Below are 71,889 nucleotides of genomic sequence, written 5' to 3'. Positions count from 1 at the left end.
CCCCGCGAAAATCGAGGGAACACTGTATTTATATGCTGCTCATTCCGAAGCAGACTCAGAGTGGCTAACAAGTGTGATAAATACAACAGTACTAAAATACGGTCAAAATACACAATAAAATCAGTAATATAATAAAACAATAAAACAATGTCCTAAAAAGAACCATACATAAGCAGCAGTCAATCTAATTCCAAGCCTGCTGGAAAAGCCAGGACTTAATGGCTTTCCGGAAGACCAGAAGGGAGGAGATAGTGTGAATCTCTGGGGGCAGTTGATCCCACAGGGTTGGAGCCACCACAGAGAAGGCTCTTCCCCGAGGTCCTGCCCACCGACATTGCTTGGCGAATGGGACCTGGAGAAGGCCGACTCTGTGGGCGCTTACTGGCTGCAATGAGGTATGAGGGTGGAGGCAGTCCCGTAAATAGTCTGGCCTTGAGCTATTTACGGCTTTCAAGGTGATAACCAACACCTTGAATTGCATTCAGAGACCGACTGGCAACCAATGCAGCTTGCGTAAAGATGGAGTAACACAAACATACCTAGGTATACCTGTGATTGCATGTGCCGCTGCATCTTGCACCAGTAGAAGTCTCCACTCTTCAAGGGTAGCCCCACGTAGAGCGCATTGCAATAGTCAAGATGAGAGGAGATGAGGTAGCGCCATTTCCACCTGAAGATAACTCGATCAAGCGGTCTTGTCCCTCAAGAGTGGTGTGGTGGCCTAGAGGCAGAGCTCTCGCCTCACAATCAGGAGGTTGTACGTTCGATCCTAGATAGAGGCTAATATTTCTCTCTCTGGGCACAATGAGAATATCTCTGCTGAAAAAAACTTCGCATTGGCGACAGGGTAGTGCATCCGGCCATTCAACACTCAGCTGGCTCTATTCAGTTGCCCAGATTCCACCCCGCAAGGGATTGTGGGATCATTAAAGGAAGATGATGATGAGGGTGAAGAAGTGGCCTCGTCCCTCACTTTTTTCATCAGCTGTGCTAAGCAAGAAACAGACGTCCACAGAGTGAGGCGAAAAAGCATCAAGATGGCAGCCGCGACTACCTGTTTTTTAGCAACACTGAGCACGTAACCCATGTAAAAGGGGCGGGGCTTTAACATTGTGTGGTGGACGCCATTTTGGCTCATTTTTTAAAAAACTCCTGAATAAATCCATCTTCCTATAATCACGTCTGGCGTTAGATCTTTGGTCTCTGAACAGGAGCCTCTCCTTCCCACATGTGGAAATTTGATTAGCTAACCTAAAACCGTTAAAAGATTTGGAACAAAAAACCAGATTAAAGAGCTCTTTGTCTTGTTTTGTTTTTATAAAGCACCCTGCATTTACCACCTGACAGATAGGCTAAAATTGCTCTCTAAATGTTCCTTCTGATAGTGGTTTTTTTTGCCGTAAGCCTGCAGGCTTTGTACTACATGCTTAGTTAAACAGTTTTCATCTTACATTAAAAGAAAACCCTGGAAAGCTTCGTTGCTGATTTAAGTGAGTTTCCCCACCCCTGTGCTTGCTCTAGCTGCTTCTTGTTAAATACTTTGACGTTTATGTGTCTAGACTTGGATTGTTCCAATATTGATTTAGTTCATAAAATAATGGAGCGCCGAAGCCATCTCCCACCATCGCTACAAATCATGGGCCTTCCTCCATGTGGGCCGCCTGGCTTAATGATAAGAGGGAATCCGGCAGAGGTCTGTCTAGGATACCCGCTGCCTCCCTCCTCCGGTCCCTGTCTCCTGCTTTCTATCACTCTTCCATAGCTCTGACAGGTCCTTCGGATATTTATGCCGCATGAATCCCACCGACCGGTCAGGTCCCATAGAGTTGGCCTCCTCCAAGTCCTGTCAACCAAACAATGTCGTTTGGTGGGGCCTTCTCTGTGGGGGCCCCGGCCCTCTAGAATCAGCTCTCCCCAGAGATTCAATTCAATTCAATTCAATTGATTAGATTTGTATGCCGCCCCTCTACGAAGACTCGGGGCGGCTCACAACAACAATAAAAACAATATTCTAGCAAAAACAAATCTAATATTAAAAAGCACATGAAAACACTATCATATTTAAAAAGCAAACGACACATACATATCCAAACATAAATATAAAAAAGCCTGGGGGAAAGGTGTCTCAACTTCCCCATGCCTGGCGGTATAGATGGGTCTTGAGTAATTTACGAAAGACAAGAAGGGTGGGGGCAGTTCTAATCTCTGGGGGGAGTTGATTCCAGAAGGCAGGGGCCGCCACAGAGAAGGCTCTTCCCCTGGGGCCTGCCAAATGACATTGTTTAGTCGATGGGACCCGGAGAAGGTCAACTCTGTGGGACCTTATCGGTCGCTGGGATTCGTGCGGTAGCAGGCGGTTCCGGAGGTACTCTGGTCCAATGCCATGTAGGGCTTTAAAGGTCATAACCAACGCTTAGAATTGTGACCTGAAACTGATTGACAGCCAATGCAGGCCACGGAGTGTTGCAGAGACGTGGGCGAATCTAGGAAGCCCTACGATGGCTCTCGTGGCTGTGTTCTGCACGATCTGAAGTTTCCGAACACTTTTCAGAGGTAGCCCCATGTAGAGAGCGTTTTAGTAATCGAACCTCGAGGTGATGAGGGCATGAGTGACTGTGAGCAAGGACTCCCTGTCCAAATAGGGCCGCAACTGGTGCACCAGGCGAACCTGGGCAAACGCCCTCTTCACCACAGCCTGCCTCGCACTGCCCCCCCCCTCGCCTTTTGTAAAGACTCACCTATGCCGCCAAGCTTGGGGGTCATTAGATTCTCCCCCCTGGCCAATGAATGTATGGCGAGTTTGTGATTGAATGGATATGTGCATACTTTAATTGGTTCCTTAGTTTTTAGATGTAACTTCTCATTTTAATTTATTGGATTTTGATGCATATTGCCTTTTGATATGTAGTAAGCCGCACCGAGTCCTTGCCTCTGATTCCAGAGGGGCTGGGCCCCCCACAGAGAAGGCTCTTCTCCTAGGTCCCGCCAGCCGGCATTGTTTGGTTGATGGGACCCTAGGGAGACCAACTCTGTGGGACCTCACTGGTCACTGGGATTCGTGCAGCAGAAGGCAGCATCGGAGATAATCTGGTCCGATGCCATGTAGGGCTTTGAATTGTGTCCGGAAACCGATCGGCAGCCAATGCAGTCCATGGATTGATGACAAAATATGAGCATGCCTTGGAAGGCCCATAACCGCTCGCACGGCTGCATTTGGGACAATTTGAAGTTTCCAAACACTCTTCAAAGGGAGCCCCATGTTTTTTACACAGTTAAACCTCTCTGCTATTAAACTATTAGAATTACATGCTTAAATCTTGTCAAATCTCTCTGTGTGTGGACCTGTTTCTTATGGGGGTCTCATCACTGAGACAGAACAGGTTCCACAACACCTCCCATCCACATAGTGCTTGTCCATCAAATCTGGAGGTGGTATTTTATTTATTTATTTTATTTATTTATTCATTTGTGCAATACACAAATACACAGGAAGAAAAATAGACATGTAGTAATATATATAAGGGTAAAGTGAACTTAGAGGAGAGGATATACGAAAGAAACAAAATATATATGATAAGTGAGAGAAAGGAAAGACAATTGGACAGGGGACGAAAGGCACGCCAGTGCACTTATGTACACCCCTTACTGGCCTCTTAGGAACCTGGAGAGGTCGATCGTGGAGAGTCTAAGGGAGAAGTGTTGGCGGTTAGGGGTTGACACAATTGAGTCTGGCAATGAGTTCCACGCTTCGATAACTCGATTGTTGAAATCATATTTTTTACAGTCAAGTTTGGAGCGGTTCGTATTAAGTTTGAATCTGTTGCGTGCTCTTGTGTTGTTGCGGTTGAAGCTGAAGTAGTCATTGACCGGTAGGATGTTGCAGCATATGATCTTGTGGGCAATACTCAAATTATGTTTTAGGCGCCGTAGTTCTAGGCTTTCTAGGCCCAGGATTGTTAGTCTATTTTCGTAGTATATTCTGTTTCGAGTGGAGGAGTGAAGACTCTTCTGGTGAAATATCTTTGGACATTTTCAAGGGTGTTGATGTCTGAGTTTCCGAACACTCTTCAAAGGGAGCCCCATGTTTTTTACACGGTTAAACCTCTCTGCTATTAAACTATTAGAACTACATGCTTAAATCTTGTCAAATCTCTCTGTGTGTGGACCTGTTTCTTATGGGGGGCTCATCACTGGGACAGTACAGGTTCCACAACACCTCCCATCCACATAGAGCTCTTCCATCAAATCTGGAGGTGGTATCAGCTCAACATTCACCAGAAGGGCCTCCAGGTGTGGTCAGAAAGGGTAGCCAGGATCCTCCAATCCACCCTCTCCTTCTCTGCAGCTTGGCTTGCCAAATCCCCATTATCGTTCTTTTGAACAGCGCTGGTCTTCAGACGACAGTAACCTAATCAAGACTCTCCTGCATAAAAACAGACAGCGGATAATTCTGAAAGATATTGCTCTAACTTCCCCTCCCCTTCTGCACCTACAACTCCCCTTAAGTGGTGGAGATGATGGACAGAAAGCAAAGAGCAGATAAAGAGTGCGTACGCTGGTCCTTTAGGAGAAGGAGATCTTTGAAAAACAAGCCAGCGCCCGTCGCTATCAATGGGGGCGAGGATGTTGCCCAAGGAAAGACGTTGGCATATATCTGATCGCTGGGAAACAACAGCTGTTGCCTCCCAAGGGCGAAAGGAGGAGAATCGTGATTGGGAGCGACGATACGACGCAGAACAAAAGACGTTCATGTCTTTTTTGCTCCGGCTGAACGCAGATTGACATATTTTTCGACACCAAGCAAATAGTCTCTTGCAGGGGTGTGTGTGAGTGTGTGTATTGCGTGGGTTTGGGTGTGTGTGTATGTATCATGAAATAACAAGAGGAGAGGAGGAGAATCCAAGGACATCCTGAAACGTCCTGATGGAAGAGTGACAACAATTTATTTGTTTATTTGTTCATCTATCCATCCATCCATCATCTCTCTCTCTCTCTCCCCATCGCTCTCTCTCTCTCTCCATCTCTCTCTCTCTCTCTCCATCTCTCTCTCTTTCTCTATCTATCTATCTATCTATCTATCTATCTATCTATCTATCTATCTATCTCTCTCTCTCTCTCTCTCTCTACCTACCTACCTACCTACCTACCTACCTACCTACATCTATCTATCTATCTATCTATCTATCTATCTATCTATCTATCTATCTATCTATCTATCTATCTATCTATCTATCCAGTGATGGGCTCCTACAGGAACGGTCAGGAACGCAGTGTTCCGGTAGCAAAATTTGGAGCTGCACCCCAGATCACCCAATTTACATAAGATGTTGAAACAAAATGCATAAGCCACGCCCACAGTGTGGTAATAAAAATTCTGGTAGCCCATCAATCTCTCTCTCTCTCTCTCTCTTTCTCTCCATCCATCCATCCATCCATCCATCCATCCATCCATCCATCCATCCATCCATCCATCCATCCATCTATCTATCTATCTATCTATCTATCTATCTATCTATCTATCTATCGAACCCAGAGCTGCCACAAGTTAGAAGTATGACCGTCAGGAAATAATAATAATAATAATAATAATAATAATAATAATAATAAATAATAATTCATTAGATTTGTATGCTGCCCCTCTCCGAAGACTCGTGACTTAATAAGTGGGGCATTCTTTGTCAAGTGGACCAGGTGAAATTGAAGCCTTATTTGAAAAGAAACCATCAGAACATGAACATATATGATAGGAAAAAAAATCCTCTTTTTAAAGAAATAAAAATGAAGATGATTGAAGGTGAGAAAACAGAGAGCGATGGAAAAAAACTCGCTCTTTCTCATGATGATCATTGAAGGTGATGAAACTGAGCTCTCCGTTTTCTCACCTTCAATCATCTTCATTTTTTATTTCATTGGAATGAGCATGTTTTTGTTCTATCATATATGTTGATTTTGTGATGGTTTCTTTTCAAATAAGGCTGCAAAAAACCAGTCAAGTGGACACCTGATGGACACCTAAGATAATAGACATTGTGTAAGAAACAGGAACGGGTTTCGGTAGGAGCATCTCCGCATGTGAGTTGCAACGGCCTTGACAGAAGGAGCTCAGAAATAAATACCTTACTATTCCCGTGTTTTGGTGAGCAGCTACAAGCCATGTCTTGCAGCGAACATGGGATGACTGTGGCTTGTGATCGGATATTAATCTGGGATGACAGCACAAAGTTTGTGCTTGCGCCTTTCTTAGCTTCTCCTACTAATTAGTAACCTTTGACCTTACCCCAATGGGGGGGGGGAGAATTGCTACCGGCTAAGCGGGGAGGTCATGTCGAAGTCCACCAGCTAAGCTTTCCAGCCCCTGGATCCGACGTCAGTCACTCCTTCTCTTGTTCACCCTTTCTAACCAGGCCTCGGGGTGCCACAGCTGGTTTAAGATTATTTATTTATTATTTATTTATTCAATTTTTTATGCCGCTCTTCTCCTTAGACTCAGGGTGGCTTAGGACATGTTAGCAATAGCACTTTTTAACAAAGCCAGCAATATTGCCCCAACAATCCGGGTCCTCATTTTACCCACCTCGGAGGGATGGAAGGCTGAGTCAACCATGAGCCGGTGATGAGATTTGAACGTCTGACCTGCAGATCTACAGTCAGCTTCAGTGGCCTGCAGTACTGCACTCTACCTGCTGCACCACCTCGGGTCATAATAGTAATAGCCCTTAAACTTATATACTGTCTTTAAGCAGTTTACAGAGCCAGCCTATTGCCCCCACAATCCGGGTCCTCATTTTACCCACCTCAGAAGGATGGAAGGCTGAGTCAACCTGGAGCCGGTGATGAGATTTGAACTGCTGACCTGCAGATTCCTAGAGAGGCCCCACGGAGGCTTCTCCATGCCTTTTCTGGCCCTGTTTCCTCCCAGGAGATTCCTAGAGAGCCCCGCAGAGGCTTCTCCCTGCCTTTTCTGGCCCTGTTTCCTCCCAGGAGATTCCTAGAGAGGCCCCACAGAGGCTTCTCCCTGCCTTTTCTGGCCCTGTTTCCTCCCAGGAGATTCCTAGAGAGGCCCTGTGGAGGCTTCTCCCCTCCTTTTCCAGTTACAGTTTCGGAGGCTCGGGTTTGTAAGTGAAAAATGGTTCTTGAGAAGAGGCAAAAAATTATTGAATACCGGGTTATTATCTAGAAAAGTTTGTAAGTAGAGGTGTTCTTAGGTAGAGGTACCACTGTATTTGTCTCTAAAGAAGGCTATGAAGCTGTGGCTTTTTCAATCATTCGACGCAGAGGTCTTCAAACTTGGCCACTTTAAGACTTGTGGACTTCAACTCCCAGAATTCTCCAGCCAGCCATGAATGATAGAGTTGGAAGAGGCCAGAAAGGTCACCTAAGTCAGAAGTCAGCTATGCTGGCTGGAGAATTCTGGGAGTTGAAGTCCACAAGTCTTAAAATTCGCCAATTTTGAAGACCTCTGCGCTAGAGGGCGAAGAGTCTTTGTGCTTACTGCCCTCTATTGCCAAGAGAAACCAATTGCAATTCTTTAGAAAAAGAAATAAAGTCATTGTTTATATTGCTGCGATATCCATAACAATGAAGACTTTATGTATAATTTATTAACTAGATAATAAAAAAACTATTCAATCCCCTTTACTGCCCTTTACTGCTTTCTTCTTCAAATAATCTCTCCCCTTGAGCTGCCAATAAAATTGCAATGCTATTAAGAATTGTTTTTTAAAGTATGTTTGTTTCAGAATTCATTTTTCCCAGACCCCTTAAAATACACACCAATGCTGTGTTAAAATTTTGAATAGAGTATGCAGGGCTGAATTAATTTATATTCACAAGCAGTGAAATAAGTTTGCCTCTTTCGTTTTGGGTAGCATTCAATTACATTGTACAAATTACTTTTTTTTTTCTACTCACACAAGATAATGGCCAAGCCAGCAAATTATTACTGATCCCTTGCAGCTCATTCTTGACAAGTTGAACCTATTATTTTACTTCTAACCCCCCCTCCCCCCAGTTATTTAAAATGACAAATTGCAAGGTTTTCTCCAGGTTGTTAACTTTGCACACTTGATATTTTCCTTTCGGTTTAGCCTTAAAAATTTATAGTTGGGAATCCAAACTCTATTATTTGAAAGATATACAGAATATAACTTGGGCGTCCTCCTCGATCCACAGCTCACATTAGAGAAACATCTTTCAGCTGTGGCGAGGGGGGCGTTCGCCCAGGTTCGCCTTGTGCACCAGTTGCGGCCCTATTTGGACCGGGAGTCACTGCTCACAGTCACTCATGCCCTCATCATCTCGAGGCTCGACTACTGTAACGCTCTCTACATGGGGCTACCTTTGAAAAGTGTTCGGAAACTTCAGATCGTGCAGAATGCAGCTGCGAGAGCAATCATGGGCTTCCCCAAATATGCCCATGTTACACCAACACTCCGCAGTCTGCATTGGTTGCCGATCAGTTTCCGGTCACAATTCAAAGTGTTGGTTATGGCCTATAAAGCCCTTCATTGCACCGGACCAGATTATCTCAGGGACCGCCTTCTGCTGCACGAATCCCAGCGACCAGTTAGGTCCCACAGAGTGGATCTTCTCCGGGTCCCGTCAACTAAACAATATTGCTTGGCGGGACCCAGGGGAAGAGCCTTCTCTGTGGCGGCCCCGGCCCTCTGGAACCAACTCCCCCCCAGAGATTAGAACTGCCCCCACCCTCCTTGCCTTTCGTAAGCTACTTAAAACCCACCTCTGCCATCAGGCATGGGGGAATTGAGATCCTCTTTCCCCCTATGCCTTTACAATTCTATGCATGGTATGTATGTATGTATGTTTGGTTTTTATATTAATGGGTTTTTAATCATTTTTAGTATCAGATTACTATTGTACACTGTTTTATTGTTGCTGTTAGCTGCCCCGAGTCTCCAGAGAGGGGCGGCATACAAATCCAATAAATAAATAAATAAATATTGTGAGAAGGTTTTTTCCCCTATTTTAAATATATATAGAATCTCTATTAACTATATGATGTCAATACTAGATTAATGCAGAAATGAAAGTTTGAATTAAAATTTGCATAAAAGAGAGTTCGATACTGTTTTTATTGATGTAATGTAATCCTTCAGTGTAAAGTGGAAAAAAGATTGTTATTTGAGGTTTATGAATTGATAATATTCCATAAGTTCTATCTATTGTTTTTTTTTATAAGGGAAGAGAGATATGAGTCTCCACTGAATGATTAACAGAAAAAGAAATTTTTTATATAAGTTTTATCATAAGCATGGTTTTAGTGTTTGTAATTATGTTTTGAATTTTTATTTAACGTTGGAGAAAAATAAAAAAAATATACCCAAGATGGACCGCTGAATTGGCTGGAAGTGCAGGAGACAATTGAAGGGCAGCTTCCTGGTTTTTATGTCCTTCGGCTGTCCAGCACATCTTGAGACCAGCTGGACTTTCTCCTAGTCTGGCCGCTGACCTTCTAAGCCTGGGAAAGTCCACCTGTTTGGGCTGAACTTGAGAAGAAGCTGGGGTGGATTTTCTCAACCAATGTCTGCTCCCCCCTCTGATGGTTTCGGCACATGCAAAAGTTCACACGATATTCATTTCTTTGTGTTTGTTTGTTTTAAAACTAATTTTCATTGCAAATTTTTTGTTCCTCCCTGCCCCCCAACAATTGTCCATATTTTATGAATGAAGTGTTATCCGGATACTTTCTTATACATCATTTCATATACAGTGGTATCTCTACTTACGAACTTAATTCGTTCCGTGATGAATTAATTCATTCTATTCTATTCTATTTATTTATTATTAGAGTTGAAAGGGACCTTACAGGTCATCAAGTCCAACCCCCTGCCTGAGCAGGAAATCCTACATCACCCCAGCCAAATGGCAATCCAATCTCCTCTTGAAAGTGTCCAAAATTGGGGAGTCCACAGCCTCCACTGGCAGGCTGTTCCACTGGTTGATCACTCTCACTGTCAGTAAATTCTTTCTTATCTCCAGGTTGAATCTTTCCTTGGTCAGTTTCCAACCGTTGTTCCTTGTCCGGCCCTCTGGTGCCCTGGAAAACAGTGTGTATCCCTCCTCTCTGTGGCAAACAGTGTGTCCCCCTCCTATTCTGTTCTGTTCTGTTGTTCTGTTCTATTCTACTCTACTCTTTATTCTACTTTATTTTATTCTATCATATCAATTTTATTATTCTCTTCTCCTCTTCCCTTCAATTCTCTACTCTACTCTATTATTTCAAGTTCATTTTCTTAATTTAAGTTATCTTCAAAGTTGAACCAAATACAGTGGTACCTCATCTTACGAACGCCTCTTCTAATGAACTTTTCAAGATACGAACCCGGTGTTTAAGATTTTTTTGCCTCTTCTTCCGAACTATTTTCACCTTACGAACCCAAGCAGCTGCTGCTGGGATGAAGGGGTTTCTCCCCCCACTTTTTTTAAGAAAGAAAAGGGAGGGGCTGCTTGGAGTAGGAAAGATTTTGCAGAGAACAACGTGCTTGCAAAGGCACTGAAAGGGTGTCTTTTTAAGAAAGAAAAGGGAGGGGCAGCTTGGAGGAAAGATTTTGCAGAGAAGAACTGCTTGCAAAGGCACTGAAATGGTGTCTTTTGAAGAAAGAAAAGGGAGGGGCGCCCCCTTGCCTTTCTTCCTTCCCACTCACCCTTTAGCCTAGCCTTGCTTCTTCCACCTGCCCCCTTTAGCTGCTCCTCCCTGCCCTCTGTTCGCCTCCCTTCTAAAGTTTGGGATTTTCCTGAAGGATTTGCACGCATTATTTGCTTTTCCATTGATTCCTATGGGAAACATTGTTTCGTCTTACGAACGTTTCACCTTATGAACCTCCTCCTGGAACCAATTAAGTTCGTATGATGAGGTACCACTGTAATCATTATACATTTCATCTACCGTTATATTTTACTCTAAACATGAAAATTCATTTCAAGCAAGAGCTTCAGTTTTTGGCAGTGTGTATGGGATCCAGATGTGCTTTCGCAAGTTAAGGTTTCTGCTTCGGGGAATTGGCGCATTCTGAGCACTCAGGCTGGCAATGCTGAACGCTCTCCATGGACCCCGATCTCTGCACACAATTCATTGCCTCGCGGTGAGTCTGAAATGGACTTTGATAAATGATAGGGAGCCTCTACCCTCTGCCCCAGGTGGTTGAGACTGAGATGCAGCGTTTGATCTTGGGAACACTTTTTTAAAAAAATGGGAGGGAGCAATCTGTGAAGACTTAAAATCCACAAACGAAGGGGAATGCACACGTCCCAGGATAATGTTTCAGAATCACTACCAGGATCAAACTGAGGTTTCATCTTCTGAGATTTGGGACTCGTGCTGGAGCTCCAGCAATTCAGAAGACTTTACAATAGATAATGAACAGTGGGAAGGCAGTTTGGAGAGGCCTTGAAGAAGCCTGTTCACACCACTGAGAAGAAAAGGAAAACGGGAGGAGAAGAGGAGCCCAGAGGAAATACAGGGGAAGGAGGGTGGAAGTAAGTAGGTAAGTAAGTAGGTAAGTAAGTAAGTAAGTAAGTAAGTAAAGTAAGTAAGTAAAGTAAGTAAGTAAGTAAGTAAGTAAGTAAGTAAGTAAGTAAGTAAAGAAATGAGTGAGATAGATGATAGATAGATAGATAGATAGATAGATAGAAAGATAATAGGTAGGTAGGTAGGCAGGCAGGCAGATAGGTAGGTAGATAGATAGATAAATAGATAGATACACAGATAGACACAGACAGATAGACATAGATAAATAGGTAGGTAGGTAGATAGATAAATAGGTAGGTAGCTAGGGATAGCTAGCTAGGTAGCTAGCTAGCTACCTAACTAGCTATCCCTAGCTATCTATTTAGCTATCTAGCTATCTACCTACCTACCTATATATCTATGTCTGTCTGTGTATCTATCTATCTATCCATCCATCCATCCATCCATCCATCTATCTATCTATCATCTATCTCACTTATTTCTTTACTTACTTACTTACTTAACTTATTTGCTTGCTTGCTAGCTAGCTAGCTAGCTAGATGATAGACAGATAGACATAGATAAATAGAGAGACAGACAGACAGACAAATAGACATAGATAGATAGATAGATAGATAGATAGATAGATAGAAAAATAGATAGATATAGAGACAGATAGATAGATTGACATAGATAGAGAGAGACAGTCAGACAGACAAATAGACATAGATAGATGGATGGATGGATGGACGGATGGACAAACAGACATAGATAGACAGACAGACAGACAGACAGTAATACAGATACAGTAGATAGATATAGAGATAGATGATAGGTAGCTATGTAGGTAGGTAGATAGATGATAAGTGGGTAGGTAGGGAGGCAAGGAAACAGGTAGTTAGATAGATAAATAAATAGTTAGGCATAGATAGCTAGAGATAGCTAGCTAGATTGCTAGATAGCTAGATGGTAGATAGGTAGGTAGGTAGGTGGGTAGGTAGGTAGGTAGATAGCTAGATAGATATAGAGATAAATAGATAGACATCGATAAATAGCTAGCTAGCTAGATATAGATAGATGACAGACAGACAGATAGACAAATAGAAAGGTAGATTGACAGATAGATAAATAAATAGACAGACAGATAGGTAGCTATATCGATTGATTGATTGATTGATCGATAGATTAGATAGATAGATAGATAGATAGATAGATAGATAGATAGATAATAATAATTTATTAGATTTGTATGCCGCCCCTCTCCGAAGACTTGGCAAGGAAACATGACATCAAGGGCTTGGTTTTTTTTGTTAATTTTAATATGTAGCAAATTTTAATGCAGAGGAGAAACTAAAATGAAGAAAAGGATAAGAAAGGCCATGTTAGATCAACCATGACAGTTTCCCATTCCATTTCTGGGCCAGGTAACAATGGGGACATCACTGTGGACTAGCAGCATAGCTGTGGACGGACCAGGGTGAAATACTCCCAGTCTGCTCGTGCCTGTTGGTCGTCGGAGAGCCAGTCACGAAGGCAGCACAAGGCTCCGCCCACCTGCCTGGACACCAGCATTTGGGCTCTTTTACAGAATGTTTTGCACATGTGCAGAGGGTAAAGGAACCCAAATGGCAGTGTCCGGGTGGTTGGGCGAAGCCTCATGCTCCCTTTGCGACCAGCTCTCCAACAAACGACAGGCATGAGTGAACCCGGAGCATTTAACTCCCGGGATAGGGACAGTGTAAAACTGTTCAGCTCTGCTTCAGCAACCACAAAGGTTTTTGGTGGTTGAGAGAACTGAAATATGACCACCACCAGGGTCTCTCCCGTGTCTGGACGGATCGTTCTTCGTTCCTCTGTTGCTCCGTCCGGGCGTGAGGATCGAAATCTTCCAGAGGATCATACGCTCGCCTTGCGGGGAGTTTTCTAAACTTTCCATTGAGGGACTGGAGGACAAAGTCGACTCGGCCAGCCCTGGCCATCTTGATAGGCAAAGTCACCTTCTTCAGGACTTTAGTGTAGCCCCTGGCTTGGGCGCTCACGATGTAGGTCCCCGGGGGCAGAAGTCTCCAATAGTCTCCGTCATCCGCTAAAAACAAAAAAACAAAACTGCCATACCATCACAATTTAGAGCAGGGGTGTGAGATGCAATTTCATTGAGGGACGCATCAGCGCTGGGTTTGACTTTGGGGATGCTGGGAAATGGCATGGGCACTGTAATGTATGAAGCGGACTACAGTATACTGAACTCCTAAAGGGCAGGCACCTCCATACCCTGCTTAATTGAGTGCATTCCCGCTGCGCTAATGAGACCCCCAGGGATTCTGCCAAACCGTGGCAAGAGTTAGCAATAGGTATTATTATTATTATTATTATTATTATTATTATTATTATTAATTAGATTTGTATGCCATTACTATCGCTCTTAATATTCTTTGAAGCCATGATTGGGGCTATATTTTGTTGTGGTTCCGTCTGAGGCCCCTCAGGGAATGGCTGATCTTCTGTCGGTTTCCAGCTCAGAGGGAGAGGATGAGGAACAGGAGGTGCAGGCAGACGAGGAGGAGGAATCCCAGGCTGAAGAAGAGGGAGGACAGCCAGAGTCCCCCCAGAGGGAGCTCTCCCCAGCAAGCAGCCTGGATTCCTTAGAGGAAAATGCACAAGCCATAATTGATCTGCGACAGAGAAGAGCTACACAGCGAAGGGACCAATTGGCTAGGTACTTTCAGCATTAAAGAGGCAACAGCTGGGTTTGGGTGTGGTGCTCTTTGGAAAGGCTAAAAGGCAGACCCACCCTTCCTGGCTTGTGGAGTTTTATCTTTGAGAGTCTTGGGACCTGGCTGTGAACTTTGGCGTCTTGGAATCCTGGTTTGTGCCTTTGACTACTGAAACCTTGGGGTGGGTGTGCCAGCAAGAAGCTTGCTGTATTGTCTGGACATCAGGACTCTGTTGTAAAGTATTATAGCCTGTCTGTTGGGAAGGACAGGTTTTCCTCTGTGTTTATTTTTTCCAGCTATAAAGTACTTTTGCTTTTACCAGAGTGTCTGGCTGTTTTTTCCAGTTGGTGTTGAGGTCTGGGGGAACCCAGACAGAACATATTTAGTGTTGGGCGAACCAAACTTGCAAAGTTCGGGCTCGTGCCGAACTTTGCAGCATTCTGCATTCCGAGCCCGAACCCGAACTTTTTTAAAAGTTCGGGTAAAGTTCAGGTTCGGGTTTGGCATTCTGTCGAACACCACGAAACACCGCGGGAGGAGAGTGGGGAATCCCATCGTGGGATTTCCCACCTCCTTTTGCTTGTGGCACTGCAAGCAAAAGATGGGAAATCCCACGATGGGATTCCAGGGGCGGGGCTTTGACATCATGGAGACTACTTCCTGGCTGGCCGAAACGGGGACAAAGGAGTCTCCGTGACGTCAAAGCCTCGCCTCCGGAATCCCATCGTGGGATTTCTCACCTCCTTTTGCTTGCAGCGCCGCTGCGGCATCCTTTTCTGTAAAAATAAAAGGAAGCAAAAGGAGGTGGGGTATAACCCACCTCCTTGTTTATTTTTACAGAAAAGAACGCCGCAGCGGCGCTGCTGCTGTTCGGGTAAAGTTTTGGTTTTGGTTTGGCGAACTCACCCAAACTTTACTGCAAAGTTCAGGTGAGTTCGCCGAACCCGAACTTCGTTGGGTTCACCCAACACTAGCTATATTATTAAAATAAAGCACTAAAATCACTAAAAAAGAAGGAAGCAGCACGATAAAGATAACAACCAACTGAATGTAACTGTGTTGAGCATGAATGATGCTTGGTTTGAGACGCAGGGACGCGTGGGAATGACATCAGCTGTTCGCAATCCAAAATTTTGTTCACTAACCAGTGCAAATTTTTAGCAACTTTTTTGGTCACTAACTGAATTGTTCCCTAACCCAAGCATTCACTAACCGAAGTCCCACTGTATTTTGTTTTTTGGATGAAAGATAGCGTAACATTCTAGAGGAAAACAAAAAAAGTTAAACCCAAAAGTTTAATTGCACGCTTGTCAAATCTCCAGATCTATTTACCTGTAAGAATGTCATGACGGATCCCTTTGACTGAAATTCGGGCATTTTTGATTGGGTTCCCAAATTTGTCAGATACAATTCCTTTTAGGCCACGATGAACCTGCCAAGAATCAGAAAAATGTGATTACCGGTAAGTAGTAATTATTGTATGTTCCTGTCCTGAGAGGGAAGAGAGAGAAGACAGAGAGAGAGGAGACAGAGAGAAAGATAGAAAGATAGAAAGATGGAAAGAGAGAGAGAAGAGAGACAGAGACATAGAAAGAGATGAGAGAGAGTGTGTGTGAAAGGGAGAGAGGAGAAACAGAGAGAAAGATAGAAAGAGAGAGAGAAAGAAAGAAAAGAGACAGAGAGACACAGAGAGAAAGAGATTAGACAGAGGAGAGACAGAGAGAGAAAGAAAGAGATGAGAGAGAAAAAGTGAAAGAGAGAGAGGAGAAAGGAGAGAGAGAGGTGACACTCACAAACAGACACAGAAAGATAGAAAGATAGAAAGAGAGAGGGGGAGAGAGAGAAAGAGAGGGAAAGAGAGGAGAGGCACAGAGAGAAAGAGTGAAAGAGAGGTGAGAGGCGAGAGAGAGGCAAGAGAAAGATAGAAAGGTATAAAGAGAGAGAGATGCAGAGACAGAGAGAGAGAGAAAGAAAGAGATGAGAGAGAAAGAGTGAAAGAGAGAGAGGAGAAAAGAGAGAGAGAGAGGTGACACTCACAAACAGACAGAAAGATAGAAAGATAGAAAGAGAGAGGGGGGAGAGAGAAAGAGAGGAGAGACACAGAGAGAAAGAGTGAAAGAGAGAGAGGTGAGAGGCGAGAGAGAGAGGTGAGCGAAAGATAGAAAGGTATAAAGAGAGATAGATACAGAGAGAGTGAGAAAGAGAGGGGAGGGGGGCAAGCCATTTGGTGTGAAATGTGCCCATGATCCTTTTGCTTAATCTTGTTGCTTTTAAGCCTGATTGCTCCCTTGGGAGGTGAGCTCAGCGCTTGGGGATAATGGCTGATATACACAATAGGCGTAAGTTGGCAGAGTCACGGCTAATATAGGATTTTCCCTCTCAAAGTCTTCAAGTAGATGTAATCCACTTGGATTTAGGGAACAGATTAGCCGACGACAAGATTAAAACCAAGCGGGATCCAATTTCGGGTCAGGATAAAACCACAAGCAGGATTTACGGCTGCAGGAAGCTTTTCAACAACCTGGAAAGAAACGGAGGTTGCAAACAAGATGGTGGGAGAAAGAGACCGCGATGCTGGGGACTTTGGACGGGTGGATTCTTGTCCTTGTTAGTGGACTTCTTCCTGCTCTGATCACCTGAGTGCTTTTTAAGAAAAACAAGATTTCTTTGAGCAGAGCGGGGCCGCTGATTCCAAAAACTCTCAAAGAACCCCCACATCAATTATTAAATAAGATGTGGAAATAGTGGTGAAATGCTACTGGTTTGGCCTGGATCAGGCATTCGCTGGCTGGGGAATTCTGGGAGTTGAAGTCCAAATATCTTCAAGTTGCCAAGGTTGGGAAACACTGGTCTATAGCAGTGGTGGTGAACTTTTTTGGTTCGTGTGCCAAAAGAAGTGGGTGTGGGTGTGCTAGCATGCATGCCCATGCCCACACCCCTTCTCTCCTCTACACATATGCACACACACTCCTGCACTGCCCCTCATGCATGCGCATAAGCTTTTCTGAAGCCTGGTAGGTGAAAAAAATGCACAAATGGGCAAACCGGAAGTTCAGAAAAACGCACTTCCAGTTTGCTGCTGTGCTGTTTTTTGCACCCCGGAGGGTTCAGAGAAGCTTCCTGAAGCTGTGGAGTGCAAAAAAGAGCACAATGGACAAACCGGAAGTTCATAAAACTCACTTCCGGTTTGCCAATTGTGCTGGGTTTTTTGCACTCCGGAGCTTCAGGAAATTTCTCTGAACCTTCCAGAGTGCAAAAAGCAGCACAACAGCAAACTGGAAGTGTGTTTTCCGAACTTCCGGTTTGTCCATCGCGAGATATTTTTTTTGCCTCCAGGGCTTCCCCTGAAGCATTTGGAGGACGAAATGGCCTTTCCCAAGGCCAAAATCCACTGGCCACTGAAACGGATACATGGCAAAGTCTCATGTGCCCTCTGATATGGCTCCCATAGGTTCACCATTATGGGTCTACAGTCTATTTTCCATATTCCATTCCATTCTCACTGATTGTAAATTTGTTCTAGGACCAAAAAAGTGACCAAGCTCTTGTTTGTGGTGGAATGGCTTGTGACAAAAAGAAGAAAGAACTCATATCTAGCTCTGCACATTCTACAATTTTCCTAAGTACTTCTTCTTCTTTCGGTGTTTCCATTTCTTTCCATCTTTGTGCAAAAACAATCCTAGCCGCTACTACCATGTTTCCCCGAAAATAAGACACTGTCTTATATTAATTTTTGCTCCAAAAGTTGTGTTACGTCTTATTTTCGGGGGGGGGGGGTGCCTTATATTTCTCAAATAAGACAAATTCACAGACAGAAAAGCTGACACCCCCAAAGAAAGTGTACCGTACGGTACACTGATTACGGTACGGTACCTGTCAGTATGGCACACACACACACAAACGACGGCACTTACATGGTACAACAGTATACTCCCGCTATTGCAGCTTCCGGCCACCAGAGGAACTGCAGTCTACGCACTGTAGTGGAGACTGTAATGGCGGTGAGACAGCAGCAGACTGTGTCTGCTGTACTGGACGGTACAAAGCGATGGAAGGGGCCAGCAGGGGACGCCACATTATTACGGTACCGCTATGAACAGCTTTGAATGGTACCGTATGTTTTTCCACCGTGCTGTATGTAAACTTGACTGCGCCTTATTTTCAAGAGGTGCCTTATATTAGCAAATTCTGCAAAAACTCTGACATGCCTTACTTTCGGGGTATGTCTTATTTTCGGGGAAACAGGGTAATACCGTGTACCCCCAATTGTAAGACGTATCGGGGGTTTCAGGGGGGTCGGCTAATATAAGCCGTACCCCGAAAGTAAGACATATGTCTTACTTTCAGGGAAACACGGGGGTATTGCCGCCTCCCTCTCATCTAGCTGCCTTGCCGCAGTCGCAGCTCCTGCTCGTGCCGCAGCCAGCCGCGCCGCTTCGGCCAGGGCCGCCACCTTGCCCGCTGGGTGGCCCAAGCTCTGGGCACAGGGCGCCACCGCCAGCTGGCACCAGGCTGCGTAAGGGAGACTCTCCTGGGCGCGCAGCTCCCTCGCCAGCGCCGCGAACTGCTCCGACGCCTCCGACATGTTGGGCTTGCGCAGGAAGCGCTTGCGGAGCTTAGACGACACCAGCCGGTAGCGCGTCAGGAAGTCACCGCCGGCTCCGGCGCCCGAAGAGGCCTCGCCCGGGCCGAAGCCCGAAGACGAGCCGGCCCCGGTGCCCGGGACAATATAAGACATACCCCAAAAGTAAGACATAGTGGGGCTTTTGGAGATAAAAAGAAAGTAAGACACTGTCTTACTTTCGGGGAAACACGGTATATGAATGATTAAGTAATATATTTCTTTTTTGTATTTATTATTTGAGATACCTAATTTAAAAAAAATTCAAAACTAGGTAATATTTTTACCAGTTTAGCTGACCAAAAAAAAAAGGTATTGCAGTTTATATAGATGAAACAATTGAGACTAAACAATTATACAGTGATCAAGTACTTAGGAAAATTATAGAATGTGCAGAGCTAGATATGATGACGAGGCGGTTAAATAACCAAGAAGAATCTGAATTCTATAATATTTGGCAGATGGTATATGTCTGGTGGAATAAAAAAAGAAATGTGTAAGGATGTTGAAATATAAAGTCAAAGAGTTAAACTTATTAGAAAGAACAAGCTATGTAGTGATGTTTTACAATAAAATTTATTTCTCTGATTTGATCTAACCTATAATTAGTTTTTCCTTTTTATATAAAGAAGACTTCTACTTTTGAGCGGAGCAACTGTAGCTGACAAGAATACCTTCGGAACCGCCTTCTGCCGCACGAATCCCAGCGACCTGTTCGGTCCCACAGAGTTGGCCTTCTCCGGGTCCCGTCGACTAAACAATGTCGTCTGGCGGGACCCAGGGGAAGAGCCTTCTCTGTGACGGCCCCGACCCTCTGGAACCAGCTCCCCCCTGAGATCAGGATTGCCCCCACCCTCCTTGCCTTTTGCAAACTCCTTAAAACCCACCTCTGCCGTCTAGCATGGGGGAACTGAAACATCTCCCCCTTGCCCATGTTGTTTTGGTGTTAGATTGATTGTGTGCTTGTTTTTTTAATATTCTGGGGTTGTTTTTAATGAATTTTTTAGCTTAAAATTGTAATTGGATTGGTGGGTATTGGATTTGTTGTTATGTATTGTTTTTACCATTGTTGTGAGCCGCCCCGAGTTTGCAGAGAGGGGCGGCATATAAATCCAATAAATCTAATCTAATCCTTTTCATGTTATTTGTCTTGTATTGTTTTTTAATGTTTGTTTGTAATGTCTTGTTTTCACAAAATAATAAAAATATTTTAAAAAAAGGAGAACTCAAAGGAAAAAAAGGAGGTGTGTGTGGGAGGAGTTACCATTTCCATGAACTTCAAAAGTGCTTCCTTGTTCTCTTGCCATAGCTTATACAGCTCATCAGCCAACGGAAACTTCTCACACCCAAGCTCCAAAGTAATTTCAAAACAGTTGGTGTGGAGATAATTAAAGTCTGCCATTCCTGGAAAAAAGAAAAGAAATATGCCAGAAGTTTGATCGACTGATAAACTTTTAAGTATGTCTTTATCCAAAACGGAAACAATAAAGTTATGAAACAATCCTGTTAGGACTCTGTCCATCACTGTTGGGTTGGCAATATATTGTCTGCAGGTGCTGCAGACTGCCACAAGAGGGAGCTAGAGTTTATATCTTATTTCTCTGAGTCACCCTCTCTGTTTCTCTTTGTCTGGCTACTCCCTTCCTGTTTGCTCTGCATTTTCTCTGCAATCTTTCTGTATTGTAGTTATGTATTATAGCTAAAATGTGTTTACCTTTGTTTACTGATTATGACAACTGGTAAGAAGGACTATGTACTTGATAATATTTGGACTGTTATTCTGACTTATTATGTGTATGACTTTTTAACGGAATATGTTATTTGTCAAAGTAAACTTCTAATTCAAGTTAGTATATCTGTGTGTAGCTGAGTAATTATTCACAACTAATCTCAATCTAAGCGTTCCTTGAACAAGGATTACTTTGCTCATATGTTAACAGATTCTGTATTGTAAGGAACATAACGTTAGTAGCAATACAGCAATACTCGCAAAAAAATAAGTGAAAATGCAGAAGTTAGATTAACCTCGTCTGGACCTCTTCAGATCACCAACCACCCTGGCTAGATGTCCCTATTTAAGAAAGTCTTCATCTGATAATCCTCTTGGAGATGTAGAAGAATGTCATGGTCTGGGCTCAAGACAGAGCTTTGGGGTACTCCATTGCATGGAAGAAAGCATGACCCAGTACTCTTCAATATCTTTGTCAATAATTTCGATGAGGGGATATAGAAGTGGGTTCCTACGAGTTCTTTAGAACCATTAGTAAACCGGTGGTGATGTCATGGAGCTGGTTCTGTTGGGGCCAGTCCATGGGTGCCGCCATCTTATTTTTGGCTTCTGGATGTGCACAGAAGCCAATGTTTGCTTCTGCACATGTGCAGAAGCTGACAATTTGGCACAGTGTATGCGCCAAGACAGGCTTAAGAGACAGAAGGATCTTGACAGACTTGATGTACATTATCAGTAGGTGATGGATACTCATTTCTATTTCTCTGCCCTAATGACGCCGTTTGAGTTCTATTCTCGGGTATGAGGACCATTGGGGTCTGGAATGGGGAAAGAACAAGCTTTCAACTCAACCACAGCTCAAGATAAAGAAGGATCTTGACAGACTTGAACATTGGGCGCTATAGGAGAAAATGAAATTCAACAGTGAAAAAAGCAAGGTTCTACATCTAGGCAAGAAAAACCAAACACACAGGTACAGTATATGTGCTACATTGCTCAACAGTAGTAACTGTGAGAGGGACCTTGGAGTCCTAGTGGACAACCATTTAAATAGGAACCAGACGTGTGCAGCAGCTGCCAAAAAAGCCAACACAGTTCTAAGCTGCAGGGAGAGAATCAAGATCATGTGAAGTGTTGATACTGCTTTATAAGGCCTTGGTAAGGCCACACTTGGAATCCTGCATTCAATTTTGGTCGCCACGATGCAAAAAGGATGTTGAGACTCTAGAAAGAGTTCAGAAAAGAGCAACAAAGAGGATTTAGGGACTGGAGGCTAAAACATATGAAGAATGGTTGCAGGAACTGGGCATGGCTAGTTTAATTAAAAGAAGGACCAGGAGACACATGATAGCAGAGTCTTCCAATATCTCAGGGGTTGCCACAAAGAAGAGGGAGTCAACCTATTCTCCAAAGCACCTGAGGATAGAACAAAAAGCAGGAGGAGGAAAATAAACAAGGAGAGAAGCAACTTAGAACTAAGGAGGAATTCCTGACATTTAGAACAATTAACCAGTGGAACAGCTTGCCTCCAGAAACTGTAAATTATTATTATTATTATTTATTATTATTATTATTTATTAGATTTGTATGCTGCCCCTCTCCGAGGACTCAGAGCAGCTCACAGCAGAATGCAATATCACGAATCCAATATGTTAAAAAGCACATTAAAACCCCATTATTAAACCCATACAACTCAGTCATACCATATACAAATCTACCATAGCCTAGGGGTAACTCAGTTACCCCATGCCTGGTGACATAGGTGGGTTTTGAGTACCTTATGAAAGGCAAGGAGAGTGGGCGTGGTTCTAGTCTCTGGGGGGAATTGATTCCAGAGGGCCGGGGCCGCCACAGAGAAGGCTCTTCCCCTGGGTCCCGCTAGACGACATTGTTTAGTCGACGGGACCCAGAGACCTCTGTGGGACCTTATCGGTCACTGGGATTCGTGTAGCAGAAGACGTTCCCGATGGTATTCTGGCCTGATGCCATGTAGGGCTTTATAGGTCATTACCAACACTTTGAATTGTGACCGAAAACTGATTGGCAACCGGTGCAGGCTGTGGAGTGTTGCCGAGACATGGGCGAATCTTGGAAGCCCCACGATAGCTCTCGCGGCCGCATTCTGCACGATCTGAAGTTTCCGAACACTTTTCAGAGGTAGCCCCATGTAGAGAGCGTTGCAGTAGTCGAATCTCGAGGTGATGAGGGCATGCTCCATGCCCTAACACTGGGAGTTTTAAAGAAGAGGTTGGATAAACATTTGTCTGAAACGCTATACACTTTCCTCCCTGAGCAGAAGGTTGGACTAGATGACCTCCAAGATCCCTTCCAACTCTGTTCTTCTGTTTCACATGGTAAAAAGGTAAGAACAGGCAAACTGGATCACAACCACAGCGGAGAAAACACAACACAGTTTGGGAATCGCCTCGATCCCTACAAATTCACAGCCAAAGGCCCCCCATCCGTGATCCAGCTAAGCAGAGGAACTCCAGCTGAAGATTTCCTTTTTAGATGTCTACAAAACATCATTTTCTTATTTTCCCCCTTCTGAAGTCATGGCAAAGTTTTCTGCTGGACTTTTATTAGTCCTCCAAGCCTGCCGGGCTTTGCGATCGGCAGGCTGGCTTTGCTGCCCGCCCAAGACGCTGGAAACGATGGTGGCCACAGGCTTTCATCTCCAGCAGCCAGACTGTCTTTGGTTTGGGGCCTTGTAAATTATGCATGCCTGCATTAGCACAGCCGGCAAAGACATATGGGTTTTTCGATGGCGAAGGCTCCACCGAGGTAGCACCCATTTTTTTAAGTGGTAGCTTTCTTTCTCTCTCTCATTTATGGAGAGGTCACGTGGGCGAGCTGCTACGTTCTCCTCCTGGAGGCGTTTCCCCCCCCCCTCCTACGGCAATGTAGAAACATAGAAGACTGACGGCAGAAAAAGACCTCCTTGTCCATCTAGTCTGCCCTTAAACTATTTCCTGTATTTTATCTTAGGATGGATCTATGTTTATCCCAGGCATGTTTCAATTCAGTTCTGTGGATTTACCAACCACGTCTGCTGGAAGTTTGTTCCAAGCATCTACTCCTAATATTTTCTCACGTTACTTCTAATCTTTCCCCCCAACTAACCTCCGATTGTGCCCCCTTGTTCTTGGGTTCGCTTTCCTATTGAAAGCACTTCCCTCCTGAAACTTATTTAACCATTTATAGTTTATAGTTTATTAGATTTGTATGCCGCCCCTCTCCGAAGACTCGGGGTGGCTCACAGCATAGCAGTAACACAATACATTACAAATCTAATAATAAAAAAATTAAATCCATTTAAAAAGACATTAATAAAATAATAAAACCCCTAACTATGCAGTCACACACATTCAACCTAATCTGTCATGCAGAAAGGCCAAAAATATAATAAAAAGGGGGAAAGAGGGTAATTATCCCCACCCTTGGCGACAAAAGTGGGTCTTCAGCATTTTACAAAAGCCGAGGAGGGTGGGGGCTATTCAAATCTCTGGAGGGAGTTGATTCCAGAGGGCCTGGGCTGCCACAGAGAAGGCTTTAACACATTTAACATATTTAATGAATCCCAGCGACCGATTAGGTCCCACAGAGTTGGCCTTCTCCAGGTCATGTCGACTAAACAATGTCATCTGGCGGGACCCAGGGGAAGAGCCTTCTCTGTGGTGGCCCTGGCCCCCTGGAATCAACTCCCCCCGGAGATTAGGACTGCCCCCACCCTCCTTGCCTTTCATAAACTCTTGAAAACCCACCTATGTCGCCAGGCACGGGGAAATTAATATACCCCTTAGCTATTGATGTTTATGTATGGCTTGTTTGAGTTGTATGATTGCTTTTTATAAGGGTTTTTAAAATTGTTTTTAAATATTGGATTTGTATACTTTGTATTGCTTTGTTGTGAGCTGCTCCGAGTCCGCAGAGAGGGGCAGCATAACAAATCTAATAAATAATAATAATAATAATAATAATAATAATAATAATATATGTTTTGATCATGTCCCCCCTTTCCCTTCAGTCCTCCAGACTATACAGAGTCTTTCCTGATAAGTTTTATGCTTAAGACCTTCCACCATTTTTGTAGCCCGTATTTGGACCACTTCAATTTGATCCATCTCTTTTTGTAGGCGAGGTTTCCAGAACTGGACACAGTATTATTGCAAATGTGGTCTCACCAGCGCTCTATACAGCGGGGTCACAATCTCCCTCTTCCTGCTTGTTATACCTCTAGCTATGCAGCCAAGCATTCTACTTGCTTTCCTTAACGACATCAAAATTGTTTGCAGAAGTAGGAGAGGGGAGGAGAGAGAGGAAAAAATAAAACCGCCGGAAAGATTTTACCTCCGGTAAAGCTGTACCACTCCGCCCCGTTGATGATCCCGCCCCGTTTCACGAAATTCCCACCGCAACGCATTTCAGATTTGTCCGAGATGCCCGGGTGCGCGTTGGCGTAGGTTTTAGAAAGCAGCTTGAACATCTGAAATGACACGAATGAGGTTTGTATCACATTGTAAGATTCTTTTCCCTATTTTCCTTCCTAAAAACTATGGTGCGTCTTATACTCCCAAAAATACGGTAACTCTCCTGCTTGTGTTTACTTGTAACTACATTGAAGAACTCTGCTAATGGTATTGTAAATCCATCTGTTATTATGTTTATAAAGAAGTTAACGAATCTAGCCGAATCAGTCATCGTGGCTGCTTCTGGCTTTGATTTTTGCAGCAAACTCTAATACGTTTGCAGTTCGATTGATTCTGTCCTCATTAAATGGCATTCTTTGAGAATGGAGATTTAGATGTAAGGTGTCCAGGGGGAAAGCATTTTGAAATTCCCTGATATTTCCCTGATATTTCCCTGTAACTGTTTATCTAGTTAAGGTGTGGTCGTAGATGACGTCATACCAAACGGCTAAGCCATGGAGAAATATCGATAGTTGAGGAAGCAAGTCGTTGCCACAGTTATGTTCATTTTTGCTTGACTCGGCCAGGCAGCACAATCCATTTTTTAAAAAAACATGATTTTTCCCTGACTTTTAAACATTTTAATATAGTTTGGTTTTTTCCTTGATTTTTTTCTGTTTTTTCCCACTAACTCCCTGATAGCTCCCAGACATCAACACCCTTGAAAATGTCCAAAGATATTTCACCAGAAGAGCCCTTCACTCCTCCACTCGAAACAGAATATCCTACGAAAATAGACTAACAATCCTGGGCCTAGAAAGCCTAGAACTACGGCGCCTAAAACACGATTTGAGTATTGCCCACAAGATCATATGCTGCAACGTCCTACCGGTCAATGACTACTTCAGCTTCAACCGCAACAACACAAGAGCACGCAACAGATTCAAACTTAATACGAACCGCTCCAAACTTGACTGTAAAAAATATGATTTCAACAATCGAGTTATCGAAGTGTGGAACTCATTACCGGACTCAATTGTGGCAACCCCTAACCGCCAACACTTCTCCCTTAGACTCTCCACGATTGACCTCTCCAGGTTCCTAAGAGGCCAGTAAGGGGCATACATAAGTGCACTGGTGTGCCTTTCGTCCCCTGTCCAATTGTTTTTCCTTTCTTTCATCTATCATATATATTCTCTTCCTTTCATATATCCTCTCCTCTAAGTTCACTTTTACCCTTATACTGTATATATTACCACATGTCTTTTTTTCCCCCTATGTATTTGTGTATTGGACAAATGAATAAATAAAATAAAAATAAAATATTTCCCGAATCGCCGATTTCCCTGATAATTCCCTGATTTCCATATTTACTGGACACCCTGAAATGTAACATTTTTAACAAAAAAAGAGAGGGCTTAACTTACACACACACACACACACACACACACACAGAAACACAGACAGACAGACACCCACACACCCTACATCATCTTTCTTTTCCAGGTCACATGATCTTTATATTTTAGTTGAATATTTTAAAACTTCATCCCATGGCGTTACCTTCTCATCCGGGGTTGGAGAAAACATTTTATCTTCCGTCGGGTGCACGGAGTAATCGTACGGATAAGAAACAACCAAATCTCCCCCATGGAGACTGGCGGACAGTACAAATGGGATCGACTTCATCCACTTCATCACTGCTTTGGTCTCCGGCGCCACCTGGAGATCAGGTCGAAAAGAATCACAGGAAGAAGAGATAGTGAAGGATGCTTCAGAGCGCCACGGTGGCGCTGTGGTTAGAATGCGGTACTGCAGGCTGATTCTGCCCTCTGCAGCACAGCAGTTCGACTCAGCCTTCCATCCTTCTGAGGTTGGGAAAATGAGGACCCAGATTGTTGGGGGCAAGATGCTGATTCTGTAAACTGTTTAGAGAGGGCTGTAAAAGCACTATGAATTGCTATGAACTGCAGAAAAAACAATTGCTGCCAACCTGCCTTCCATTGAGGACCTGTATGCTGCACGAGTCAAAAAGAGGGCGGGGAAAATATTTACTGACCCCTTGCATCCTGGACATAAACTGTTTCAATTCCTACCCTCAAAACATCACTACAGAGCACTGCAAACCAAGACAACTAGACACAAGAACAGTTTTTCCACAAACGCCATCAATCTACTAAACAAATAATTCCCTCAACAGTGTCAGACCTTTTACTAAATCTGCACTTCTATTCTACTAGTTTTTCTCATCATTCCTATCATCCTTTTCCTCCCACTTAGGACTGTATGACTGTCACTTGTTGCTATCCTAAGATTCTTATTAATATTGATTGTTTCTTCATTGCTTATTTGACCCCTATGACAATCATTAAGTATTGTACCACATGATTCTTGACAAATGTATCTTTTTCTTTTATGTACACTGAGAGCATATGCTCCAAGACAAATTCCTTGTGTGTCCTATCACATTTGGCCAATACAATTCTATTCTACCTTTTACATGCCTCCTCCTCCAACACTGGAAGTTTTAAAGAAGAGACTGAACAACTGTCTGAAATGGTGTAAGGTTTCCTACCCGGGTTGGATTAGAAGACCTCCAAGGTCCTTTCCAATTGTTACTCCACATTCTGCATTTTGACGGGCTCTACCCCGTGCGTCCTCACCTTGCCCAACCAGTAAGATTGCGGAATAGGGAGGTGATCCATCCGAGCCCCTCGGATCTTCGCGAGTCTGTAAGCTTCGGAAGTCAAATCTGGGAAATTTCGATTGAGGTCGAGGTTTTGCGCTGTTTGCCTCCCGTTGATCCATCCGTTATAGCCAGCGCCCTGTTAACAGAAGGGGAGAATTCAGAGGCAACCAAGAGGCCATTGTGAAAGCATGGATGCTCTGAAACATTCATGGTGCCATAAATGGATTCCGATGATCACATCACATAATACATGAGAAGGTAATAATACATAATAAGTGTTTGGAAACTTCAGGTCGTGCAGAACACAGCTGCGAGAGCAATCATGGGCTTCCCCAAATATGCCCATGTTACACCAACACTCCGCAGTCTGCATTGGTTGCTGATCAGTTTCCGGTCACAATTCAAAGTGTTGGTTATGACCTATAAAGCCCTTCATGGCACTGGACCAGACTATCTCAGCGTCTGCCTTCTGCTGCATGAATCCCAGGGGCCAATAAGGTCCCACAGAGTGGGTCTTTTCCGGGTCCCGTCAACTAAACAATGTCGCTTGGCGGGACCCAGGGGAAGAGCCTTCTCTGTGGTGGCCCCGACCCTCTGGAACCAACTCCCCCCAGAGATTAGAATTGCTCCCACACTCCTTGCCTTTCGTAAGCTACTTAAAACCCACCTCTGCCGTCAGGCATGGGGGAATTGAGATACTTTCCCCCCCTAGGCCTTTACAATTTTATGCATGGCATGTCTGTATGTATGTTTGGTTTTACAATAGGGGTTTTTAACTGTTTATATTGGATTGTCATATGCTGTTTACTACTGTTGTTAGCCGCCCGGAGTCTACAGAGAGGGGCGGCATACAAATCCAATCCAATCCAATCAAAGGTTGTTCATTAGGACTCCAAGGTCCTTCTTACAGTGACTGGGCTCAAAAACAGTAACCGTAAAAGAGATTTTGGAGTCCTAGTGGATGCGGGTGGGTTCTACTCGTGCGTGCATATCATTTCATGCTGATTCTGTAAACCGAGTCTACGGAGAGGGGCGGCATACAAATCCAATCAAATAAGTAAGTAAGTAAGTAAGTAAGTAAGTAAGTAAGTAAGTAAGTAAGTAAGTAAGTAAGTAAGTAAGTAAGTAAGTAAATAAGAAAGTAAGTAAATAAATAAGTAAATAAATAAGTAAGTAAGTAAGTAAATAAATAAGTAAATAAATAAATAAGTAAATAAATAAATAAATAAATAAGTAAATAAGTAAATAAATAAGTAAATAAATAAATAAGTAAGTAAGTAAGTAAGTAAGTAAGTAAGTAAGTAAGTAAGTAAGTAAATAAATAAATTAATTAATTAATTAATTAATTAATTCACTGCCATGTATGCCCAGAAAGTGGATTCAGTCCGGAACACCGCTGATCAGCTGTACTTCGGGCAAAGGAAGTGATAGAGTTTAGATACTGCACTCTAACCACAGCGGTTAGAGTGCAGTACTGCAAGCTACTTCTGCTGATCACCGGCTGCCAGCAGTTTGGCAGATCGAATCTGAGTAGGCTCAAGGTTGACTCAGCCTTCCCTCCTTCCGAGGTCGGTAAAATGAGGACCCAGATTGTTGGGGGCAATAGGTTTACTATTTGTAAACCACTTCAAGAGGGCTGTAAAGCACTGTGAAGCAGTGCATAAGTCTAAATGCTATTGCTGTTGCTAAATAGCAATAGCAATTCTGCCACATGTATCCCAGCAGCCAGTTAGGTCCCACAGAGTCAGCCTTCTCCAGGTCCCGTCGACCAGACAATGTCGGCAAGGGGGCCGTGAGAGATGAGATGGTTTCCGGCTGAGTCTTTGGAGAGGGGCGGCATACAAATCTAATAAATAATAATAATAATAATAATAATAATAATAATAATAATAATAATGATGAATGATTGAATTGCATGAATGTGAAGGACTGGACATGGGGGTTTTCTAGAATTTTTAGTAGTTTTGTATAGTTCTCTATAAAAGAAATTGGATTTCTTTACATGTATTGTTTGCATTTATAATGTTGCATGCTGCCCTGAGTCACCTCGGTAAGGGCAGCATAGAAATCTAATAAACAAACAAACAAATTTACAAGGAAAGTCTTTGAACAAAGCAAAAGCATCTAAAAGTCTTTTACCAAAATTAGCAGGGAGAGTTCTATCAGCTGGCAAGAGTCCCAGAAAAAGAGATAACACAAATAATAATTACCCACCTGGAGTTAATCAAAAGCAGAGGTGCACAGGGATAATCTTGAAACTTAAGAGTCCTTCTTAAAGCCAAAAATATTTTTTCTTTTTTTTTAAAAAAATATATATTTTTATTGTTTTTCAAAAGGACAAACAAAGACATACAACATTAAACATTTAAGGAGCTGCCATTGCTCCGCTTGTCGTAGAAGTCTAACTAATACAAAAATGTAACAACCCTAACTGTTATCAGATCAATACAGAAATACCACACGTGTAAATTACATTCTTATTAAATTTAACTCTATGTTTTTAATATTAAGACTATTATTTAAATTTCTTTATCTATTAAGATATTGTATACTTATACAAAGAGAAAAAACAAAGTACAGTGATCCCTCTATTATCGCGAGGGTTCCGTTCCAAGACCCCTCGCGATAATCGATTTTTCGCGATGTAGGGTTGCGGAAGTAAAAACACCATCTGCGCATGCGCACCCTTTTTTCTATGGCCGCGCATGCGTAGATGGTGGAGTTTGCATTTCCCGCTGCCCACGCAAAGGGGAAACCCCGATTCGGCTCCTCGCTGCTGCTGCGCTACCGAGCAGATCAGCTGCTGGGCGGCCGAAGGAACCTTCCCTGGGTCTTCCCCCTCTTGCTGGCGGGCGGGCGAGCGGCGGGCATCAGCGAGGAGCCGGGGTTTCCCCTTTGCGTGGGCGGCCGGGAAGACCCAGGTTGGGGGTTCGGGGGGGTGCTGGGAAGCCCCCCAGGCCGGCTGCAACCTTTTAAAACAGCCGCGCCGCTTCCCAGCTGAGTCCTAAAGCCAAACGCGGAAGTTCGCCTTTGGCGTTTGGCTTCAGGACTCAGCTGGGAAGCGGCGCGGCTGTTTTAAAAGGTCGCAGCTGGCCTGGGGGGCTTCCCAGCATCCCCCAAACCCAGGTTGGGGGTTCGGGGGGGGTGCTGGGAAGCCCCCCAGGCCGGCTGCGACCTTTTAAAACAGCCGCGCCACTTCCCAGCTGAGTCCTGAAGCCAAACCCGGAAGTGGTTTTTTTTTTAAATTAATATTTTTTAAAAAATCGCGATATAGCGTTTCGCAAAGATCGAGATCGCGAAACTCGAGGGATCGCTGTACTAGTAATACAGAAAAAAAAAGAAAAGAAAATTAACACTTCTAACTAAATACCTAAATACCTTGATGGTGTGGCTCAATAGCCCTCACCACTACTCCTGAGTGACTCTCTTCTTAGCCAACCATTCATGTCTTCTAAATGCCCTTCGAACCCTGGCATCCAGAAGAGGCTCCCCCTCTTCTCTAGAGCCACTCAGAAGGGAAATGCAAAGTCATTGCTCACAGAAAGTGCTGATTCACTCATCCCAGGAAGTGCAGAAGGCCCTGGTTGTTCTGCCCCCAAACCCTCATCTTCTTCACTGCCCATCTCAGGGGCCAAGAACATGGGACACCTCTGCTGCGTCTCCACAATCTCTGCATCTTCAGAGTCCATGATTATTTGTGGAGGATGCGAGCAAACCACAACAAGTTCATTTCATAACCATTCAAAATTATGACAGGACTTTTTAAAAAAGTGATTTATGACCGTTTCTCACAGTTTCGACTCTCGCAGTGCCCCCATGATATCCTGATCCAAATTCAGACTTGCTAATTTCTGTTCTGTCGGGCTCTCTGGTAGAATCCTTCCAAAAATTCACAGGTACAAATTTCAGACACACACACGTTTGAAAATTCAAAACAATGTTCTTTATAATGAAAATTCACTTAAACCAAGCCCTCTTTTGGTATAGCAAAGAGCACTCGTGTCCAAACAAACTGGTAATTTATACAAGTCCCTTATCAGTCCTGTGATACTTAGCTTGCAGCTGTGAGGCAATTCACAGTCCTTCTTTCACAAAGTGAAACACACTTTGCTCTGGTTTAGTTTCAAAGCGGGGAAAAATCAGCACACAAAAAGTCAAAGTCAGTAAAGCAGTCATGAAACACAACAAACGATCAGATAATCCTCCACAATGGCCAAACCCACAGGCTGCTATTTATAATTACCACAGCCCCACCTAACCACAGGTGGCCTCATTTTCTTTGATAATAATCTCTCAGTTGTTGTTGCCTATGCATCGCTCTCCGCATGCGTGGCTGTATCATTAACTCTTGTTCTGAATCCCAGGAGGAGCTCTTTCTGAGCTGTCTGCCACACTCTCCTCCTCCCTGTCAGTCATGTCTTCTTGGTCAGAGGAGCCTTCATCAGCAGATTCCACCGGGGGCAAAACAGGCCTGCAGCATGTGGCTGTCTCCCCCACATCCACAGTCCTTGGGGCAGGAGCTGGGACAGAGCTAACCACAACAAGTTCAAAGGAGTTAAGAACCCTGCTCCTAAATCTTTCAATCCCTAATTGTCGCTTACCTCTTCTGCTGCCAATTCATACCCGTCTGGGTTCATAGAAGGCAGGAGGTGAATGCGAGTGTTGTTGACCAAGGTCTGGATCCTGGTGTTGCCCAAAAGATATTCCGAACACAGATGCTGGGCAAGATAGATCAGCATTTCTCTCCCCACGACTTCGTTTCCATGCATGTTGCCAATATACTTCAACTCCGGCTTAACTGTGGAAAGATGAACCAGGAAAGGCTACGCTAGATGATCTTCTTGAGGTTCAAAGAAGGGCGGCCAATATTTTTGCTGGTGACCTCTGATCAGCTTGGCTTCAGCTGCCTTCCCGCAACTTGGGCCTGCAGCTAGGACCGAGCCTCTTGCAATAACAACAGCGCTTAGACTTATCTACTGCTTCACAGTGCTTTTACAGCCCTCTCTAAGCAGGGCAGGATGGAATAGGCAGGAAGGAATAGGCAGGAAGGAAGAGTAACAGGGTGAGAGCAAGGAGCAGAGGAAGGGAAGCAGGAAAAGTGGAGGTGGAAGGAGGAATGTAAGGAAGAAGAGAGCAAGGAAGAAGAAGAGGGGGAGGGGGAAGGAGTAGAGGAGGAAGAGGAGGAGAGGGAGGAGGGCAAGGAGGAAGAGGAGCAGGAGAGGAGGAAGAGGTGGAGGAAGAGGTGGAGGAAGAAAAAGAGGAAGAGGAAGAAGTGAAGGAAGAGGAGGATGAAGAGGAAGGAAGACGAGGGGGAAGGAATAGAGGAGGAAGAGGGGGAGAGGGAGAAGGGAAAGGAGGAAGAGGAGAAAGAAAAAGAATAAGAGGAGGAGGAAGTGGAAGAGGAGAAGGAAGGGAAGACTGAGGAGGAAAAGAGGAGAAGCAGAGGAGGAGTAGAAAGAGGAAGAGGAGGAAGTGGAGGAGAAGGAAGAAGAGGAGGAGGAGGGGGAGAATGAAGAGGATGGGAAGAAAAAAGAGGAAGACAAGCGGAGGAGGAGTAAAAAGAGGAGGAGGAAGTGGAGGAGAAGGAAGAAGAGAGGTAAGAGGAGGAGGAGGAGGAAGAAGAAGAGGTGTAGAAGTAGAAAGTAGGATGAGGAAGGAAAAAGAGGGAGAGAAGTGGAGGAGGAATAGAAAGAGGAGGCAGAGGAAGTGGAGGAGAAGGAAGAAGAGAGGTAAGAGGAGGAGGAGGTGGAAGAGGAGGAGGAGGAAGAAGAAGAGGTGTAGAAGTAGAAAGTAGGATGAGGAAGGAAAAAGAGGGAGAGAAGTGGAGGAGGAATAGAAAGAGGAGGCAGAGGAAGTGGAGGAGAAGGAAGAAGAGAGGTAAGAGGAGGAGGAGGTGGAAGAGGAGGAGGAGGAAGAAGAAGAGGTGTAGAAGTAGAAAGTAGGATGAGGAAGGAAAAAGAGGGAGAGAAGTGGAGGAGGAATAGAAAGAGGAGGCAGAGGAAGTGGAGAAGGAAGAAGAGAGGTAAGAGGAGGAGGAGGTGGAAGAGGAGGAGGAGGAAGAAGAGGAGGTGTAGAAGTAGAAAGTAGGATGAGGAAGGAAAAAGAGGGAGAGAAGTGGAGGAGGAATAGAAAGAGGAGGCAGAGGAAGTGGAGGAGAAGGAAGAAGAGAGGTAAGAGGAGGAGGAGGTGGAAGAGGAGGAGGAGGAAGAAGAGGAGGTGTAGAAGTAGAAAGTAGGATGAGGAAGGAAAAAGAGGGAGAGAAGTGGAGGAGGAATAGAAAGAGGAGGCAGAGGAAGTGGAGGAGAAGGAAGAAGAGAGGTAAGAGGAGGAGGAGGTGGAAGAGGAGGAGGAGGAAGAAGAGGAGGTGTAGAAGTAGAAAGTAGGATGAGGAAGGAAAAAGAGGGAGAGAAGTGGAGGAGGAATAGAAAGAGGAGGCAGAGGAAGTGGAGGAGAAGGAAGAAGAGAGGTAAGAGGAGGAGGAGGTGGAAGAGGAGGAGGAGGAAGAAGAAGAGGTGTAGAAGTAGAAAGTAGGATGAGGAAGGAAAAAGAGGGAGAGAAGTGGAGGAGGAATAGAAAGAGGAGGCAGAGGAAGTGGAGGAGAAGGAAGAAGAGAGGTAAGAGGAGGAGGAGGTGGAAGAGGAGGAGGAGGAAGAAGAGGAGGTGTAGAAGTAGAAAGTAGGATGAGGAAGGAAAAAGAGGGAGAGAAGTGGAGGAGGAATAGAAAGAGGAGGCAGAGGAAGTGGAGGAGAAGGAAGAAGAGAGGTAAGAGGAGGAGGAGGTGGAAGAGGAGGAGGAGGAAGAAGAAGAGGTGTAGAAGTAGAAAGTAGGATGAGGAAGGAAAAAGAGGGAGAGAAGTGGAGGAGGAATAGAAAGAGGAGGCAGAGGAAGTGGAGGAGAAGGAAGAAGAGAGGTAAGAGGAGGAGGAGGTGGAAGAGGAGGAGGAGGAAGAAGAAGAGGTGTAGAAGTAGAAAGTAGGATGAGGAAGGAAAAAGAGGGAGAGAAGTGGAGGAGGAGTAGAAAGAAGAGGAGGGGGAAGTGGAGGAGAAGGAAGAAGAGAGGTAAGAGGAGGAGGAGGTGGAAGAGGAGGAGGAGCAGGAAGAAGAGGAGGAAGAAGTGGACGAGAAGGAACAAGAGAGGAATGAGGAGCAGGTGGTGGAAGAGGAGGAGGATCAGGAAGAAGAGGAGGTGTAGGAGTAGAAAGAGGTAGAAGAGGAAGAGAGTGGCAGAGGGGACCAAAGGTTGCAGGAAAATGCATTTCAAGCTGCCTTGTGTTGCTCACGCAATTCGTGATTCCCAGGGCTGGTGGAGAACTCGATCACAAAGAGATCCTTCCCTTCGAAGCTGCGTCCAATGCTGGACAACCGGGATATCTGGGGACACCGGGAGACCACCTTCTTCAAAGCTTTCACCATCTGCGGGAAGGAGTGGTGGGTGAACTGGATGGAGGCCGGCGCGTCCATGAGGGCCTCTTCCGCAAATTCTATTTCACCTTCAAGGAGGCAAGATTGATTTACAGGTGAGCAGTTGAGGTAGATCACGTTTAGTTTTTCCCATACACGATGGCTGCAAGGAGCATCGCACAAGGCCATCAAAATGGGAACCACCTTAATCAACATTCTGTTTGGGTTAATGTATGCGCAAAGTAGCCTTTGTTTACGAGAATACTGTATTTTTCAGAGTATAAGATACACCTTTTTCCTCCCTGAAAGAAGCTGATAATTTGGATACATTTTATACTCTGAATGTAGCTTCCCTCCCAGCCCTAACTAGCTGCTAACGATGTTCCCAGCTTTTACCTTGCAGGCTCTTTCATTGTTACTCTCTGCAAAGAATGTTTTCCAAGCCCTAAGACTTTCCAGCGTTTTTTTTTCATTGCTCTAACTTGCTCCAAATAAGTTTCTTTCCATCCCTAACCAGGTACTAACGATGTTCCCAGCTCTTACCTTGCAGGCTCTTTCATTGTTACTCTCTGCAAAAATGTTTTCCAAGCCCTAAGACTTTCCAGCGTTTTTTAAATTGCTCTAACTTGCTCTGAATAAGTTTCTTTCCATCCCTAACCAGGTGCTAACGATGTTCCCAGCTCTTACCTTGCAGGCTCTTTCATTGTTACTCTCTGCAAAAATGTTTTCCAAGCCCTAAGACTTTCCAGGTTTTTTTTCATTGCTCTAACTTGCTCCAAATAAGTTTCTTTCCATCCCTAACCAGGTACTAACGATGTTCCCAGCTCTTACCTTGCAGGCTCTTTCATTGTTACTCTCTGCAAAGAATGTTTTCCAAGCCCTAAGACTTTCCAGGTTTTTTTTCATTGCTCTAACTTGCTCTGAGTAAGTTTCTTTCCATCCCTAACCAGGTGCTAACGATGTTCCCAGCTCTTACCTTGCAGGCTCTTTCATTGTTACTCTCTGCAAAAATGTTTTCCAAGCCCTAAGACTTTCCAGGGTTTTTTTATTGCTCTAACTTGCTCCAAAAAAGTTTCTTTCCATCCCTAACCAGGTGCTAATGATGTTTCCAGCTCTTACCTTGCAGGCTCTTTCATTGTTACTCTCTGAAAAGAATGTTTTCCAAATCCTAAGACTTTCCGGGGTATTTTTCATTGCTCTAACTTGCTCTGAATAAGTTTCTTTCCATCCCTAACCAGGTGCTAATGATGTTTCCAGCTCTTACCTTGCAGGCTCTTTCATTGTTACTCTCTGAAAAGAATGTTTTCCAAATCCTAAGACTTTCCGGGGTATTTTTCATTGCTCTAACTTGCTCTGAATAAGTTTCTTTCCATCCCTAACCAGGTGCTAATGATGTTCCCAGCTCTTACCGGCTTGCAAGCTCTTTCATTATTATTCTCTGTGAACAATGTTTTCCAAATCCTGTCTTTGTAGAGGTTTTTTTTTTCATTCTCCACTTGCTCCAAATGTTTCTTTCCAGCCCTAACCAGGCACTAACCATGTTACCAGCTCTTACCAGCAAGCTCCTTCATTGTTACTCTCTGCAAAGAATATTTTCCAAGCCCTAAGACTTTCCAGTGTTTTTTTCATTGCTCTAACTTGCTCCAAATAAGTTTCTTTCCGGCCCAACCAAGTGCTAACAATGTTCCCAGCTCTTATCAGCTCGCAAGCTCTTTCATTATTAATCTCTGCAAAGAATGTTTTCCAAGCCCTGGGGTTTTTTTTTTTCATTGCTTTACTTTCTCCAAATGTTTCTTTCCCGCCATAACCCAAGTACTTACAATGGACAAAGACAGCTGGTTAGGGCTGGAAAGAAACTTATTCGGAGCATGTTAGAACAATGAAAAAAAGCCTGCAAAGACTTAGGGCTTGGAAAACATTCTTTGCAGAGAAAAACAATGAAAGAGCCTGCAAGGTGAGAGCTGGAAGATCATTAGCAGCTAGTTAGGGCTGGAAAAAAAGCTATATCCAGGGTATAAGACGCACTGAAATTATCATCCTCTTTTAGGGAGTAAAAAGGCACATCTTATAGTCCGAAAAATATGGTAGTGATTCAGTGTGTAAAGTAGTGTTTTTTAGAATTAGCACAATACCATAATAATATTACAAGCTTTACTTTCTATTACATATCAGACATAAATTACAGCTTACAAATACAATGGTACCTCTACCTACAAATACCTCTACTTACGAACTTTTCTAGATAAGAACTGGGTGTTCAAGATTTTTTTGCCTCTTCTCAAGAACCATTTTCCACTTATAAACCCAAGCCTCCAAAACTGTAACTGGAAAAGGCAGGGAGAAGCCTACGTGGGGCCTCTTTAGGAACCTCCTGGGAGGAAACATGGCTGGAAAAGGTGGGGAGAAGCTTCTGTGGGGCCTCCCTAGGAAACTCCTGTGAGGAAACAGGGCTGGAAAAGGTGGGGAGAAGCCTCCGTGGGGCTTCTCTAGGAATCTTCTGGGGGGAAACAGGGCCTCCACCCACCCTGTGGTTTCCCCAATCGCATGCATTATTTGCTTTTACATTGATTCCTATGGGAAAAAACTAGTTCTTTTTACAAACTTTTCTACTTAAGAACCTGGTCACGGAACGAATTACATTTGTAAGTAGAGGTACCACTGTACATCAAACTATCATCAAACACACAGATCTTACTACATCAGTCACAGTGAATCAGCAGAATGAACAGGGAGAGCAGAGAGAGAGAATCATGCTTCCTGGCTCCCTCTTATAGGCATTTGCAACACTACCTCTTAAAGCTATAGTACTTCAATACAACCAATACAAAATACAAAAGGTGCGTCTTATACTCCGAAAAATACGGTGACTTTTTTGGAAAGGAACTGCATTGATTCTTTCAAGCGTGGAGACCCACCTGGCTTGGCTTCTTACCTCGCAGCTTCCCCAATGGATCAAAGCATCCTTCCGTGTCATCCACAAAGAAGCGATCGCAGTCTAAGAAATATGGCCAAGCCATGTCAATCGCATCGAAGGCCGGGAGGCAATTTTTCCTCAGGGTTTCGCACACCCTCCGACAAGGTTTCACGACGACCCCGTTTTCGCACTTCGGGGCCATAATGGAGCAACTCAAGAGCCTCAGGTCGGGGTTGCATTCTCCCTGGAGCAGGTTGTGAAGGACACTCGCCAAGATGTACTCGGAACTGTATTCAATGGCTTCTCGGGTTTTCTGGTCCAGCAAATTAGGATACGTTGTTTTGGAATAAGATACGTCATTGCAAGAACCCAGGCCAATGTCCACGCAGCTTGCTGGAAGAAAAGAGAAGTTATGAATAATCAGTTGAAAACTGCCTGGAATTGCATTCAACCCTAACAAATGCAAAGAAAGAAAGAAAGAAAGAAAGAAAGAAAGAAAGAAAGAAAGAAAGAAAGAAAGAGAAGAAAGAAAGAAGGGCAGGCTAGATGGACCATGAGGTCTTTTTCTGCCGTCAATCTTCTAGGTTTCTATGTGTTAGGACTTTTAGCCAGATCGGCCTTTGAACCAGAAACAGCTGAACCTCTGGAAGTTTAGCTGGAATAAGCTGTGGAGCTCTGCTCCCCTCTAGTGGAGGCCCTCTGGAGGCTGGAAATTGCCTGTTTCCCAACTTCTGGTAGGCCCAGGAGGCTCATGTTTTGTCCTCCCCAGGCTCCAAGGGCTTCCCTGGAGCCAGAGGAGGGTAAAAAATGCCCCCCCCCCCTGGAGGCTCTCTGGAAGCCAAAAACGCCCTCCCAGAGCCTCTGTGCGAGCCAAAAATCTGCTGGCCGGCACACACATGCACGTTGGAGCTGAGCTAGGGCAATGGTTCATGTGCCAGCCGATATGGCTCCGCATGCCACCCGTGCCATAGGTTTGCCATCACTGCCCAAGAGATTCAGAAACAAATTCCCAGTTTTGAGATGAGGGTGAAGGAAGAACCAATCATCTCTTGGTTGGCCTCTCAGCTGTTCCTTTCAGCTTATTCTTAAGTCTTAATGTTATGGTCCTGAAGAAGTCGGGAAGTTTTCCTTCCAGTCCAACAGGGAGGCAAAGTAGGAAAATGCTGATTGGTTCCCTGCAGGATTGGGTCCCTATTTAGCAATAGCATTTAGACTTATATACCGCTTCACACTGGTTTCCAGCAGTTTACAGAGTCAGCCTCTTGCCCCCAACAATCTGGGTCCTCATTTGATGCACCTCGGAAGGAAGGAAGGGAAGGGAAGGGTGGGAGGGAGATAGGGAGGGAAGGAAGGAAGGAAGGAAGGAAGGAAGGAAGGAAGGAAGGGCAATAGCACTTAGACTTATATACTGCTTCATAGTGCTTTTACAGCCCTCTCTAAGCGGTTTACAGAGTCAGCGTCTAGCCCCCAACAATCTGGGTCCTGATTTGACCCACCTCGGAAGGAAGGAAGGAAGGAAGGATGGGAGGGGAAGGAAGGAAGGAAGGAAGAAAGGAAGGGCAATAGCACTTAGACTTATATACTGCTTCATAGTGCTTTTACAGCCCTCTCTAAGCGGTTTACAGAGTCAGCGTCTAGCCCCCAACAATCTGGGTCCTGATTTGACCCACCTCGGAAGGAAGGAAGGAAGGAAGGAAGGATGGGAGGGAAGGAAGGAAGGAAGAAAGGAAGGGCAATAGCACTTAGACTTATATACTGCTTCATAGTGCTTTTACAGCCCCCTCTAAGCGGTTTACAGAATCAGCGTCTCGCCCGCAACAATCTGGGCCCTGATTTGACCACCTCGGAAGGATGGAAGGCTGAGTCGACCTTGAGATACGGTCGTAGCATCCAGAGGCTTATGGGATCCCCTTCTAACAAGCAAAGTCTTTGGGGAAGCCAGGTTCACTTAACAAACAGGTTACTCATTTAACAACTGTGGGGATTCACATAACAAACGTGGCAAGGAGAGGTCGAAACATGGGGGTAACGCTCACTTAGCAAATGTTTCACTTAGCAACATAAATGTTGGACTCTTTTTAAAAAAAAATATTTTATTGATTTTTGCACATACATAACACAATACAAACAACATACAACAGTGGTGGTGGGGAATGTATGTTTAGCCGGGTGATAAATGTTGGCTTGATGCTGTTTGTAAGTTGAGAACTACCTGTAATGCAAAAGTTATTCAGCCATGGCTGAACTACATACTCCGAGTAACTACATACTCCGAGTAATTACACATTTCAAGTAACTACACACTCTGAGTAACTAAACACTCTGAGTAACTACACACTTGAGTAACTACACACTTTGATAACTAAGCACTCTGAATAACTACACACTCTGAGTAGCGACGCACTCTGAGTAACTATGCACTCCGAGTAACTAAACAGAGAGGAGCTAAGACAGATAGAGGGGATGGCTTTAAGATATGAAAACTCAATTTTGAAGACATGGGATATTTGAGCCACCTGCAACACATTTACACCAAGCATCAGACCCTGGAGTAACTCCCAGACACCCAGAAATTAAACCAATATGCCTGACGTCACTTGTTGTTTTTCGCTCGTTTTAATTCTGCACTTCCTCTTCTTCCCAGAAAGCAAGGGCAGCAGACCATGAAGACACCACAAACTCGTTGGAGTTGTGACTTTGAAACTAAGGGTGGGAGGTGGGGGGAGAAATGGGGAAGGAAGCTCACAGAGTAGGATTTGCACCAACTTATGTTACGCGAATCATACGAAGAGAATTGGAGATTTGAATTCGGATTTGAAGGAAAGAAGTAATGAAAGAATGAAGAAATGAAGGAAGGAAGGAAGGAAGGAGAAGAAAGAAAGAAAGAAAGAAAAGAAAGGAAGGAAGAATGGAAGGAAGGAAGGAAAGAAGAAAGGAGGGAAGGAAGGAAGGAGGGAAGGAAGGATGGATGGATGGAAGGAAGGACGGAAGGAAGGAAGGAAGGAAAGAAGAAAGGAGGGAAGGAAGGAAGGAAAGAAGAAAGGAGGGAAGGATGGATGGATGGAAGGAAGGAAGGAAGGAAAGAAGAAAGGAGGGAAGGAAGGATGGATGGAAGGAAGGAAGGAAAGAAGAAAGGAGGGAAGGAAGGAAGGAAGGAAAGAAGAAAGGAAGGAAGGATGGATGGATGTAAGGAAGAAAGGAAGGAAGGAAGGAAAGAAGGAAGGAGGGAAGGAAGGAAGGAAGGAGGGAAGGAAGGAAGGAAGGAGGGAAGGAAGGAAGGAAGGAGGGAAGGAAGGAAGGAAGGAGGGAAGGAAGGAAGGAAGGAAAGAAGAAAAGATACTGTTGTCTTTTTCCCTTTGCTGCATTTCAAGTCTTTTTCCAAACGGTGTGGAAATTTGAATTCGGATTTGAAGGAAAGAAAGAAAGAAAGAAAGAAAGAAAGAAAGAAAGAAAGAAAGAAAGGACACTGTTGCCTTTTCCCCTTTGCCCCATGTCAAGTCTTTTTTTCCAACAGTGTGGAGAAGAAAGAGAGTGAGTAAGAGAGAGAGAGAAAGGGAGATAATATACGAGGGCTTATATATTGTCCTTTCTAAACGAAGGGCTCCATCCTGTCTTGCCAAAACCAATCGCCTTTCTCCTCCTCCATGGCTACAAACCTCCCCATCCCAGGAGACAGGCCGAAGCTCCAATGGGAAGCCAAGCAAGGAGGACATCCATATCCCCATTTCTCCCCTCCCCCTGGGATGCCAGAGCCCCCCCCCAGGGGACAACCCCCCTCGGCAAAGAGAAGCGGAAAGCCAAAGTTCTCCAAGGAGCCATTGTTTATTTCTGCTGCTGAACCACTTAAAGTGATGAATATTTACAGAAGTTTTTAAATTGTTTTGTATTGTTTTTAATTTTGTTATACACCACTCAGAACCCGTCTTATTTGGACATAAACACTCTTGAAAATGTCCAGAGATCCTTTACTAGAAGAGCCCTTTACTCCTACACTTTCAACAGACTTATAGAATAGAGTAGAATAGAATAGAATTTTTATTGGCCAAGTGTGATTGGACACACAAAGAATTTGTCTTGGTGCATATGCTCTCAGTGTACATAAAATAAAATATACATTTGTCAAGAATCATATGGTACAACACTTAATGATTGTCATAGGGGTCAAATAAGCAATGAAGAAGCAATATTAATAAAAATCTTAGGATATACGCAACAAGTTACAGTCCTAGTTATAATCCTAGGCTTAGAAAGCTTAGAACTACATCTCATCAAACACGATCTAAGCCTACCCCATAAAATCATCTGCTGCAACCTCCTTCTTGTCAATGACTACTTCAGCTTCAACCACAACAACATACGAGCACACAACTTGCAACAGAATACCCTATGCAACTAGACTTACAATCCTAGGCTTAGAAAGCTTAGATCTACATCTCATCGAACACGATCTAAGCCTACCCCATAAAATCATCTGCCACAACCTCCTTCCTGTCAATGACTACTTCAGCTTCAACCACAACAACACACGAGGACACAACAGATACAAACTTAAAGTAAACCACTCCAAACTCGACTACAGGAAATACGACTTTAGTAAGTGAGTAGTTGATGCCTGGAACTCACTACCAGACTCTGTACTATTATCACCTAACCCCCAAAACTTTACCCTTAGACTCTCCACTGTTGACCTCTCCCGATTCCTAGGAGGTCAGTAAAGGGCGTGCATAAGTGCACCAGCGTGCCTTCTGTCCCCTGTTCTAATTTTTCTCTATTATTAGTATCATGTATATAAACACTGTTATATCTTTGTATACCTCCGATATGTAATTGACAAAACAAATAAATAAAATACGAGGGTCGCCCAGAAAGCAATGCACCACATTTTTTCCCTCAGCCTACAGTAATGCTACGAATGTGAAACTTTAAATATACAATATTTGAATTGTCAGGAGTGCGTGTGTAAATTTCGTGTTTTTTCGAACAGATAGCATAGCTGCAAAAGTGTTTCGAAACGGCATCTGTAAATGATGGATACTACAAGCAGCGTGTCGTCATTGAATTCCTCACTGCAGAAAAAGAAACTGTTGGAAACATTCACAAACATTTGTGTAAAGACTATGAAGAATCTGCAGTTGACAGAAGTACGGTTAGTCGCTGGGCACAGAGGGTGAAGCCATTAGAAGTGCAGAAATGGCTTCGTGACCAGAACAAGGAGTGGTACCGACAGGGCATTCACGCCCTTGTGTCTCGCTGGAGGAAGGCCATAGAACGGGGCGCAGATTACATGGAAAACTAGGGAGTGTAGAAGAAACATCGTTCTTTCTTGTGCGTAAGTTTCATTGTGTTCAATAAATAATTGTTGAAGGAAAAAATGTGGTGCACTACTTTCTGGGCGACCCTGGTAAAATATTTATTTATTTATTTATTATTTATTTATTTATTTATTATTTATTTATTTATTTATTTATTATTTATTTATTTATTTATTTATTTATTTATTTATTTATTTATTTATTTATTTGTTTGTTTAGTCCAATACATAATATACATTGAAGAGAATAGATATGTAATAATATAAATAAAGAAAAGAATAGAAGAAAAGATATAAAAGTACAGTGTTCCCTCAATTTTCACAGGTTCGAACTTCGCGAAAAGTCTATACCACAGTTTTTCAAAAATATTAATTAAAAAATACTTTGCGGATTTTTTCCCTATACCACGGTTTTTCCTGCCCGATGACGTCATGTGTCATCATCAAACTTTCGTCTGCCTTTAATAAATATTTTTTTTAATAAACTTTAATAAATAAACATGGTGAGTAATAATCCAAATGGTTTCTAAGGGAATGGGAAATTGCAATTTAGGGGTTTAAAGTGTTAAGGGAAGGCTTGTGACACTGTTCATAGCCAAAAATCGTGTATTTACTTCCGCATCTCTACTTCACGGAAATTCGACTTTCGCGGGCGGTCTCGGAACGCATCCCCCGCGAAAATCGAGGGAACACTGTATAGGTGAACATATTTGAAAGGAAGAAAAGATAAATGAGATAAGGAGAGACAATTGGACAGGGGACGGAAGGCACACTGGTGCACTTATGCACGCCCCTTACTGACCTCTAAGGAACCTGGAGAGGTCAATCGTGGATAGTCTAAGGGAAAAATGTTGGGGTTTAGGGGTTGACACTACTGAGTCAGGTAATGAGTTCCACGCTTCGACAACTCGGTTGCTGAAGTCATATTTTTTACAGTCAAGTTTGGAGCTGTTAATATTAAGTTTGAATCTGTCGCGTGCTCTTGTGTTGTTGCGATTGAAGCTGAAGTAGTCATTCACAGGTAGAACGTTGCAGCCTATGATCTTGTGGGCAATACTTAGATCGTGTTTTAGGCGATGTAGTTCTAAGCTTTCTAGACCTAGGATTGATAGTCTGCTTTCGTAGGGAATTCTGTTTCGAGTGGAGGAGTGAAGGGCTCTTCTGGTGAAGTATCTTTGGGCATTTTCAAGGGCGTTGATGTCCGAGATGTGGTGTGGGTTCCAGACATATGAACTATATTCAAGAATAAATAAAAATAAATAAATAAAAATAAATGTAACAAATTAAATTAAATTAAATTATTGGTGAGGGATCCAGGGGGAGAAGGAAGACCCTTCCTTTCACCCAAAATGGGAGGAGACCTTTCCTCAAAAGAAGCCACTTCGCTTTGAGCTGCTGAGTCAGGCCAGAAAAAGACGTATAAAGCAAAGGACATGGATTTCAGCACGTCCACCCACCGGAAGTAACCCAGGCTGCAATCCAGAGAAAGCCCCCCCCTTTTGCTGAGCCATGAGAAGAAGGGGTGGGGTGGAGTTCTGACCCCGAGCGCCTTTAAAATAATCCCAGCAGCCTCAGATCCAAGAATCAGAATACAGAATGCAAACTTGGAGCAAACAAACTTGTAGATAGTCACTCTGTCAAAGACCTTGGAGTACTCATCTCCAACGACCTAAGTGCCAGAGCCCACTGCAACAACATTGGCCAAAAAAGAGTTGCACTAAGAGTTGTTAATAATCTAATCTTACGTAGCTTCTTCTCTGGCAATATTACACTGCTAACTAGAGAATACAAAACATTTGCCAGATCAATTCTGGAATACAGCTCACCTGGATGGAACCCGCACTGCATATCGGATATTAATACAATCGAGAGAGTCCAGAAATATTTCACAAGAAGAGTCCTAAGATTTTTATTAATATTGCTTCTTCATTGCTTATTTGACCCCTATGACAATCATTAAGTGTCGTACCACATGATTCTTGACAAATGTATATTTTATTTTATGTACGCTGAGAGCATATGCACCAAGACAAATTCCTTGTGTGTCCAATCACACTTGGCCAATAAAATTCTATTCTATTCTATTCTATTCTATTCTATTCTATTCTATTCTATTCTGAAGGAGCCTGCAGGGCTGCACTCTAACCAATGCATCACTTCCAGCTCTAGGATCTCTCATTTGGGGGCCGGGGGGGTTGGATTAGAAGCCCCCCCCCAGTTCCCCACTGACTCTATTAATCTGTTCATTAATTCACCATCCCTGGAAGGTTTCAAAGAAGAGACCAGACTGCCATTGGGTCGGAAACGGTTTAGGGTCTCCCGCTTGAGTGGTGGGGATTGGGGGTTGGACTAGATGACCTCTGAAGTCCCTTCCAATATTGTTAATCTGCCAATTTATTCACCATCCCCAGAAGCTTTCAAGAGGAAGACACTGGACTGCCCTCGGGTCAAAAACAGTGAAGAGTCTCCTGCTCAAGAGAAGAGAATAGAGCAGGGTAGGGTAGGGTAGAGTAGAGTAGAGTAGAATAGAGTAGAGTAGAGTAGAGTAGTGTAGAGTAGAGTAGAGTAGAGTAGAGTAGAGTAGAGTAGAGTAGAATAGAATAGAATAGAATAGGACCTGTATACTGCATGAGTCAAAAAGTCTACGGAGAGGGGCAGCATACAAATCTAATTATTAATAATAATAATAATAATAATAATAATAATAATAATAATAATAATAATAATGAAGGCTTGAAAATATTGACTGACCCCTCACATCCTGGGCACAAAATATTTCAACTCCTACTCTCAAAACGTTGCTATAGAGTCCTGCACGCCAAGGCAACTAGACACAAGAAAAGTTTTATCTCAACCTATTCACTGAGGCTACACTACAATTATTACTAGTTTTTTTCTCATCATTCCTATCACCCATTTCCTCCCACTTATGACTGTATGACTCTAACTTGTTGCTTGTATCCTAAGATTTTTATTAATATTGATTGTTTTCTGATTGCTTATTTGACCCCTGTGACAATCATTAAGTGTTGTACCTCATGGTTCTTGACAAATGTATATTTTCTTTTATGTACACTGAGAGCACCTGCACCAAAGACAAATTCCTTGTGCATCCAATCACACTTGGCCAATAAAGAATTCTACAGTTCTGTTCTGTTCTGTTCTACTCTACTCTACTCAAAATTTCTGGAGACAAGTCATTCATTCAACAGGATAATTGTTCCAGACCAGCCAGTGTTGCTGACTGGATTGTCGGTTTGATGTTAATTCTGGAGTCCATCCAATCGGCTCCCAGATCAACTCCAAGGTCACAACAGCCATCAAGTCAACAATACCTATTCTATTCTGAGGGTAGAACAAGAAGCAATGGGTGGAAACTAAACAAGGAGAAAAGTAACTTAGGACTAAGGAGAAATTTCCTGACAGTCAGAACGGTTGACCAGTGGAACAGCTTGCCTCCAGAAGTTGTGAATGCCTCAACACTGGAAGCTTTTAAGCATATGTTGGATAACTATCTGCCTAAAGTAGTGTAGGGTTTCTTGCCTAAGCAGGGCGTTGGACTAGAAAACCTCCAAGGTCCCTCCCAATTCTGTTGTTGTTGTTGTTGTTGTTGTTGTTGTTGTTGTTGTTGTTGTTGTTGTTGTTGTTCTTCTTCTTCTTCTTCTTCTTCTTCTTCTTCTTCTTCTTCTTCTTCATCTTCTCCTTCTCCTCCTCCTCCTCCTCATTTTCATAGGTAGGTTGGACTAGATGACCTCCAAGGTCCCTTCCAACGCTTGATGTTCTAAAAACTTTCCGGGGACTCTCTCGGTCGCGCGCCTTTCCGGGGAGGGCTCCGGAAAGTTGCAGGTCAAGCCCACCCAAGAAGCGGAGGAAGGAAGTCGGGGGAGGGATGAGGTCGAGCCCGGCAGACACCCCCTCCCACCGCCCCGCACCCCCTCGTCCTTCCAAGACTCGGGGGGAGGGTGAATGCACGGTCCAAATTCAAAGTTGGGAAGTCCGGAACCGCCTCTTCCTCCCCCCTCCGTCCCAGCAGCGCCCCAAAATGACTCGGGGTCTCCAGGAGCTCCCTATCCAAACCCACCTCCGCTTTTCCTTACCTGGTCCGGCGTGCGAGGCGGTGGGCGCCCAGGGACCGATGGCCACGACGGCAGCGGCCAGCCACGCGTGCACCAGCCCCCGCATGCTTGCCCCCCGCCGCCAGTGATGTGGCATCCTCACGTCCGGTCCCGGCGAGGTTGCGCTTTTGCGCCTGTCCTGGCGCGCGCTCCGGCCGCTCCGGCCGCCTCTTCGGGGGCTCTGCGGGCTCGGCTCGGGTTTCAGCGGCCCCCGGAGAGGGGGAGAGGGAGGAGGGAGGCTGGGCCGGGGGCGGGAATGCTGGCCCCCACCCTTCTTCCCCCGGGCTCTGCCTGCCCAGAAGCGCAATAATCCCCGCGCGCCCTCGCGGTCAGAACCCGCATCCTCCGGGTTGCAAAACGGCAGAGCGACGTGGAAGGGTGGGTGGGCTTCCTGGGTGGGCTTCCCTTCTTGGAATCTACCTGTCCCCAAACGGAACCGGTTCCAGCAGATCCCAGCCCCCTTCGTCGAAAGATTCCAGCCCCCTCGGTCGCAGCGTCTCAGAACAACGAGAGTCGCGGAGTAGGAAAGGGACCATGGAGAGATCACCTGAGTCCTCCTGAGTTGGTTAGTTTTCCACCCATTGAATCAGGATAGAGATGGAAGGGACCTTGGTGGTTTTCTAGTCCACCCCCCTGCTCAAATAGGAGACCCTAAACCAGTGATGGTGAATCTATGGCACGTGTGCCACAGGTGGCATTTTTTTAATTTTTTAAATTTTTTTATTTGTCAAACAATTATAGGGTGATAATTTGTACATATAAAACATTAGATAAGTAACGATAAAAAGTAGACAATAGGACAGGGACGGTAGGCACAATGGTGCGCTTATGCATGCCCCTTACAGACCTCTTAGAAAGGAGGAGAGATCAATTGTAGATAGTCTAAGGTTAAAGGTTTTGGGGTTAGGAGTAGAAACCACAGAATCCGGTAGTGCATTCCAGGCGTTGATTTACTCTGTTGCTGAAGTCGTATTTTTTGCAGTCAGGTTTGGAGCGGTTGACATTTAGTTTAAATCGATTTCGTGCTCTTGTGTTGTTGCGGTTGAAGGTGAAGTAGCCGTTAACAGGTAGGACATTTTGGTATATGATTTTACGAACTATAATTAAGTCGGAACGGAGACGACAGAGTTGTAAGTTGTCTAAACCAAGGCCGTTGCCCTAGCTCAGCTCCAACATGCATGTGTGTGCTAGCCAGCTGATTTTTGGCTCACACAGAGGCTCTGGGAGGGCGCTTTTGGCTTCCAGAGAGCTGGGGTGGGAATGGGGGAGGGCACTTTTACCCTCCCTGGCACCAGAGAAGCCGTTGGAGTCTGGGGGGGGGAGACACCAGCCTACTGGGCCCACCAGAAGTTGGGAAACAGGCCATATCTGGCTTCCAGAGGATCTCTGGGGGGGGGGGCAGGGGAAGCCGTTTTTGCCCTCCCCAGGCATTGAATTATGAGTGTGGGCACCAGCTCATGCATGATAGCACATGCCCATGCTCTTTCGGCACCGGATTCACCATCACTGCCCTAAACAATTTCATAGAAACATAGAAGACTGACGGCAGAAAAAGACCTCATGGTCCATCTAGTCTGCCCTTATACTATTTCCTGTATTTTATCTTAGGATGGATATAGGTTTATCCCAGGCATGTTTAAATTCAGTTACTGTGGATTTACCAACCACGTCTGCTGGAAGTTTGTTCCAAGGATCTACTACTCTTTCGGTAAAATAATATTTTCCCGTTATTGCTTTTGATCTTTCCCCCAACTAACTTCAGATTGTGTCCCCTTGTTCTTGTGTTCACTTTCCTATTAAAAACACTTCCCTCCTGAACCTTATTTAACACTTTAACATATTTAAATGTTTCGATCATGTCCCCCCTTTTCCTTCTGTCCTCCGGACTATACAGATTGAGTTCATTAAGTCTTTCCTGATACGTTTTATGCTTAAGACCTTCCACCATTTTTGTAGCCTGTCTTTGGACTCGTTCAATTTTGTCAATATCTTTTTGTAGGTGAGGTCTCCAGAACTGAACACAGTATTCCAAATGTGGTCTCACCAGCGCCATTTCCATGAATCAATCAGAATAGAGTTGGAAGGGACCTTGGAGGTCTTCTAGTCCCAACCCCCTGCTCAAATAGGAGAGACCCTGTGCCATTTCAGACAAGTGACTGTCCAGTCTCTTCTTAAAGACCTCCAGTGATGGAGCACTCACAACTTCTGGTGGCAAGTGGTTCCATTGGTTAATTGTCCTCACTATCAGGAAATTTCTCCTGAGTTCCAGGTTGCTTCTCCATTTGATGACTTTCCATCCATGGTTTCTTCTCTTGTCTTCAGGTGCCGAGGTAGTGCAGTGGTTAGAGTGCAGCACTGCAGGCTACTTAAGCAACTGCTAGCTGTAGTTCAGCAGTTCAAACCTCACCACTGGCTCCAGGCTGACTCAGCCTTTCATCCTTCCCAGGTGGGTCAAATGAGGACCCAGACTGTTGGGGGCAAGAGGCTGATTCTGTAAACCACTTAAATAGGGCTGTAAAAGTACTGTGAAGCGGTATACAGTGTTCCCTCGATTTTTGCGGGGGATGTGTTCCGAGACCGCCCGCAAAAGTCGAATTTCCGTAAAGTAGAGATGCGGAAGTAAATACACTATTTTTGACTATGAACAGTATCACAAGCCTTCCCTTAACACTTTAAACCCCTAAATTGCAATTTCCCATTCCCTTAGCAACAATTTAGATTATTACTCACCAGGGTTATTTATTAAAGTTTATTAAAAAAAATATTTATTAAAGGTGGACAAAAGTTTGGCAATGATACATGACGTCATCGGCGGGAAAAACCATGGTATAGGGAAAAAAACACGAAGTATTTTTTAATTAATATTTTTGAAAAACCGTGGTATAGACTTTTCGTGACATTTGAACCCGCGAAAATTGAGAGAACACTGTATGTCTAAATGCTATTGTTATTCCTCTTTGTGACAGCCCGTCAAATATTGGAAGGCTGCTATCAAGCCCCCCCTAGTCCTTCTTTTCTCTACATTAGCCAAACCCAAATCCTGCAACCATTCTTCCTATGGAGGGGGCGTTTGCCCAGGTTCGCCTGGTGCACCTATCTGGACCGGGAGTCACTGTTCAGAGTCACTCATGCCCTCATCACCTTGAGGCCCGACTACTGTAACGCTCTCTATATGGGGCTACCTTTGAAAAGTGTTCGGAAACTTCAGATCGTGCAAAATGCAGCTGCGAGAACAATCATGGGCTATCCTAAGTATGCCCATGTTACTCCAACACTCCGCAGTCTGCACTGGTTGCCGATCAGTTTCCCGTCACAATTCAAAGTGTTGCTTATGACCTATAAAGCCCTTCATGGCACCGGACCAGGATATATGCGAGACCGCCTTCTGCCGCACGAATCCCAGCGGCCGGTTAGGTCCCACAGAGTTGGTCTCCTCCGGGTCCTGTCGACTAAACAATGTCATCTGGTGGGACCCAGGGGAAGAGCCTTCCCTGTGGTGGCTCCGACCCTCTGGAATCAACTCCCCCCAGAGATTAGGACTGCCCCCACCCTCCTTGCCTTTCGTAAACTTCTTAAAACCCACCTCTGTCGTCAGGCTTTGGGGAACTGAGACATCCCCCCCCTTGCCTATGTAGTTTTGTGCTTGATATGACTGTGTGTATGTATTTTATATATTGTTTTTTTTTCTTTTTAGACTTTTTAATGTAAAATTGTTATTTTAGATTTTAATTATTAGATTTGTTACCATGTATTGTTTTTATCACTGTTGTGAGCCGTCCCGAGTCTATGGAGAGGGGCGGCATTCAAATCTAATAAATAATAATAATAATAATAATAATAATAATAATAATAATAATAATAATAATGTGCAGACTCTGTAAAGAAACAGATGAAACAATCAATCACATACTCAGCTGCTACAAAAAGATCGCACAGACTGACTACAAGCATAGACAAGATGCTGTGGCACAGATGATCCACTGGAACTTGTGCCGGAACTACCATTTACCAGTGGCAAAGAACTGGTGGGATCATAAGCCCGAAAAAGTGGTCGAAAATGAGCAAGCAAAACTACTGCGGGACTTCCGACTTCAGACTGACCGAATTCTGAAGCGTAACACACCAGACATTGTGATCGTGGAGAAAAAGAAAGTATGGATCATCGACATCGCAATCCCAGGAGACAGCAGAATTGAGGAGAAGCAGCTAGAGAAATTAGTGAAATACGAAGATCTAAAAATCGAGCTGCAACGACTCTGGCATAAGCCAGTGAAAGTGGTCCCAGTGGTACTTGGCACGCTGGGCGCAGTACCAAAGGATCTCAGCGGACATTTGAAAACCATCGGAATTGACAAAATCCCCATCTGTCAATTGCAAAAGGCCGCTTTACTGGGATTGGCAAACATAATTTGCCGCTACATCACGCAGTCCTATGTGCTTGGGAAGCGCCCGACTGGTAATGAAATACGAAATCCACCATAGTGATCTCGTTTGCTGTGTTGTACTGATATAATAATAATAATAATAATAATAATAATAATAATAATAATAATAATAATAATAATAAGTCTATGGAGATCCTCATGGTTGTCCCAATACTTCTTCTGTTTTCAAGAAGCCACTGGACTTCCTGGTGCGTTTGTTTTTTCCTTTGAAGACATTTCGCTTCTCATCGAAGAAGCTTTTTCAACTCTGACTTGCAGTGCACAGATGAAGAAACTTCTTAGATGGGAAGCAGAACCCCAACCCACCCAGCTGCTGTGGCCTAGAGGTGAAGCTCTTGCCTCCCAATCAAGAGATTGTGAGTTCTATCCTAAGTAGAGGCAGGTGTAGCATCTCCTGTTGGGCAAGGGGCTGGACTAGATGACCTGCCAGTTAAGTGTCTTCAAAGAAGGGGCGGACCCAGAAAGTCTAGTTGACTCTTGGGGGAAAAAACAACAACTTTGCAACATTCGCAATGTTGTTGTTTTTTCGTTAGCAAAAACTTCAGAAGAGAAGGATTTAGGGGCAGTGATTTCTGACAGTCTCAAAATGGGTGAGCACTGTGGTCGGGCGGTAGGGAAAGCAAGTAGGATGCTTGGCTGCATAGCTAGAGGTATAACAAGCAGGAAGAGGGAGATTGTGATCCCCTTATATAGAGCACTGGTGAGACCACATTTGGAATAATACTGTGTTCAGTTCTGGAGACCTCACCTACAAAAAGATATTGACAAAATTGAACAGGTCCAAAGACGGGCGACAAGAATGGTGGAACGTCTTAAGTATAAAACGTATCAGGAAAGACTTAATGAACTCAATCTGTATAGTCTGGAGGACAGAAGGGAAAGGGGGGACATGATCGAAACATTTAAATATGTTAAAGGGTTAAATATGGTTCAGGAGGGAAGTGTTTTTAATAGGAAAGTGAACACATGAACAAGGGGACACAATCTGAAGTTAGTTGGGGGAAAGATCAAAGGCAACATGAGAAAATATTATTTTACTGAAAGAGTAGTAGATCCTTGGAACAAACTTCCAGCAGACGTGGTAGATAAATCCACAGTAACTGAATTTAAACATGCCTGGGATAAACATATATCCATCCTAAGATAAAATACAGAAAATAGTATAAGGGCAGACTAGATGGACCATGGGGTCTTTTTCTGCCGTCAGACTTCTATGTTTCTATGTTTCTATGTAACTTTGCAACATTCTTCACATGTTTTAGCCTCAGGACCCTTATTGTCTTAGTTGCTGTTCCGAACACTTTTCCCCCCCAATAAATATTTTTATTGATTTTCATATTTTCCACATCTTAAGATTCCTAAACAGATCTACATCCATACATATACAGTATTCCCTCGATTTTCATGGGTTCGAACTTCACGAATGGCCTATACCATGATTTTCAAAAAATATTAATTAAAAAATACTTCATGGGATTTTTTCTATACCACGGTTTTTCCTGCCCGATGATTTCATGCGTCATCGCCAATAATAATTTTTGCAAATAAATAACAAAAAATAATAATTATTGTTAATAAATAATTATGTTTATAAATATCAGGATCACTAAGTGTCTTATTCAATGGTCAGTACCAGTAATAATGGTGAATTGTTAAGGAAATGGGAAATGGTAATTTAGGAGTTTAAAGTGTTAAGGGATGGCTTGTGATACTGTTTGTAGCCAAAAATTGTGTTTTTACTTCTGCATCTCTACTTCGCGGAAATTTGACTTTCGCGGGCGGTCTCGGAACGCATCCCCTGTGAAAGTCGAGGGAACACTGTACATAAAGTTTGCACATTGTAAATTTATTTTTTGTTGGTTCTTAAATTTCTATCTCTCTTTGTCTTGTGATCCTTCTTTTCTTTGTCCATGCGTACCATTTACTCCATATATTGTGATACTCTCTTTGTCCATTTAACTCCATTGTTAGTCTGTCCACTTCTGCACAATCATATATATTTTGTTATAATTTCCTTCTCCATAGATATCTGGGGGGGGGGTGTTTCTTTCCATTGTTGCGCATATGTCTTTGCTGCCGTCCTAATGTGTAATATTAAGTATTTGATGTTTTTCAAGTATTAGAAACATAGAAACATAGAAGACTGACGGCAGAAAAAGACCTCATGGTCCATCTAGTCTGCCCTTATACTATTTCCTGTATTTTATCTTAGGATGGATATATGTTTATCCCAGGCATGTTTAAATTCAGTTACTGTGGATTTACCAACCACGTCTGCTGGAAGTTTGTTCCAAGGATCTACTACTCTTTCAGTGAAATAATATTTTCTCACGTTGCTTTTGATCTTTCCCCCAACTAACTTCAGATTGTGTCCCCTTGTTCTTGTGTTCACTTTCCTATTAAAAACACTTCCCTCCTGAACCTTATTTAACCTTTTAACATATTTAAATGTTTCTATCATGTTCCCCCTTTTCCTTCTGTCGTCCAGACTATACAGATTGAGTTCATTAAGTCTTTCCTGATACGTTTTATACATATTGTTTCCTAATAATTCCTATTGTAAAGGTGCGTGAATGAAAAGTCTGCAGGCACCCAGAACAAAGCCAGGCACCCCTTTTTATTGTCCTCAAGTAATATCTCATTGTCATCAAGTTACATCTCATTGCATATTTGGGAACACTTTACAGGAGCTCATTGGTCAATTAAATGCATGGTAACTTCATGATCGCCACATGGTCAGTTCATGTTACGTTAATGTTTGAGTTCATTGCCTATGTGCATTTTTAGGGGTCTCTCCAAAGTTGTTAGGAGGAAGTATGTCCTTTAGGGATGTGTGGAATGTCACATAGCCGACATGGTTTGCCAGCGCTGACCTGGTGCCTTTCACAGAATGTCACGTAGCCAACATGGTTTGCCAGCCTAGTGTTCTTCTATCTCCACAATTCCCAATAAAAAGAAATGGGGTGTATATTCCATCGATATTCCTGTTATTTCCTGCATCCATTTATGTACTTTCCTCCAATATTGTTTAGCTTCAGGACACGTCCACCACATATGTAAGAAAGTACCTTGCTCTGTTTTGCAAGGCTACCTTTGAAAAGTGTTCGGAAACTTCAGATCATACAGAATGCAGCTGCGAGAGCAATCATGGACTTCCCAAGGTATGCCTATGTTACACCAATACTCCACAGTCTGCATTGGCTGCCAATCAATTTCCAGTCACAATTCAAAGTGTTGGTTATGACCTTTAAAGCCCTTCATGGCATCGGACCAGAATATCTCCGGGACCGCCTTCTGCCGCACGAATCCCAGCGATCAGTTAGGTCCCACAGAGTTGGCCTTCTCTGGGTCCCGTCGACTAAGCAATGTCGTTTGGCGGGACCCAGGAGAAGAGCCTTCTCTGTGGCGGCCCCGACCCTCTGGAACCAACTCCCCCAGAGATCAGAATTGCCCCCACCCTCCGTGCATTTCGTAAACTTCTCAAAACCCACCTCTGTCATCAGGCATGGGGGAATTGAAATGTTTCCCTTCCCCCTAGGCTTATAGAATTTATACATGGTATGCTTGTATGTATGAGTGGTTCTTTAAATTGGGGTTTTTTAGATTATTTTTAATATTAGATTTGTTTACATTGTCTTTTTATATTGTTGTTAGCAGCCCCGAGTCTTCGGAGAGGGGCGGCATACAAATCTAATAAATAAATAAATGAATGAATGAATGAATGAATGAATGAATGAATAAACAAACAAACAAATAAATAAATAAATTTCCAACAGGTCCGATTAGAATTTGAATATATTTTTCTCAATTTTACTGGGGCCAAATGCCACCAGTAGAACATTTTATAATTTTTTTCTTTATATGCTGTTGATTTTGTTAATTTACTATTCCTAGTCCAATTTTGCTCCCAGTCCACCAGACAAAGTCAACAGTGAAATCGGATTCGCCTAACAACCATGTTACTGATTTAAGAACGTCAGTGATTCAGCTTAAGCATTCAGGCAAGAAACGTCGTAAAATGGGATCATTTTTTTTTTTTTACAATGAAAAGGAGGACGAAAAAATTTAACAAAATAGTACAACGTAAATAAATGAAACATTCATTCATTCATTCATTCATTTATTTATTTATTCGATTTTTATGCCACCCTTCTTCTTAGACTCAGGGTGGCTTACAACATGTTAGCAATAGCACTTTTTAACAGAGCCAGCATATTGCCCCGACAATCCGGGTCCTCATTTTACCTACCCTGGAAGGATGGAAGGCTGAGTCAACCTTGAGCCGGTGATGAGATATGAACTGCTGACCTACAGATCTACAGTCAGCATCAGTGGCCTGCAGTACAGCACTCTACCTGCTGCGCCACCCCAGCTCTTCATTTATGTCATTAAGAATAAATAACATTAATAATTAAAACTAAAACGAATGACAAAAACTTTACTAACTCTATCTTTAAATTATTTTTTTCACTCGTGTTGAAAACAGGGTTGCATAAAATTGAATTAATGAGTTAATAAAATGTGAATTATACTTACCTGAGTATAATATTCGCTGAGAAAGAGATAATTTCGTATTTCCATTAGCAGTAAACACCAAGTATAATAGAGAGGCAATAGAGAGGCAATGGTGGGAGACAAGTGGGAGACACATGAAGTTCTCCTGTGCCGTGCGCATGCATTTCATAATCGTGTCTTTCCGAACTGTACCGTCCACATGACGTATAACAGTTTGGTGCGACATCTCTGAATTCAATTCAATTTTCAATTCAATTTATTAGATTTGTATGCCGCCCCTCTCCGAAGACTCCGAAGAATACAGGGATTAACAGATTAGTTTTAAAATATCGAAAAGGAGGACAGGTAGGAGGACACTTTTCAAGGAAGAGCAAAACCTACAAAAGAAGGATTGTTCTCCCTAAAGGAGGACGATTGGTCACCTTAGCAAAAGTCTCTTAAGAAATGTCTCACTTAACAACATAAATTGGGAGCTCGAGCGTGATTTGCTTGTACATTGTTGGAATGTATAATTTGCAACATGTATTTGCAACACAGGGTCGGCCTCTTCCGGGTCCCATCGACTAAGCAATATTGGCTGGTGGGGCTGCAGGGGAAGGCCTTCTCTGTGGTGACCCCGGCTCTTTGGAACCAACTAACCCCCGAGATTCATACTGTTCCCACCCTACTGGCTTTCTGGAAAGCCTTGAAAACCTGCCTTTGCCGGCAGGCCTGGTGGCCATAAGCAATTGACCCTCTTCATTTCCGGCCACGGTAAGTTTGTATGACATGATATAATTGTATTAGTGGGATTTAATTTTTTAATTTTTTAAAATATTTTTTTTTGAAAACATAAAACGTAAAACACTAACAAGCAGAGAAAAATATAACAACCACAAAATCAATCAACTTAATATACATTTCACATTTCCATTTCTGTCTCTACAATTTCCTCTCTTACTTTAAAGATAATTTGAGTCTTTTTTTCTTTTCTATCCAACTATATAGTTTCCCCCATACGGTATAATGTTCTTTATCTTGTTTATTCTAATATAAGTTTGCTTAGTTTTGCACAATCTAGCATTTTCCTAATCACCATCTCTTCACTTGGTATGATTTATTTTATCCAATTTTGCATGGAAATCAAACTTCGCCGTTGTTAATATATGTGCTATTAAATAATAATCTCCCTTTCTATGTTGTACTCTAATAATTCCTAGAAGAAATTAGTGGGATTTTAAACTGTTTCTTTTTAATACTATTTTTATTGTTGTAAGCCACCTAGAGTCCTTTGGGAGTTGGCGGCATACAAATTTAATTCATATAAACTAAATAACTAAATAAATAAGTACAGTACTGTACGCAGCCAGTAGGTGGCAGTGTTTGTAGGTTCTCTAGGTATAATCTAGGCTCTTGGGCTTTATGGTTTTTTTTTGTTCAAAGCAGAGTTTCTGTCATGGTGACAGTTAAAACAGTTAAGCAGCAAGTCTGAGGTGACAAAAGCAAGGCTTTTCATCCTCCAGAGCTCTACAAAACAGAATTTCTAACACAAGTGTTTAAAGTACAAGTGTACTAGAGTGCCTTCCGTCCCCTGCCCTATTGCTCTCCTATATCTCCTATACCTTTCTTCTATTCCTATATCTCTTCTATTCTTTCATTGATATGTTCTATTACTATATCTTCTTTTCTATTATTTCTTATATATATTTTACTATGAGTATCTCCTCTATAACCTTCATCATGCATCTTACTATGTGTATATAGATATATACCCACTAAAACCCTCATTGTGTATTGGACAAAATAAATAAATAAACAAACAAATCAAGTGAATTCCTATATCACAACCTAAGATTCAAGCCAAATACAGTGATACCTCATCTTACAAACGCCTCATCATACACACTTTTCGAGATACAAACCCGGGGTTTAAGATTTTTTTCTTAAACCCCGGGTTCTTAAACCCCTCTTCTTACGAAATATTTTCACCTTACAAACCCACTGCCGCCGCTGGGATGACCCGCCTCCAGACTCCCGTTGCCAGCGAAGCACCCGTTTTTGCGCTGCTGGGATTCCCCTGAGGCTCCCCTCCATGGGAAAACCCACCTCCGGACTTCCGCTGCCAGCGAAGCGCTTGTTTTTGCGATGCTGGGATTCCCCTGCTGAGATTCCCCTGCAGCATCGCAAAAACATAGAAGTCCAGAGGTGGGGTTTCCTATGGAGGGGAACCTCAGGGGAATCCCAGCAGCGCAAAAACGGGCGCTTCGGCTGGCAAAAGGGGTGAATTTTGGGCTTGCACGCATTAATCGCTTTTCCATTGATTCCTATGGGAAACATTGTTTCATCTTACAAAGTTTTCACCTTAAGAACCTCGTCCCAGAACCAATTAAGTTTGTAAGACAAAGTATCACTGTACTTATTGATTGGACATCTTTATCAACCTAATTGTTTATAAAACAATGATTAAAAACTGTTCTTTGCAGGAGACGTTTTAAAAAGGATGCTTTATTTCCTGATGCTGTTTCTCATCTGCGACTGAATTTGCCTATTTCGATGCTGGATTTTTTTTAAAAAAAATATTTATTTATTTATTTATTTATTTGATTGGTTTGATTGATATTTTTTTTTTATGCTGCCCTTCTCCTTAGTCTCAGGGTGGCTTACAACATGTTAGCCATAGCACTTTTTAACAGAGCCAATGTATTGCCCCCACAATCTGGGTCCTCATTTGACCCACCTCGGAAGGATGGAAGGCTGAGTCAACCTTGAGCCGGTGGTGAGATTTGAACCGCTGACCTGCAGATCTACAGTCAGTTTCAGTGGCCTGCGGTACTGCACTCTACCCACTGTGCCACCTTGGCTTTCTTTTATTTTATCGCATGGCAAACACATGGACTTGCAGTTGTTCAAATGTTAACGTCCAGCACAGCCAGCCATTCAAGGACAGGGTGGTTATGTTGAGACACCGGGCCGGTGTAAACTCTCAATGGACATTCGGACACAATGGGATGAATATTTTGTTGAAGAGCGCCACAGTCACACTGAGGGGTAGAGACGAGACCCCACTTGAACAATATGTCCTGGCGGCGTATGGATCTCATTCAGAGTGGACCACGAAGCTAGTTCGCCTCCTCGTGGTATGTCCTAGATAGTGCAATAGTGTGAAGCAAATGACTAGCAACAATTGGTAGCCAGACTATATTGAAGAATTGGCAGTTAATGACTGTTGGCAGTCAGACATCTGGATAATAGGTGTTGGATAATTCCATGGAATGAAGCAACCAAGAATTAGAATAGAATAAAGTAGAGTAGAGTATAGTAGAGTAGAATAGAATAGAATAGAATAGAATAGAATAGAATAGGAAAATAAAGTACAGTATAATATAATATAATGATTATCAGTGGAACAACTTGCCTTCAAAAGTTGTGAATGCGGCAACACTGGAAGTTTTTAAGAAGAGATTGGACAACCATTTATCTGAAAGGCTGTAGTATTTCCTGCCTAAGTAGGGGGTTGGACTAGAAGATCTCTAAGGTCCCTTCCAACACTTTTTTTTAAAAAAAAATTATTATTATTATTATTATTATTATTATTATTATTAATAGTAGTAGTATTACTACTACTACTACTACTATCACCACCACCGCCACCGCCACTCTTACTACCACTACTACCACTACTACTACTACTATTATGGGTGGGTCCTACTTCCGGTTCACATTGCATCAGAAGTGCATCATGTCACATCCCACAAATGACCCTCTGCGCAGAGAGTTCTTTGCCAGCCACTTTCAAGGAGTAGTAACTGTTTCGGGAGGGTGGCCAACCAGCCATTGCTGCCAGTTCGGCAAGCAGGGGCAAATTTCTGCCACTGGTTCTGGTGAATCGGTCCAAACTGGGGGCAACCCACCACTGGATCTGACTTTTAAACAAGCAGCTGAATCAGGCAACGGGTTTCACGCAAAGCAATGTAAACCGACGTAAGTCAGTTTCCCCCAAGGAAACCCAGAGATAACCAGAGACAATCAACGTAGGAAACTGTGGTCTTTAAAAACAAGAGAAATATTTAATACTACCAATCCGTCCTATGAATTTCTCTGCAGACTTTGCCTAATGTTCCAACGAATCATAGAGATGGAGCTTTATGAGGGTGGAGACACAGAAGCCCAGGATCCCAAGTTACTTTTCCTTTTGTAGAGTACGAGGGTTATCCGGAAAGTAAGGTTACAAGGCCCGTAGCTCTCACAGATAATGTTTCACAGGGGAAGTTGGTATTACTATTGTGTAGCGGGAAGCCAGCGGAAGAGAATGAGCAGTGCCAGTGGTCAGTGGATCATCGGCCGCCGTTGTAGTAAAGGTCAGAGACGAGCTTCCTCATTCCGTTTCCCTCCAAGTGCGAAGTGCGCACTGTAATACACAACTTGAATGCTAAGGGTATGAACGCTGCTGTGATGGGTGCCCAAGATTTGTGCGTGATGGGTGCCCAAGATTTTTCTTCATCAATTGCTGAGTTTTGAATGTTTTGGACCGAAGGAGAATGGGTATGGTGCCACTGCATTAATTGACGTTTGCTCTCTGGAGTAGGGTGATAAACCCAAGTTTTATCTCCTGTCATTCTACAGTTGAGAAAAACCTCGCCTTCAATCTCAAAACGGACAAGAAATTCTCGGGTGGCACTGCCTCTGTTGATTTTGTGCGCTTCAATAAGCATCTTTGGGACCCATCGCAGCAGCGTTCCTGCCCTTAGCATTCGGGTAGCGTATTACAGTGCGAACTTCGCACTTGGAGGGAAACGGAATGAGGACGTTATATTCAGAAACTTCAGATCGTGCAGAATGCGGCCGCGAGAGCCATCGTGGGGCTTCTTAGATTCGCCCACGTTTCTGCAACAATCCGCGGCCTGCACTGGCTTCCAATCGGTTTCTGGTCACAATTCAAAGTGTTGGTAATGACCTTTAAAGCCCTACATGGCATTGGGCCAGAATACATCCGGAACCGCCTTCTACCGCACGAATCCCAGCGGCCGATAAGGTCCCACAGAGTTGGCCTTCTCCGGGTCCCGTCGACCAAACAATTTATTATTTATTTGTTTATTTATTATTTAGATTTGTACGCCGCCCCTCTCCGCAGACTCCGCAATGTCGTTTGGCGGGCCCCAGGGGAAGAGCCTTCTCTGTGGCGGCCCCAGCCCTCTGGAATCAACTCCCCCCAGAGATTAGAACGGCCCCGACCCTCCTTGTCTTTCGCAAATTACTCAAGACCCACCTTTGTCGCCAGGCATGGGGGAGTTAGGATATTCTTTCCCCTAGGCCATTACAAGTTATGTATGGTATGTTTGTGTGTATGTTTGGTTTTTATAATAAGGGTTTTTAGTTGTTTTATTAAATTGGATTGTTACATGTTGTTTTTTATCATTGTTGTTAGCCGCCCCGAGTCTGCGGAGAGGGGCGGCATACAAATCCAATCAATAATAATAATAATAATAATAATAATAATAATAATAATAATAATCTCTAACCCTCACCACAATGCCAGTCGATGATCTATTGACCACTGGCACTGCTCGTTCTCTTCCGCTGGCTTTCCGCTACATGTTAATAATACCAACTTCCCCCATGAACATTCCCCCCAAGAGCTACTCATAGTTCTAGTTACAGATAACTCTCATAGTTCCTCATAGTTCCTACTAGGGGGTGAAGAAACAAGTTTGTAGTTTGGAATGATAGGCATTTAGGAAAAAAGGCATCTGATAAAGAATGTTAAAACAGATACCACAGAATTACCATGCAAATTTACCACTGACATAGGAACTTGCAAGGTCAACCTAGGTATTTCCCCCTCTGTTGTCCCTCTTATATTTTGGACTTCCATCTTTGGGAAGAAACGCACAGATACTCAGATGTGATTGAGTTGAGTTTAAGCTTGTTCTTACCCCTTTCCAGACCCCAATAGTCCTCATGCCCCAAAATAAAACTCGAATGGTGTCATTAGGGCAGAGAAACAGAACTTAGTATCCATCACCTACTGATAATATACGTCATATATGGATGGAGATCCCCTGCTCTCTGTAGATTAGGGGTGGGTTCTACTTACCTTCTTTATTTTTTATTTATTATTATTATTATTATTATTATTATTATTATTATTATTATTTATTAGATTTGTATGCCGCCCCTCTCCGAAGACTCGGGGCGGCTAACAACAATATAAAAAGACAATGTAAACAAATCTAATATTAAAAACAATCTAAAAAACCCCAATTTAAAAAAACCACTCATACATACAAGCATACCATGTATAAATTCTATAAGCCTAGGGGGAAGAGAAATTTCAATTTCTGACGACAGAGGTGGGTTTTAAGGAGCTTGCAAAAGGCAAGGAGGGTGGGGGCAACTCTGATATCTGGGTGGAGATGGTTCCAGAGGGTCGGGGCTGCCACAGAGAAGGCTCTTCTCCTGGGTCCCGCCAAACGACATTGCTTAGTCGATGGGACCCGGAGAAGGCCAACTCTCTGGGACCTAACTGGTCGCTGGGATTCATGCGGCAGAAGGCGGTCCCGTCTGTCATGCCGAAGCCATTGTTTGAGTTGGAGACTTCTGGCCTGCCACATATCATGCATTTTTAGACGGTGTTTGTGCTGTGGGAACTGGGGAGGGGCTGCTGCATGAGGAGTGTAGAGATGTAGCCCTAACTAATTCCTTCCAGATTCTCAAGGTCATCCTTTGTTCAGCACCTGCCCGGAAGCTGATGGGAGTAACGGAAGTGTTGTCATGAAGGAGAGTGGTTAATGTGATGAACTTGTAGGTGGGGGAACAAAGCAGTGAACTTTAAAGTGGATGGAGAGACCCACAGCACTTCAGATTCAAGTTTGTCACCGATGTGCGAACATGGCTCTGCTAATAAATTGGAACTTTGAGGAATGCTATGCCTCGGACTCTGATTTAATTTTGGATGCTATTTGTAACCCTGACATCTTCTCCATTGGTTCATGTCACGACAGAAGTTCACATTTTGCACGCGCATGTCGTGTCTCAGAAATTACCCTTCGCTCATGAGCCGAAGCGAAATGTCAAACATCTGCGCATGCGCCAAAGCAAAAAACAAGATGGCAGCACCTATGGCGCCACTGAGAGAACCGTCTTGGGGCCGTGGCGGGCCTGGGTCACTACCAGTTCCAGCGACTCAGGCCACCAAGTTACTACCAGTTCTATAGAACTGGTCCATCTGGCGTAGATGTCAAAAAGAAATGGGTAGAGGACAGAGTGATGAGCTATCATGTCAAGCAGGACCTGCGTTTGACTGATTTCCCCCAACAGGAATCTATCTATCTGTCTGCCTGTCTGCCTGTCTGCCTGTCTGTCTGTCTGCCTGTCTGCCGTCCGTCCATCTATCCATCCATCTAATTTATCTATCTATCTATCTATCTATCTATCTATCTATCTATCTATCTATCTATCTATCTATTTTTGTAGATTTTCACGGGTATATGTATATAGATTGTTCTGAGTTCCAAAATATTACACGGGGTAAAACCCGAACTCAGAACAATCTACAGATGGATGGAGATAGATAGATAGATAGATAGATAGATAGATAGACAGACATATATGATCTATCTATCTATCTATCTATCTATCTATCTATCTATATCTATCTATCTATCTATCTATCTATCTATCTATCTATCTATCTATCTATCTATCTATCTATCTCTGTTTGTCTGTCTGTCTGTCTATCCATCTACCTATCAATCATCCATCCATCCGTCTGTCCGTCCGTCCACCCACCCACCCACCCACCTACCTATCTACCTACCTACCATAATTCTAACATAATTTGAGGCTGAATGCTAGGCACAATGAAGACATCCTCAAGCCCACCAACCTACAGTATCTCTTTATTGAGCGAGATGTATCTCCCCCCCCCCCCCCCCGTATTTTGTGTATCGTTCCCTCGCAATTGCAAAAGGGAAAAACAAATTTAAAACCCGCTTTTTGAGATCCTGGAGTTTGTGGCTGGAGTGGAACGCGAATTCTTCAGAACAGGGAAAATCAAGTGAAGCTCTGCTTCGCAATGAGTGGCCGCAGAGGGATGGAGGGAAGGATGGGCAGGAAGGAGAGAATGGGAAAAGGGAGGAATGGACAGGAAGGCGCAAAGACCCTGTTGGAGAGGAAGAGGGGGGCGACTTGAGTCCTTTCCCCAGCATCTTCAGTTGCAAACGGAGGGTGCGGAGACCCCTTTCCTCCACCCAGCCCCTACTTTTCCAGCCCGAGCATAGGACGGCCTCCAGAGCACTCTGCACGAGCTCAGAGGGCACCAACTCAGGATCTAGGAGCGGAAGAGCGAGGAGGAGGAGGGAGGGGTAGCGGGCCGGTTCTCGAGCCAGCTGGCGCACCTGCCCCTCCCCGCTCCTTCCTCCTCCACCTGTCCACGAAAGCAGGATTTCCTCCTCCGCCTCGGGCGAGCTGAGCCCCGCGGGCAAGCGCCATGGACAGCGCCGCCGCCCCAGCCCGAGTCCTCCTCGGCCTCTGCTTCCTGCTGGTTTGCGTGAGTCCTTGCCCGAGACCCCCGCCCGGGACCCCTGCCCATCACCAAACCCCGCTTGTGCGCTCTAGGCGCGCGGCTTTGGCTGCTAGGCTGGAACTTGGCGCGTCGTGGGTGCGCGTGCGAAAGCGGGTTCTCGGGCTTTGCCCGGGTTGGAGCCAGCCGGTGGGCACAGTAGGGTCCTCTCCTTGCCCCCCCCCCCCCGCTCCCTGTCGGATCCCTTCTGTGAATCCCGGAGGCTGAACCGGAGTCAGATTTAGAATGAATGAGCTGGAAGGGACCTTAGAGGTCATTTAGTCTGGCACCCTGCTCAAACAGGAGGCCTTCTATCATTCCAGATAAGGGACTGTTTAGAATCTTCTTAAAAAGCTCCAGGGATGGAGCACTCACCGTTTCTGGTGGCAAGCTGTTCCACTGGTTAATTGTCCTCATTAGGAAATGTCCCCTTATTAATTTTTTAAAATTTTACTTATTACAGTAAGCACCAACCACTTGTTTGTTTGTTTTGTCAAGTAGGTATTGCTGGTATACAGAGATATAACAAGATTTATATACATGATACCAGTAAGAGAGAAACATTAGGACAGGGGACGGAAGGCACGCTGGTGCACTTGTGCACGCCCCTTACTGACCTCTTAGGAATCGGGAGAGGCCAACAGTGGAGAGTCTTAAGGGGAAAGTTTTGGGGGTTAGGTGACAATACTACAGAGTCTGGCAGTGAGTTCCAGGCATCAACTAATCAGTTACTAAATTCGTATTTCCTGCAGTCGAGTTTGGAGCTGTTTACTTTAAGTTTGTATCTTAATGGAGCTCCAGATAGCGAAAAAAATATGTTAAAGGGTTAAATAAGGTTCAGGAGGGAAGTGTTTTTAATAGGAAAGTCAACACAAGAACAAGGGGACACAATCTGAAGTTAGTTGGGAGAATGATCAAAGGCAACATGAGAAAATATTATTTTACTGAAAGAGTAGTAGATCCTTGGAACAAACTTCCAGCAGACATGGTTGGTAAATCCACAGTAACTGAATTTAAACATGCCTGGGATAAACATATATCCATTGTAAGATAAAATACAGGAAATCGTATAAGGGCAGACTAGATGGACCATGAGGTCTTTTTCTGCCGTCAGTCTTCTATGTTTCTATGTTTCTATCTGTTGTGTACTTTTGTGCTGTTGTGGTTGAAGCTGAAGTAGTCATTGACAAGAAGGAGGTTGTAGCAGATTATTTTATGGGATAGGCTTAGATCGTGTTTGATGAGATGTAGTTCTAAGCTTTCTAAGCCTAGAATTATAAGTCTAGTTGCGTAGGGCAGTGTTTCCCAACCTTAGCAGCTAGAAGATATCTGGACTTCAATTCCCAGAATTCCCCAGCCAGCATTTGCTGGCTGGGGAATTCTGGGAGTTGAAGTCCAAATATCTTCAAGTTGCCAAGGTTGGGAAACACTGGCGTAGGGTATTCTGTTGAAAGTGGAGGAGTGGAGGGCTCTACTAGTAAAGTATCTGAGGATGTTTTCTAGAGTGTTTATGTCTGGAATGCATGGCGGGTTCCAGACAGATGGAGGATTGGTCTGGTGAAAGTTTTGCATGCTCTGGTTAGTAGTGTGAGAAATTCATTTAATTTGCTTGCTTCTACCTTTTTAGATTTGGAGAACTTCAGAATGGAGCTCCAGATAGCGAAAAAAAGCCAACGGAACACATTAAAACAGGCCCAGCGCTTCGAAGAAAACTTGATTGAGCGTCCTTTTAAGATACAGTGTTCCCTCGATTTCCGCGGGGGATGCGTTCCGAGACCGCCCACGAAAGTCGAATTTCCGCGAAGTAGAGATGCGGAAGTAAATACAGTGTTCCCTCGATTTTTGCGGGTTCGAACTTCGCGAAAAGTCTATACCACGGTTTTTCAAAAATATTAATTAAAAAAATACTTCACGGGTTTTTCCCCTATACCACGGTTTTTCCCACCCGATGATGTCATATGTCATCGCCAAACTTTCATCTGCCTTTAATAAATATTTTTTTTAATAAACTTTAATAAATAAACATGGTGAGTAATAATCTGAATGGTTTCTAAGGGAATGGAAAATTGCAATTTAGGGGTTTTAAAATGTTAAGGGAAGGCTTGTGATACTGTTCATAGCCAAAAATAGTGTATTTACTTCCGCATCTCTACTTCGCGGAAATTCGACTTTCACGGGCGGTCTCGGAATGCATCCCCCGCGAAAATCGAGGGAACACTGTACACTATTTTTGGCTATGAACAGTATCCCAAGCCTTCCCTTAACCCTTTAAACCCCTAAATTACAATTTCCCATTCCCTTAGCAACCATTTAGATTATTAATCACCAGGTTTATTTATTAAAGTTTATTAAAAAAAATGTTTTTTAAAGGCAGACGAAAGTTTGGCAATGACATATGACATCATCGGGCGAGAAAAACCGTGGTATAGGGGGGGAAACCGCAAAGTACTTTTTAATTAATATTTTTGAAAAACCGTGGTATAGACGATTCGCGAAGTTCGAACCCACGAAAATTGAGGGAACACTGCCCATATCAAGGGGCTATTGAAGAAGAAGGCAGGGTGGAGATGAAAACCCCCCCACCTTACACGGAGAGAGAAAGTGCTCCGAGATGGCAAATGGCAGTGGTTTATTAGCAGTGGTTTATTGATTAAATTGAGTTCATCCAAACCATATGTATTGCTATGTTCGTAACTGGGGCAAAACAGGAGCCTTGAGCCAAAGCCCAAATAGAAACATAGAAACATAGAAGACTGACGGCAGAAAAAGACCTCATGGTCCATCTAGTCTGCCCTTATACTATTTCCTGTATTTTATCTTACAATGGATATATGTTTATCCCAGGCATGTTTAAATTCGGTTACTGTGGATTTACCAACCACGTCTGCTGGAAGTTTGTTCCAAGGATCTACTACTCTTTCAGTAAAATTATATTTTCTCATGTTGCCTTTGATCTTTCCCCCAACTAACTTCAGATTGTGTCCCCTTGTTCTTGTGTTCACTTCCCTATTAAAAACACTTCCCTCCTGAACCCTATTTAACCCTTTAACATATTTAAATGTTTCGATCATGTCCCCCCTTAAATAAACTTAAATAAAATAAATATGTTAAATTAAATAAATCCTTCTTTTTCTTCCTTAGAAAAGCAGGATAACCTTTGGGAGGGAAACGTTGCTGACCACGCCAACGACTCCCGAGATTCAGGGCAAGACATTTTCTGAGGATTTTATTCATCTGACTATTCGGAACAAAACGTTGCGGGACAGCGTCGTCCTTTCGGTGGCCTATTTCTGCTCCAAGCCTTGCGTCATAACTTTGGAAGCCAAAGCCTCTTTGGAATTCAGGAATGCCGTATCGGTGTACAAGAAACGATGGGAAGAAGGGGATCGCGTCTGGAAGAATCAGACGGTCAGCTTGACTTTCCCAAATAGTATGGTCTTCCGAGACGATTATCTGATCAAGCGATCGCTAAATGTAGACTATGTGATCCTCTATGCCTGGATTACTCACAAGGCGACTGTGGTCCACCATGCCGCACAAGCAGAAAGCTACTGGCGCGCCATCGTACGGGATTACAGTTTTTTGGATCCCGTTCCGCCTTTTGAACGTCCGTACAAGGAACACAAGATGTGCTTGACCTGGAGTGTGCAACAGACATGGAAACGCCGAGCAAACAGGATACCGCAGTGCCCACACGAGAACGGTAAGAACATGGATTTTTTTCTCACTGTGTTCTTACCTAACCCCATGATGGTGAACGTATGGCACATGTGCCACCTGAGGACCTAAGTCTCAGAAATCTATGGCACGTAAGGCTTTGCTCTATTTATTTTATTTCTTGGATTTGTATGCCGACCCTCTCCGTGGACTCGGAGCGGCTAACAACAGTAACAAAAAACAACTAAAAAACCCTTATTGTAAAACCAAACATCCCTACATACAAACATACCATACATGAATTGTAAAGGCCTAGGGGGAAAGAATATCTCAGTTCCCCCATGCCTGATGGCAGAGGTGGGTTTAAGGAGCTTACGAAAGGCAAGGAGGGTGGGGGCAATTCTAATCTCTGGGGGGAGTTGGTTCCAGAGGGCCGGGCCGCCACAGAGAAGGCTTTTCCCCTGGGCCCCACCAAATGACATTGTTTTGTTGACGGGACCCGGAGGAGGCCCACTCTGTGGGACCTCGGGATTCACGCGGCAGAAGGCAGTCTCGTAGATACCCTGGTCCGGTGCCATGAAGGGCTTTATAGGTGATGACCAACACTTTGAATTGTGACCGGAAACTGATCGGCAACCAATGCAGACTGCTGAGTGTTGGTGCTACATGGGCATTTTTGGGAAAGCCCATGATTGCTCTCGCAGCTGCATTCTGCACGATCTGAAGTTTCTGAACACTTTTCAAAGGTAGCCCCATGTAGAGAGCATTACAGTAGTCGAGCCTCGAGGTGATGAGGGCATGAGTGACTGTGAGCAGTGACTCCCGGTCCAAATAGGGCAGCAACTGGTGCACCAGGCAAACCTGGGCAAACGCCCCCCTCGCCACAGCTGAAAGATGTTTCTCTAATGTGAGCTGTGGATCGAGGAGGACGCCCAAGTTGTGGACCCTCTCTGAGGGGGTCAATAATTCCCCCCCAGGGTGATGGACGGACAGATGGAATTGTCCTTGGGAGGCAAAACCCACAGCCACTCTGTCTTATCAGGGTTGAGTTTGAGTCTGTTGTCATCTCCAGTGCCCATGTGTGCACTGGCCAGCTGATTTTTGGCCTTTTGGGGGGCAGGGGAGGCTGTTTTCATCCTCAGGAAAGCCTCCGGAGCCCATGGATGGCAAAACTCAGACCCAACAGGCCTACCAGAAGTTCAAAAGTGAATTTACGGTAAGCCCATTTGGCCGTTTTTTGCAATCTACAGGCTTCAGGAAACACTCCTGAAGCCTGGGAAAGGCGTTAGGCCCATTGGGCCATTTTTCGACCTCGCCAGGCTTCAAGAAAGTCTAGAGGCTTCAACAAGGCCTGCACGCATGCATGGACAGGTAGCATGGGGTGGGGGTTGTACACACATATGTGTGGGGAAGGCATTGGATTATGGGTGTAGGCTCACGCATGGATGCTATGCGTGCGTGTGCTCCCTTTTGGCGTCCAAGCAAAAACAGGTTCACCATCATTGACGTAGGCTAAATACAAACCTAGTGCCCCAAACCACTTTTTTATTTCAACAGTTATGAATTATGTTCATTCACAGCCCCAATAAATCCTAAACAATGTCAATTAGTCCGATAGAAGTCTGCCAAAATCTTTCTGGAGAAGGCTGATGAGCACCAACCTTTATCTCTCTTGACATGCTGCCAAAAGCCTAATTGTCAAGGAGCTTTGCAAGGCCAATCAGAAACACCAATCAGAATTGAATCAAGTTGCTTCCTGCAACAAGCACATCCATTTGTTCTTTTTATATCCTATTGGACAGGCCAATCATCTGCACGCCTTATTCCCAAGTACAGTGATACCTCGTCTTACAAACCCCTCGTCATACAAACCTTTCGAGATACAAACCCAGGGTTTAAGATTTTTTTGCTTCTTCTTCCAAACTATTTTCACCTTACAAACCCAAGCCGCCGCCACTGGGATGCCCCACCTCCGGACTTCTGTTGCCAGCGAAGCCTGTTTTTGCACTGCTGGGATTCCCCTGCTGGGATTCCCCTGCAGCATCACAAAAACACGGAAGTCTGGAGGTGGGGTTTCCCATGGAGGGGAGCCTCAGGGGAATCCCAGCAGTGCAAAAAAGGGTGCTTCGGCTGGCAAAAGAGGTGAGTTTTGGGCTTGCACACATTAATTGCTTTTCCATTGATTCCTATGGGAAACATTGTTTTGTCTTTTCACCTTACAAACCTCGTCCTGGAACCAATTAAGTTCATAAGACGAGGTATCACTGTAGCCTTTTCCCTCCATAACTGTTCTTGCCTTCTGGCAACTCTACACATGCGTGCATTGGGAACAGGCTACTCCTGTTGCTCTGCCTCGCTCATGTCAGCCTCTGGAGGCTCTGGAAATAAGCACATAACTCCCAGATGGCCTGGGCTGGATCTCTGCCTCTGGCTCCAAGCCTTCTTCAGACTCCAGGCCTGGCCCACAGTCCTCCCTAGCCTCATTGCCGTCTGATTCTGCTGCTAACTCTGCAGGCCACTGGCTGGCAGACCACAATGCACTGGCAACCAAATTGTGAGTTTGCAGCTGTTGGCTACAGCCAGCTCTCAATTTACCGCATTTTGGGGAGTAAAAGATGCATCTCATGTGACCTGTGATAATGTGAAAAGAAAGATGATGTGGTGTGTGTGTGTCTGTCTGTCTTTCTGTATTTGTGTGTGTGTGCGTAAGTTAAGCCCCTGTTTTCCCCCTGTTAAAAATGTCATGTTTAAATCTCCATTCTCAAACAATACCATTTAAGGAGGACAGAATCAAATGTATTAGAGTTTGTGGCAAAAATCAAAACCAGAAGCACACATGATTCGGCTGGATTCATTAACTTCTTTATAAACATAGTATAACAGATGAATTTACAATACCATTACAAGAGTTCTTCTTCAATGTAGTTACAGGTAAAAATAAGCAGGAGAGGTACCATATTTTTTGGAGTATAAGATGCAGTGGAGTATAAGACACATATTAGTTTTGGGGAGGAAAATAGGGAAAAGAATCTGCTTGCCAGGTATTCTTCTGGCTAGCATCCTTAGTCTGGTCAGCTTCAGCACATTATTTTATCCCCTGGTTAGGGGGGAAAAACCTTATTCGGAGAGAGTAACAATGAAAGAGCTTGCAAGCCGGTAAGAGCTGGGAACATTGTTAGCACCTGGTTGGGGCTGGAAAGAAACATTGGGAGCAAGTTAGATCAATGAAAAAAAAAAGAACTGCAAAGACTTAGGGCTTGGAAAACATTCTTTGAATAGAGTAACAATGAAAGAGATTGCAAGCCGGTAAAAGCTGGCAACATCGTTAGCACCTGCTTAGGGCTGGAAAGAAACTTATTCAGAG

At 43.8% G+C, this 71,889-nt stretch overlaps 2 protein-coding genes across 3 annotated transcripts in view; one reads left to right on the top strand and one right to left on the bottom strand.

Annotated features, from left to right (window-relative positions):
- Positions 1-13,131: 13,131 nt before the first annotated feature.
- CPZ (carboxypeptidase Z) lies at positions 13,132-47,541 on the bottom strand. The gene is made up of 10 exons (XM_070756549.1): positions 47,352-47,541; positions 37,962-38,336; positions 34,909-35,118; positions 32,231-32,427; positions 27,604-27,765; positions 26,504-26,662; positions 24,882-25,017; positions 20,067-20,206; positions 15,514-15,613; positions 13,132-13,553 (listed from the first exon to the last, which is right to left on the bottom strand). Exons 1-10 carry the CDS (start codon positions 47,464-47,466, stop codon positions 13,216-13,218), a joined length of 1,932 nt encoding a protein of 643 aa, XP_070612650.1. The 5' UTR covers positions 47,467-47,541; the 3' UTR covers positions 13,132-13,215.
- A 17,221-nt stretch (positions 47,542-64,762) lies between these two features.
- Positions 64,763-71,889, top strand: part of SEL1L3 (SEL1L family member 3) — a 50,056-nt gene continuing 42,929 nt past the window's right edge. Inside the window, exons 1-2 of one of the 2 annotated variants that reach the window (XM_070756987.1) lie at positions 64,763-64,856; positions 68,010-68,571. In XM_070756987.1, coding sequence (XP_070613088.1) covers positions 64,797-64,856; positions 68,010-68,571 — 622 coding nt within the window. In that variant the 5' untranslated portion in view covers positions 64,763-64,796. The remainder of the gene's footprint in view (positions 64,857-68,009; positions 68,572-71,889) is intronic. The other variant, XM_070756988.1, reaches the window with a different exon arrangement.

The sequence above is a fragment of the Erythrolamprus reginae genome, chromosome 7, assembly GCF_031021105.1.
Source record: "Erythrolamprus reginae isolate rEryReg1 chromosome 7, rEryReg1.hap1, whole genome shotgun sequence".
Classification (NCBI taxonomy): domain Eukaryota; kingdom Metazoa; phylum Chordata; class Lepidosauria; order Squamata; family Dipsadidae; genus Erythrolamprus; species Erythrolamprus reginae.
The sequence above is the reverse complement of the archived record's forward strand: the minus strand, read 5'-3'. Positions and strand labels throughout refer to the sequence as shown.

Coding starts and splice junctions, on each gene's coding strand:
- CPZ (XM_070756549.1), bottom strand. CDS start 47,466: ATGCCACATCACTGGCGGCGGGGGGCAAGCATGCGGGGGCTGGTGCAC. Junction 32,428..34,908: donor CCCTGGGAATCACGAATTGC/GTGAGCAACACA, acceptor ATCTTTCCACAG/TTAAGCCGGAGTTGAAGTAT. Junction 13,554..15,513: donor CCGTCATGACATTCTTACAG/GTAAATAGATCT, acceptor TTTTGTTTTTAG/CGGATGACGGAGACTATTGG.